Source organism: Bidens hawaiensis, unplaced genomic scaffold, assembly GCF_021521415.1.
Source record: "Bidens hawaiensis isolate Kalapana, Puna unplaced genomic scaffold, B.hawaiensis_p1.1 tig00062863_1, whole genome shotgun sequence".
Classification (NCBI taxonomy): domain Eukaryota; kingdom Viridiplantae; phylum Streptophyta; class Magnoliopsida; order Asterales; family Asteraceae; genus Bidens; species Bidens hawaiensis.
The window spans coordinates 1-58,844 of NW_027501285.1; the positions used below are offsets into that span (position 1 = coordinate 1).

Sequence of the window (58,844 nt, forward strand, 5' to 3'; positions counted from 1 at the left end):
CAGTATATATCCTTCACCATTTGGAGGTTTACTGGTATTTATAGCCGGAGGAGAGAGAGTGTGACCTTTTGACAGGTTTTCCACCAATAATATTCTCCATTCGTGCGGTCGTGGTGGTTGATATAAGTTGGTGGGCATCATGGCCTTTTGACAAGGACGTGGTTGTACTGTTTGTACCGTCCTTTATGTGTTGTATAATCCCCATTGGTTTGGTGTTTATCTCTATGTGGGTTATCATATTTTTGTCCCATGCTGGTGGGACCTTTGCATTACCATTCCCGAGGTGTCAGGAAAAGTAATATTGGACTACACTCTTCGCGTCATGCACTACGCCCGGCGTTAGTGATATTCTGGCGCCTAGTGTTCCGCCCAGCGTATGCGGTTAGTGATATTTTGCCAACTGGTGGGTTTCATACCCTACCTCTACAAGTCCCCCTAGTCCATAGTCGCCCTTCTTTCAAGAAGTGGGGGCTGTGGACTTATCATGAACTTTTGGTTATGCGTGATGTCTGTTTTTCACTGATTTTTGTCGTTGGTTTGGTTTTCCTTTGTGGATAATCCCACATATTTGGTGGATGACTTCATTGATTGTAACCGCAGTTTGGCGACTATTTTACGTTAAGTTATCCCGTGGCGTGGCTTATTTTGGCGGGTGATTTATCCTAAATCATCCCATGGCGATGCCTGTTTTGGCGAGTGATTTAGCTTAAATCATCCCATGGTGGAGCCTGGTTTGGCGGGTGATTTAGCTTAAATCATCCCATTACAGAGCCTTCTTTGGCGGGTGATTTAACTTAAATCATCCCATTGCGGGGCCTTGTTTGGCGGGTGATTTAGCTTAAATCATCCCATGACGGAGCCTGGTTTGGCGGGTGATTTAGCTTAAATCATCCCATGGCGGAGCCTTGTTTGGCGGGTGATTTAGCTTAAATCATCCCATGGCGGAGCCTTGTTTGGCGGGTGATTTAGCTTAAATCATCCTATGGCAGAGCCTGGTTTGGCGGGTGATTTAGCTTAAATCATCCCATGGCGGAGCCTTGTTTGGCGGGTGATTTAGCTTAAATCATCCCATGGCGGAGCCTAATTTGGCGGGTGATTTAACATAAATCATCCCATGGCGGGGCCTGGTTTGGCCAACACTTATCATCTTTGTTTCCTTTTATATGGATAACGTGTAATTTGACGTTGATGGGTGAATTAAATGCAAGTCAATGAAACGACTGTTGGACGTGACAGTTTGACGACGGTTGCTCTGCCCTGCAGGCTTTCTGCCTGTGTCAGGCGAGTGGGCGAGAATCCCGGTGACGCGCCCAGCTGTAACCCATATCCTCTGTCACCCTATTATCGTGGAGTTCCCTGATTGGGCCACGTGTTAACTATCCTTTTTGTATCCCTCCTCCCTCATTAACTGCAATTAGTATAAATAGGGGTAGGTTACACCATTTAAGCATCATTTCTCACCGTTTTCCTTCCTCCAAGCCTTCTTTATTTTATGATGAATCTTTCCAAACCTCCAAGACTAAGAAGAATAATACCATGGAGTTCGTCGGTTGTCGTATGTCTGCCGACGACTTCAATAATGTGGTGAGGGTCTATAACATCAACCCTGAGTATGAGCCTGAGTTACCTGCCTCCGGCAAGACAGCTCGTGAGGCTCCCACCGGCAAGATTGCCGTGTACCGGGAGTACTTCTTTTTGGGCAACTTCCGGTTGCCCCTTACCCGGTTTCTAGTGGACGTTCTGGGTGTGTTTGGGCTGCATCTCAGCCAGATTCATCCATTCGGGATGGCTCGTCTTCGCCATTTCGAATATACCTGTCATTGCCTCGGTATTACTCAGACGCCTGACAGGTTATCTGCTTTCTACCGGTGGCGTTTTACCCATGGGTGGTACAACTTGCATACTCGCCCTGGTGCCAAGGCTATCGCCTTAGATGCACCACCGAGTTTGCATGAGTGGAAGAGTGTGTTCTTCTACGTTTCCGCGCGCGTGGTTCCACATCCTATGTTCTTTACGGATGTGAAAGAGCTTCCTGAGCCGAAAGTGGCTCCTTATACCGGTTCCGACTGGTTCAACACTTTGCGGGCCTGCCTTTCTCCACTCTGTCACTATTCGTAGCGCGCGTTGGTGCTGTTCAGCATGAGCCGCATTTGGGATGATGCGGCGTTTGTGCCCACTATTCTTAACGGTGGTCAAGGTTAGCGTCACTTTTACTTTCGCTTCGAAGTGTGATTTATTTTTGCGATGTTTTAACTTGTTTTTCCTTCAGAGGTGGACGACCGCACGCTCCTCTTGCAGCCTGCGCCTGAGGGCGTCAAAATGCTGGGGCGGAGGGAGTTAGGTCCCCACGAGGAGTCAATCCTTGCTCAGACCGCTCGAAACTTTGTGTTTCCTCTTCTTGTGGGGCGATCACATGTATCGCGACCGTTGCCACCTCCTAGCTCTGTTGCCCTTCAGAGTGGCAGGATCAATTGTTTTTATCATTTTGCTTTCTATTCGGTTATCTTGCTAACCTCTCATTTTCTTTCGGGTAGAAGATCTAACGTTGTGCACATTCCAAAGTGCAGTAGTAGCGGCGTACAACGCGGTGTTGGGGAGACGGTTGCGTCTCCGATAGACGCCGTCGTAAGAGACGCCGTGGATGATGATGACGATGTCTTCATGATCTCCAATGTTCCTTTTGAGGAAACGGCGCCTTCGTCGGCATCATTGCTTGAAGCACTCGGTTTGAGTGCCAGCATGGCGTCTTCCCCAACCATCTCCACACAGGTTTCTGTTGGCTTCTCCTCGCCAACAGCTTCACAGCCTGTGGTTGCTGTGTCTGCGCAGTCTAAAGCGGTTGCCACTCCAATTTTGGTGGCTACTGATGTATTTTCTGCAGCCGCAGCTTCTGGAACCGTTGTGGACACGAATTTCGTATCTACCGGTCCATCTTCCTCTTCCTCCTCTTCATTGGGTGGGGCGTTCACTGTTCCACACCATTTGGGTCCCACCCCTGTGATTAATGAAGATGATGAAGAGATGCCCCGCACCTTCAAGAAACCTCGTCTTGGCGGGTTTGTCAAGCGTAATCTTGTTAAATCGTCAGGTATGATTTTTACAACTCTTTCTTTTGATCGAACTTAAGTCGCTTCTAAAATCGTTTTTGTTTACTTCAGGAGTGCTGGCGATTTCTTCATCTACTGTTTCTCCCGCCACCTCTGGCGTTGCTTCATCTTTGGCGGCCCTGTTTGCTAGTTTGCCGATGACGACGGGTGTGGTTGGCCCGTCTGAGGCCGAAACCATTGTGACGACTGTTCGTGCGTCAACTGGGCCAATTCCAGTTGTCTCACCACCAGCTTTGTCTGCTCAACCGATGAAGGCGATTGTGGACGAATCACCTAAGGTTAGTTTTGAATCAATAAGCCTTTCTGTTGCTGATTTTTTGAAATCAAGACAGTCTTCACCAGACAAAGGTTTTATTCTTGATGGTGATGAGGTTGTGCTGTTGCCCCCTTTTCAACTTGGCGCGATGGTACAAGGTAAATTTTTTGAACTCCAAGGCAGTAGCAGCGACGGCTTTAGCGGATGTTTGAGTGGGGGCGTTCTAGACGTGGATATGGACCCCCGCGACTCCATGGAGGCGAGCCAAGTTTTCCGCCCTTGCTAGAACGTTAACTGTGGCGCTAATTTGAGGATCCTGCCACTTGCTCCGAATTTTTGGAGTATGCTGTTCCTCCAGGTGAGCATATTGCTCGCAAGATCCAGCCCCGGGGTACTTTGTACGCCGACTCCGCTTTTCACCAAGTCCAGGCTTACTCTTGTTTTGCTGAGTTGTTGTGCGAGAACCGTGCCCTTCACGAGGACAAGATTGATACCGGTGCTCGCATGAGAGAGATGGAACAAATGGTGAATGATGCTGAGTCCGGCGTCTGGAAAACCGGTAAGGAGTCGTCTGATCATCGCCAGGCGTTAAGCGTCGTGGAGGCGAAACTTGCGAAGCCCGAGGCTGACCTTGCGGAGTCTGCCCGCGAGCGCGCTGCCCGTTATAAGGAGTTTAAGACTGCGTGTAAGAAGTCCAATGCTGATCTTGCAGACGCACGCAGTCGCGCTCTTGCTGCGAAGAAGGCTTCCACCCGACTCGAGAGTGAAAACGTTGCATTCCGCAAGCGTATTGAAGAGTTGGAGGCGGAAGCTGCATTGAGGAAGGCGGATGCTGGCAAGCTGGCTGACACGTTGGCTTCCAATGAAGAAGCCATTAAAGTTTTGACTTCTGAGCTTGTTGCCGCCGCCGCTGACCGCGATTGGTTGTTAAAGCATGCTATTCGCAAGGTATCCCCTAATGCTCTTTTCTTCTTTTTTTTATTTATCCTACTAACACTTATCTTTTACGTAGGTTGCCCAATGTATCATTAGCGATGATGATTTGACGCGTTGCGTTGGAGTCCTTGTCAATGCTTCCCAACAGCTTGGCCACAAGGCTGGTTTTCAGGAAGCCCTAACGCATTTGCTTGAGAACCTTCCGCTTGAGGCCTACACTCTTCACGCCGTTGATGTGGATAAGGAGTATACTGCCGCCGAGACGGAATATGATTCTCTTACGTTTCCTATTCTTTCGCAAGTTACTGAGTATGCTAAGGAAGAAAATGGCGTGCAGCTGTTGAGGAATTTGCTTGAACCTTCGCAAGCTGGGCCTTCCGCCGCTCCTGCTAGTAGTCAAGAAGATAGCGCTGTCGTTGACTCTGGGAAGAGTATCAACGATGTAGATTAGGCTATATCATCTTGGCTTGTATTTTTGATATATATTTTTTTTCTTTTTTTTGTGTGTGCGGGCATAAGTGCTCGCTTGTAATTTCTTGTATATAAATGAAATGGATGCTTATTTTGTGAAATGCGGAGTATCGTTTCCATTCAAATTCGACCCTTGGCTTGTTTTTACAATTGGAATCAATTTACATATAACACCTTCGCAATTGTGCTGCGTTCCATGTTCTACGAATCGCTGAGCCATCGAGATGCATTAGCGTGTAGGCGCCTTTTTCCAACACTTTGTTAATTTGATATGGGCCTTCCCAAGACGGAGCCAATTTGCCTTGTGCATGCGCTCTTGATGCCTCGTTGTTGCGAAGAACGTAATCTCCGGCGTTGAACTCACTTATCTTTACTTTGGTGTTATAATACTTTTGCAGCTGGCACTTGTAATTTTGTTCTCGTATTGCGGCCAACTCTCGACGTTCTTCGAGAAGCATTATGTCTAACCGCCTTTCCACATCGTTGTCACTTTGTAATGTGACTCTTGGAGAAGGAACGCCGACTTCGGCGGGGATCATTGCTTCAGTACCATACGTTAGGCTGAACGACGTTTCTGCATTACTTGTGTTTCTGTGCGTTCTTATGGCCCATAGTACGTGAGGAAACTGATCGACCCATCCTGATTTGTGGTTTGCTAACCTTTTCTTAATTCCGCCCACGATTGTTCTGTTGGCGCGTTCCACTTCGCCATTCCCTTGCGGATGAGAAACAGAGGTGAATGTCTGTGTGACATTGAGCTCTTTTAACCATTTTTGGATATGTTGGTCAGCAAACTGTGTTCCATTGTCACTGACCAAATTCATGGGTAATCCAAAACGACAAATTATGAATTCCCAAATAAACTTTTTGATGCTGGTTGCGTTGATGTGCGACCGGCTTTGCTTCGATCCACTTTGTGAAGTAATCGATCGCCACAATCAAAAATTTCACCCGGCCTGGCGCCTCTGGAAATGGTCCAGTTATATCAATCGCCCATTTCTGGAATGGCCAAGAGGCTGTTACCGGTATCATGGCATTTTTCGGGCACAGGGTGTTTGGCGCGTGGCGTTGACAAGCGTTGCATTTTCTCAATTATTTCTCGGCGTCAACATGCATGCCCGGCCAATAATATCCTGTATTCATGATTTTTGCCACCACCATCCTTGGTCCTGCGTGTACGCCACATATTCCCTCATGAATTTCTCTTGGCAGATAATTTGCGGCTTGCGGGTCCACACATTTGAGGAGTGGCCCTAAGTATGATCGCCTATAGAGAATGTCTTCTTGGATTGTGTAATTCAACGCCTTGCGGCGAATCTTCCGCGCTTCTGCTTTCTTTTCTGGCAGAATACCTCTTGCGAGGTAGTTGATGATTGGTGTTATCCAACTGTTTTCTGCTTCTGAACAAACGAGAATTTCTTTGTTCATTATTGAAGGTGTTGCTAGGACTTCGATGCGGACGTCTTTTGCTAGATGTTCAAAACCAACGGCTGCAAGTTTGCTTAAGGCGTAAGCCTGTTTGTTCTCACTTCTCTTGATGTGTTTCACCTTGCATGTGGCAAAAGTTGCCATTAGCGTTTTAGCTTGCGCAAGGTATGATGCCATCTTATCGTCTTTTGCATCGTACGATCCTCCAATTTGATTTGCCACTAACATGGAATCCACATGTGCTTCCAAGTGGCGTGCCCCTAGCTTTTTAGCTATTCTCAACCCTGCCAACAAAGCTTCGTACTCCGCCTCATTGTTTGTGCTTTTGAATTCTAGGCGTAATGCGTATGTGAAGTGTTGCCCTTCTGGGTTGGTTATCTTTTGGCCCGCTCCAGCGCCTTCATCGTTGGAAGCTCCGTCTGTGAACATCTTCCAGACTTCATCTTTCGCTTGATCTACGGGGTTTCGATCTCTCTTTTGCATTCTTCCTCCTTTTCTTGAGGGATTTGTGTAATGAAGTCAGCCAAAATCTGGCCCTTAATTGCTGGTCTTGGTTTGTATTCGATGGCATGTTCTCCCAATTATATTGCCCATTTTGCGAGCCTTCCAGACAATTTTGGCTTGCTTAGCACATTTTGTAAGCGAAAGTTGGTGAGAACATGAATCGGATGGCCTTGGAAGTATCTTCTCAATCGTCGCGCTGTCTGGACCAAGGATAAGACTAACTTTTCCAAGGTGGAGTATCTTGTTTCTTCGTCTGCCAGAGTGCGGCTTATGTAATAAATAGGCGTTTGAACGCCATTTCTCTCCACCATCAAGACTGCGCTGACTGTTCTTTCTGATGCTGCTAAGTACACTATTAACGGTTCCCCAGTTTTAGGGGCTGTAAGTGTTGGTAATTCTTCTAAGCGTGACTTAATTTCTTGGAACGTCGTTTCTGCTTCTTCCGTCCATTTGAATTGAGATTTCTTGAGGCAGTTTCTCAGGGTTGAGACGAACGGGAATGATTTTCCGCATGACTAGATAAAAATCTATTCAATGCGACTAATCGGCCGTTAAGCGTTTGCACCTGTTTGACCGATTTTGGCGACGGCATTTTCCGCACGGCTTCCAATTTTTCTGGGTTGGCTTTGAATCCACCATTCGTCACGATTACTCCCAGGAATTTTCCTTCCTCCATGCCGAATGAGCATTTTCCTGGGTTAAGCTTCATGCTAATTGACCTTAGAGTTCCGAAGGTCTCCTCGATATCCTTAACATGGCTCCTTCCATCTTGCTTTTGATGACCAAGTCACCATGTAGACTTCCAAATTTCTTCCAATCTGAGGTTTGAACTCTCTGTCCATCAGCCTTTGGTAAGTAGATCCCGGCGTTCTTGAGACCAAATGGCATTATTTTGTAACAATATGTTCCTTTGTTCGTTCTGAACGCCGTTTTGTCTTGGTCTTTTGCCGCCATGTGGATCTGGTGATACCCTTTGTACGCGTCTAAAAAGCATTTGAACTGAAAGGGTACCAGCGCGTCAACTTTAAGGTCGATCTCTGGCAGTGGATAACAATCTTTTGGACAGGCTTTGTTAAGATCTTTGAAGTCTATACACATGCGCCATTGGCCATTTGCTTTGGGTACCATTACTGGGTTGGCTACCCATGTTTGGCACTGGATTTCTCTGATTATACCCGCATCAATCAATTGCTGAACTTGTTCATCACATGCTTTTGCCTGTTCTGGTCCCATTTTCCTTCACTTCTGTACTACAGGAACGAAGGTTTGGTTAACCTTTAACTCGTGTTCCGCTTTGCTTCTCGCGACCCCCGTCATATCTGCCGGAGTCCAGGCGAAGACTTCAATGTTCTTGACCAACAGGCTTTTGAGTGCCGCCCGTGCTTCTTCGGAGATGGTTGGTCCAATGGTTATGCTTTGCTCTGGGAATTTTTTGTTGAGTATCCATTTTTCTACCTCTCTGGTTTTACCGAGTTTAAGCGTCTTTTGTGGCGGTATTTTTCTCTCCGCCATGTTACACTCTTTGTTGGCGTGGATCATTGCTATCCCGGTCGGGGTTGGTACCCCTACTATCCCATGTGCTGTTGACGGGGTAGCATTGAAATCACCAATGACCTCTCTTCCCAAGATTATATCATATTGCGGGTGGGGGGTCTCCATTACTAGGAAGTCGACGTCTTCCGTTCGCGAATGTAGCCCATCGCTTAGCTCGACTGGGAATGTTAGCTGCCCCAACGGGGATGCAATACTTTGGTTGAACCCTGTGATTGGAGCGTTAACTGCTGTCAACCGACGTTTGTCTTCTTCATCAACCAAGTCGAAACACTGGCGGTACATGATGTTGGACGTTGCCCCTATTTCAACAAAGAAACGCGGCGTCCTGTAGTTACCGAAGACGGCTGTGATCACTAAGGGTGCTTTCTTGTTCGCCCCTCCTCTTACTATTGGGGAAATGACTTGTTCTTCTTTCCATGGCGGCCAATCTGTTTTTCTTTTCTTGTTTTGAACATTGTTTAAGATCATATTGGCATATGGATATTTGATCTTCTTTTCCGGTTTTCCACCATCTCTTGGGGGTGGGCGTCTGTACTTTCCTCGTATGTTTCTGACAAGGTGATCCAATTTGCCATTTTTGACGCATTCTTCGATCACGTCTTTTAAGTTGATACACTGGTTTTTCGAATGGCCATGTTGCTCAAGAAAGTCGCAATAACTTTTCATATCTGTGACCGGCCCCTGTTTAACTGGTGCCGGTTTTTTCAGTTGGATCCCTTCGTTGTACATTATATGGGCTGGACTTTTTGTCAGTGGAGTCCACCTAGATGTGTTCGTTTGGAGCGTACTCGACTGACCCTTCTGTCTTGTTTTGGATGGGTCGTAGGTAGACTCTCTGTCGCTGTTCAACCTTGACCACACGGAGGACATTCTTTTGCCCTGGCGGGCCCTGTTGATGTCGTTTCTGGCATCATTTTTTGCCAGTTCTTTTCCCAAGCTTTTTTCCATCCGCGTGTATCTTTTGGCCGCGGTCATAACATCGTCCCATCGCTGCGGCATGCCATCTCTGCCCGTAAGGTTACGTATAAGATCGTCACACTTTACGTTTTGGCGAAAGGCTGCCGGCAAAAGTTCTTCACTTACGCCGCCGATGTTCAGGCCTTCTTGGTTAAATCTTGTGATGAAATCTTCCAGCGTTTCGTTATCTTTTCTAACGACATTCAAAATGTCCGCTGGGTCACTGATGTGTCGCGTTGCTGGCTAAACTGTAGAGTGAACTTTTTTGTCAGGTCTTCCCAGCTTGTAATTTGGCCACCTGGCAACCTTTCAAACCATGCTCTAGCGGCTCCCACTAGGGTTAGTGTGAAGATGTGGCACCATAACGGCATGGTCCACCCTGATACTAATCCCGCAGTCGTGAAGGTTTGCAAGTGATCGTCTGGATCTGAGGTACCATCATACTGGCCCACCGTTGGCGGAATTTTGGGATTTTCTGGTAGCTCTGCTTCGGCTATTCTTGCTACAAACTTTGATTTCCCGCCGATGTTGTTGGCCGGTATGGTTTGGAAAAATCAACGGCCGCTTCTGGATGATATTTTACCAATTTTTTGGCGTCTGGCCCTTTCCAGCTCTCTTCATAGTCCGGGTCATCTACGCGTGAGTCTGCCTTTAGATTTGACCGCTGTGACTTGTCTCATGCCTTGCTGTTTTGCTTAGCAGGAGATGTTTTGGCGAAAGGCGTTTTCGCACGAGCCGGTGTTGAGTTTTCTTCAGATTCCTCTTCTTCGCTGCTACTAGAAGCTGTATCAAACAGTGATCTAGGTTTCACAACGGACGTCATTTTTTCTTGTACTTTCTCTCTTAGCTTTTGTTGTTCTGCTTCGAGCCACGCCATGATGTCTGGCGGCACGGTTGCTTTGGAGCGTGTCTTCGCTTTTTGTTTATCCGTGACGGTAGGGTGAACGGTGGAGGTGTTTAGAAGACCTCCGCCTGTATCCTCTACGTCCAGATTTTCAATGTTTCCTTCTAGGTTGGCTTTTTGGCGAACCTCCTCTGGTGTAGTCTTGCCACTCATCTGAGTCAAGAACAGAGTGAGTTACTATTCTAGCTATATGCCCAAATTGTGCCAATGAAGAAACACGAATCCACCCCTCAAGGTCTAACACGTTAGTCCGAGGGTAATGGTTAAGTATTCTACACGAGGGGTTATAAAACCTTCTTGGCGCAGACAAGTGTAACCTGCAAAACAGAAACACCGTGAGCTCGTTACGAGAGTACGAGGAATGGGGGGGATTCTCTCGTAACCACCCTCCGGCGTGAGAATCAGTACTTGATAGTACGAAGTAGTATAATTTTATAGTGATAGTAGGAGAAAGTATATATCCTTCACCATTTGGAGGTTTACTGGTATTTATAGCCAGAGGAGAGAGAGTGTGACCAACCACCTTGTCAGGTTTTCCACCGATAATATTCTCCATTCATGCGGTCGTGGTGGTTGATAGAAGTTGGTGGGCATCATGACCTTTTGCCAACTGGTGGGTTTCATACCCTACCTCTACACTAGTTTTGGTACAAGTGTCGTGCTCTTGCACTCACTATTACTAAAGATTCAATGAATTATATCTTTTACATGAGCACGTATTCCTCTTTGTAGTCCATCAACATTCTGGTGTGACAACATTGATGCTACATATTTTGTGATTAATTCGGTGCTTTGTCAGCGTAAGAAATACGTTGAGATTCACATGTGTTTCATACGAGATACAGTTCTACCACAGAATATGAGAGTTCAGTATTTTTCGACTGCTTATCAGATTGTTGAGCTCTTAACCAAAGAGTTATTTTCCACGCGTTTTGATATTTTTCACTCCAAGCTACATGTTACAAACATCTAAACTTTAAGACTATAAGGTCATATATTAGATTTTCTTAGCATATCATTTTATATATATATTTTTTGGTTATGATTTAGTTACTATAGTTTGATCACTTAAAACACCTTTATGATTTTATGTATAATAAATCACAAACATAATACATGAAGAGTGTTCTCTATTTTTATTTCTTTGAAGAAACTCTTCACGGGGTTCTGAGTCTGACCAGCCACGGTTCTATGTTCATTCGGTCCAAACCAAAAACATACGGTGGCAAAATGAAAGAGAGACATTACATGGTTACATGATTCTTAACTTAAATCACTTCCATATTTAACAATATATAGGTGTATGGGTGTGTGTGCCTAGACTTTTATTTTTTTACTAATGTTGAATAATGTAGGTACAGGAAATCCCCTATAGCATAGTTTGAAGTGGGCATGGCAATGTTAAATTAGTGTTGTCTTGTCTTGTTTTTATGTTTAGTTGAAGTAATTGCAGGATGTTGTGTTGTCTTTTGGTTTTTTTAATGAGCTGTTCTTAGTATTGGTTTTGATGTTTTGGTCCTAAAGGCCTTGATTGGTGTTTGAAAAGTATTTCCTTTTGGATTTCTCTATTGATGATGTGATCGAGTTCTATTATTTGAGTTAGCATTGTAATCCTACAAATTTTGGCATTTCATTTGTTTTGGTTCTAGCCTTTTGTCACTTTCTAATGAATATATAGGTTACACCTAATCACACTTATCTAGTTTGTTTGATTTGATTCAATTTAATAATATATAAAAATGTGTGAACAATAAAATAACCTCAATCTGTGGGAGGGTACCCCATTAGGTGCAAATTGTTATTTTGAAGCAAAGGCATGCCTTTAGACAGAGAGCTAACAAGTTATATATTATTTTGTTTTTGCTGGCAAGATTTTATTTTTCCATCAAGAGATAACCCTAACATCTTTACGGTTGACAAGATTTTATTTTTCCATCAAGAGATACCCTAACATCTTTACGTATTGACATAATGCTCTTGACATAATGCTCTTTATAAGTACGTTGTTATTATAGCCCATAACGATCACATGCATGATAACATTTTGCAAATCTACAATCTTTGTGTGTATGTTTAATCCCTTGATGCATCTTTGGATTTCCGCATGTAACAATTCTGCATATTGTAATTTTTTGTGTATCATCTGGATTTATGTATGCACATATATCTCACATATTTTAAAATATATAAATAGAAAATTTATAGTATGTATGTCATGTTTTTGCTATATATAATAGGACATACATAATTCTCATTCAAAATTATTCATATATTGAACGACTACTTTTTCAGGATAGCTAGCAAGCGCTTATTATTTAGTCTTACATGTGGATACACATAGAAGATTTCTATCAATGGCGAAGCTTGGACTATGACACCGGGGGCAGACTCAAAATGTATTTTAAAAAATTATAAGCGCGGGGGCCGGGCTCAAATTTTCGGCCGAAAACGGCTTAATTTACACTAAGTATAACAAATTTCGGGTGAAAACGGGTAAATTTAAACTACCGCGCAAAAAAAGGGGGTCCAGGCTTAGATTTTCGGTCGAAAACGACTTAATTTACACTACGTATAACAAATTTCAGATGAAAAACGGGTAAATTTACACTAATGCGCAAAAAAAGGGGGTCCGGCATAAATTTTCGGTCGAAAACGGCTTAATTTACACTACGTATAACAAATTTCGGATGAAAAACGGGTAAATGTACACTACCGCGCAAAAAAAAAGGGGTCCGGGCCTAAATTTTCGGTCGAAAACAGCTTAATTTACACTACGTATAACAAATTTCGGATGAAAAACGAGTAAATTTACACTATTACACGAAAACACAGGGGGGCCCGGGCCCCTCCGGGCCCTCACTATACTTCGCCAGTGATTTCTATAGTTGATATGATATACTAGCAATTCTAAGAAAAGGTATCGTTTCCGGTAGGCTTGCAAGACATCCATGTTAGATACTTGTTTCGACAATGTCTAAGTTAACTTCAAGCCAAGGATAAAGCCTTTTTCTCGACTCCTTCTTACCAGTTTGAAAGTCGCTAGCTTATGACCACAAATTCTTAGTGTGTCAGTAACTTAGTACGACATCCTGAGTCTGATGTTGGGTCGTAATCACTCAGTCATGAGCTCAAACGTTATCCTTTCAAAATTATTTTGTGTTGTAAAATATTAACAACGAAGTAATACAACAGATACACCAAAATAGATGAATTGTGAAATATATGTCACGCATACCTCAGATATGTCTAGTAGGTGTGTGTAAAATCAGTCTAAACTGTAAAATCGATTTTAACATTTTATCAAACCTATAACTTAATATTGGGTATGGTTTTCGACACCAACCGTTGAAGAAATGTAATTCTAAAAAAATAAGTTTAGTTAAATGACATTATTTTGATCCAAATGTAGTACATCACTAGCTAAACACATGGTATGAGCATAATGAACGAACACTTTAAACCTAATACGAGTATCTAATGGCACTATATAGTGTATCATAGAACCAACCAAAAAATCAATATTAAATCAGTATCATGAATCTATATGTTTATGAGAAAGTGAACTTATTTTTCCTTCTTATATTTGATGTTTTGGTTGATATATTATTATTATTCAGTTGTATAATATATGGGTGATAATAGATTCATTGTGAATGGTTAAAACAGTACGTATGTTTCATATTGTAAAATCATATTTATACTTGTTTGATATTGAGTTAGTTCATTCGAGTTAGCTTTTTATAACACTCTAGTGTTTATATATTCTATTGAAGAAATTAATTATATAAATAACTATGGTCTCTAATTCGATTATGAGGGCATCTAAATTTTACCATTACCGGCCTTTGTGCGGGTGAGTTTTCTCTGTAACCGAAGATAACTTACAGGCGCTTAAGGGTTCTGTACAGCTAGGTTTGACCAGCTGACGATAAGTTTTTGTCATTGGATTACCTCATGCGGAATACTTAGTCAATTCTCTATTTATTAACCGTTAAATAAAATCATCATTTCTCGTTTATAGTTTATACATGATATTTGTTTGACACAATATATAAATAAAAAAAATGAAAAAAAAGTGAAATAAAAGTGGAGGTGTTGGGTAAAGGGTAACCAAAGGTGTTTGTGTACGGAGTTGGCTTGTTTGAAACGCTGGAAGTGGGGTCAACAAGTCAAACACGTACAGTAACACCAGGTCCCACCCAGAGGGTCATGGCTCCACGTGGCCACCCCTTTTTCTTTCTTTATCATATTCATGGGTGGTTGCATTTGCAGATGTCAAACCTTAGCTTATTCGCTGCCACTTTTTCCAAGAGCCGACTGATAATATTATTTTACCTTTTTCTCTGTATCTGTGTTTTCCCAATATTATATTCAAAGTATAATGTTTTTCTCTTTACTACTCCTATATAATAATTATAAAACATAACCCTTTAAGATCCTTTAATAAATAAATCAGTCATGCTCTTGCACATTAATGTGAAATAATTAGCGCTTCTTTTTTGTAATGAACAAAAGATGATGCGTAGATTTAAAAGATTTATTTATTAGAAAAGGTCCTGATTGTTTAGTAGTCTCTTAACAGTTATTAAAAGACTATCTTTTAATGGTTCATAGTATCTTAATAGTTAGAAGGTATTGTTAAGTCCGAATGGATAAGACGTAGGATACCTCTTAATCATTAAGAGACTATAAATCATTAAGAGATGACCTTTTAATGACTGTTAAAAGACTACTAAACATAATCTTTTAGCCAAATTAAAATTGAAATTGTCCTATTGTATTGGCAAAAAATCAAGATAACATAGGTGTGACAAAATGAAGGACATTTTCACCAATCGTCGTTTAGTCGTTCCCGCAATTTAGTTTATCCAAAATGATATGATGTGAACTTGAAGATCATCAAGTTCACTTAAGTCATGATAAAGCGATCATTGAGACAATGATGAATTTTTTTTATCGTATTTCACATTCCCGTCAGTCTATAAACGAGCCACAAATTTGAATTATCGATCCACTATCATAAATGTACAAAGCTTTGCACACTAATTAACCCATATTTGGTAGTTGTTTTAGTATACCTGCACTCATAGATCAGCTAGAAATTTCTAAAGCTCTTATTCACTAACCACTTAAACATAAGTTTTTTTTTTCTTACTTTTAAGTATTCTATTTTAATTTATCAACAAATCCATCTTCACTAAAACTAAGTTCTACCCAATCTTTTAAAAAGAATAACTAAAGTTGTCTAATGAGTACCAAAATGAACACAACCACCTAGAACAATTTAGTCTTAATCAAATAGGCCAAAAAGTTGGCGAATATACATACATTGCACACACATATATATTGATTAGGCTAAAAGTGAAAGTGAATATTGGTAACAAGAAACGATTGACAACCGTAAATGGTGGTGGATGGTGGGGATCAAAGAGGTCACATTATTCAAGAATTTATTCGTTTAATTGAAAAGGCTTGACATTTTGGTTATCATGGGCCCTTTGTCTTTATACTCCTTGTGCATAATACATGACATGATATGATATATATTATTATTATTATTATTATTATTATTATTATTATTATTATTATTATTATTATTATTATTATTATTATTATAAGATATGTTGATCAATGATCATGGTGCATGATGTGTGGTTGTTGGATGGTAGTGGTGCCATTATAGTCCATCACCCATCAGATTGGTGTCATAGTGTCAAACTACGAACTAACAATAGAACGTTTCATTGGGTTTACACGTGACCCACGCATGATCTATGGCTTTTCCATCGGATCAAATCGTAAGAAACAAAACAGCTTTGAAACTGGGTCCATTCATCATTTTATCTCACTTTGTTTTCTTTATATATTATATCTTGTAGATTATCCTTAATTTTCTTTAGTAATATCAGAGTCCGGACAATTTTTTTCTTTTTTTTTTGAGAGACAATTTATTTTGCTTTCTAGAATTTGAACTCGGAATTTTTGTGTTACTTTGTCTCTGTCACCTGCCATCAAGACACCAACCCAGGGTCGTGACTACAATTTACATCTATGAAAAGAAAATGACAAAGTACTCAATTTCAAAATAGATCAAAAAATACATATTGCATGAAACACATTTAAACATAAACAACGATATCATTTCATGTAAGAGAGAGACTCGGATATTGGAAACAAGTTCGTGGTGCTTTTTTACCATATAACACCTTGTTTAGACTACATATAGGCTGACGAAGTTTAGGATCTATATACCTTAGTGGCTGCTTAATATAAGTTGTTTCATGTAACTGACCATGCATAAATACGTTTTTAATGTCTAGCTTCTGAAGTCTCCATTTAATGATAATAACTAAAGGCACAACACGTACTTTTGATGCTTTGACAATTAGACAAAAAGTATGCGAGTAAACTAGACCATGAATTTGGGTAAAGCCGTGTGCAACTAGTCAAGATTCGTGTCAATACACATGAAGAAACACTAAGTGACCCCGGGCAGATTATAGGTAATCTGGGGGCTAAGTAATGTTTCCCACGAAGGTTAGGTCCAGCAGAGTAAGTTGTACTTCAGGGAACCTGCAAAACAGACACCGTAAGCTCGTCACTGAGAAGGGGGGGGTTCCTCCTTGTGACCACCCTCCGGCGTGAGAATCAGTCTATATTGCTCTTTGAATATAAAAGTATATGAATACTATTAGAGCAGTTATCAAGTAAGTTATACGAGATAGTAGATGATGAAATGATAATACCATTTGCTGTCTTTTATAGCCGAAGGTGGGTTTCCAAGGGGTTTAGCCGGCCCAACACGCTACCAACTGTAACCTATGCACGTGCCCTACCTGTGAGTGGTGGATAGGTAGCGGCTGACACAGAGCAGGCGTGCCGTGCACTCTTCGTCTTCTACCAACTGCAGGCTAGGCACGTGGTCTGGCAGGAGTTGGGCAGGCGGCGGCTATTGGTCACAGTGCTGTGGCGTGCTGTCTGCCACGCTGCTGTCAATGAGCTGTCGCATTCTTGGTCAGATCTTTTGTCTTTACCTCGTCAGGTATCACGCAAAAGATCCTCCATCATACGGACTGGCCCGTTTTGGCGGGAGTTTTCCCCCTCCCGCCTTTGCTCATTCTTTCAGGTGACACTGAATATTTGTAAGTGTTAAGCCTTATGCGTGTAGCTATGCTGTGCGGGTAGCCTTCCCTGATGGCTTGTATCCGCAACTGCGGGAACAGGCGGGTTACTTTACCATTGGGAGGCTTTTCCCTGCGTATGCAGCCTGCGTACTGCGCGTAGGCTTCTCTGAGCATGGTGGGTCCTGCGGGAGTAGATGGTCTTTGCGCAGACATCCCTGTTCAAGGTGAGTCATGCGGGACCAACTGAGCCCTGCTGGGACCTACCTCTTCAAGTCCCCCCAGTCCAATGTTCTTCTCACGAATGTCTAATAAAGTGAGGTGAATTTTTGGACTTAAGCAAAGGGTTTTGAAAAGGGGTTTTTGTAAGGTTTTCCATGGGGGTTCTTCCCGCGGAAGTCCTTGTCACTTGCAGAAATTCCCGAGTTTCCTGCTTGGTCTTTGGGTATGATGCGGGTAGGTCTGTAACCTCCTCGCAAGTCAGGAGCATTGAGTCTTAGTTGTGCGGATTCTCCCTGTGGTTCTGGTAGTTTTTGAACATAGTGATCAATTATGTTTAAACCACCAATTCCATCTTGGAGCCTCGAACAACGTAGTACTCGATGTTCCCGCAATGCGGGGATATTACTTCCGTTTTCACAAGCATTGCCCAGAAGATCCTTCCTGGTTTCAATTCTCAGCGGGTGCTAGGTATGTGAAGGGTTTTGCCTTTACACTGTACCTGCGTCCGTCTTACGGTTACTTTACTTCCAAGGTATTCCTGGCGTCCATTCCCTGCGGGTGCTAGGTATGTGAAGGGTTTTGCCTTTACACTGTACCCGCACCCGTCTTATGGTTACTTGGTTGCCAAATATTTTGGCTTCAATTCCCTGCGGGTGTTAGGTATGTGAAGGGTTTTGCCTTTACACTGTACCCACACCCGGCTTATGGTTACTTGTTTGCCAAGGTAAGGGATATTTTCCCGCTTACTTTTTTGAACCTTGGTCTTCAAATTTTTTAAATTTTGAAATTTGAAGAGTTGGATGGATAACAACCCAATACCTCAAACGTCGTGCGACGGTTTCTTCTGACTGTGTCAGGACGTGCCAGAAGTTATGGCGACATGACATTATGTGGTCATTCCAGTTGCTTTTTCAGGCGCGTGGGCACGGGATTTCGGGCGCGTAGCCGCGAAATCTCTGACACGTCCTTTTTGACAGCTGTTGCCAGTTCGCTTTTGCCACGCGTCATAGTTTCATTGCACCTTTGATTTCTCTCTCTTCCGTATTAAATTCATCGCATTAATTGCGATTGCTATATAAAGGGGGAGAAGGTTATTTGCAATTCACACTTTCCACTTTCATCTCTTCTTCTCCAGTAATTTCCGGCGAATTTCTCTTTTTCAGTAAAGCATTGCTCTGAAATCTCTTCTTTCTTCCACCATGTCTTCTCACGATGCTGATGATCAGAAGACTGCTGGCGAATGCCAGTGTTATCTTCCTGTCGAGCTGTACCAGTATATCGTCAGGAAGTTCATGCTCGAGTCTCTCGAGCCTGAGTTTCCTGAGCCCCACCATACTGTGTACGATGCCCCTAGTGGCAAAATCGGGGTTTATGCTGCATTCTTTGTCTACGGGAACCTTAGGTTTCCGTTGACAAAGTTTGTGTACCGTGTCCTAGAGAGGCACGGTGTGCACCTGACAGAGGTGCACCCCATGGCCATTGCCAAGGTCCGGCACTTTGAGTGGGTGTGCCGGATACTGGGCCTTGAGCCTCTTGTTGACCGCCTGATGACCTTCTATACTTGGAGGTGCATCCAAGGGTGGTACACTCTTACAACCCGTATCAAGGGTTTAAAGATTTGTACCACCGAGCGGAGTCTTCGCTCATGGAGAAGAGAGTTCTTCTTTATATCCGCTCGAGCCATCCCCATTGCCATGAAGTTCAAGAATGGCCAGCCGCTTCCGAACCTTCCCGCCATCAACTACGAGGAGGCGGAATGGTTCGCGAAGATATCCCGGGTCCAGTCCCCGGTTTTCCGTTTTCCGGAGTCGGCGATGGTGATGCTGGGGATGAGCCGGGTGTGGAAGGCGGCGAATGCGGATAAGGTTCCGATCGTCCTTGAATATGGTTCGAACTCTACCCCTTATGGTATGTCTTGTTTCTTTTTTGCTGACTACGATTTTTTCTAACTTTCTTGTTGATTTCAGAGGGTAACGATCTTCAGTCGCTCCTGAATCCGCGGGAGGAAGATGGTCCTGCGCGGATGGGTACTCGTGCTCTGGACGAGAACGAGTTGCCCATCTTAGAGCAGACTGCGGGTCGGTTCGTGGAGGTTTACCCGCCAGGCCAAGAGATCCTGAGCCACCGACGGCCAGGTAAGCCTATCTTCTACCCTGAACCTCTCAATGCTGTGCCTGCTGCTGGAGTTCATGACATTTCTTCTTCTGAGGAATCCGCAGAAGGTCCTCCACTGGTGCGGAAGAAAAAGGCTGCCGTCGGGAGAGGCAAGGAGAAGGTGGCCTCTACGGCCGACTCGGTAGTCCTATCTGACTCGGAGTCAGATAATGCAGAGGTGGCGGGGAAGCCCGGTGGTGAGGAGACCACCGCTCCGGAGGCTGCAGGTGTTACCTCCGGGGAGGCAGCGACGACGACGGTTACCGGTGTTAAGAGGCCGGCTCCATCGGGTTCGCCCCCGCTCGTCCGTGCGTTCAAGCTCAAGAAACCCCGTAAGTACCCCCATAATTCTTGTCTAGATTTGTTGTTTCAAATAAATTTTTCTAACACTTTTGCTTGTGCAGGTGTGGATGTTGACACATTCCAGGGTGGAGTTGGAGTAAGTATTCCCCCGCCAATGACGGTAGGCTCGGTCAGCCTTCCCGAGGCGTCGACCCAGGCGTCTACGCTTGCTTCCGCTGGTTCCAGCCTTCCTGAGGCTGTTCCAGCTGAGAAGGTGTCTCCGCCGGCCGTGAGTGCAATTTTTACAGCATCTTTCACGGAGCCGGCGGTTACTGTTGCTGAGGAGACGGCGCCAACAATGGCTACCACGGCGGCTGCCACTATACCTGCGCCACCGGCACCGGCGGCCGGACCATCAGGTACGCGCCGGGCTTCCCGCCGATCTACGCCACCTTCCCGTCTGCCTGACCTGTTGGATGGATTTCCTTTAGGTTCAGGTGATGGGTTTGGCGGCTATCGGCCTGTTATTGACCCTACAGGTACGTAGGGTTCTTTTTTCTTTGTATATTTTTGTCATCTTTTCCTAACTGCCTTTGTTTCTTTTGCAGTGTCGGATTCCAATGAAGTGTATGTTCCAAGATGGAACATACGCCGAGGAACAACCCTTCGCACCCCTGTGGAGTGCGTGGATTGGGCTCGCCACGCTGCTCCTCATGGTGCGTTGGGGGAAGCCATGGCTAGCTACCAAGAGGGTAGGCTAACCAATGAGCTTCGGGTTCTCCAGGCCCGAACGCAGCCCCGCGTCGAGCTGCTTTGTCGTGAAAACGACAAGTTAAAAGCAGCTCGCGCCAAAGATGTATCTGAAGCGCGGGCTCTTCGGGAGGAGAACCGGCAGTTGGCCGCTGCCGCAGCCGAGAAGGAGAAGGCATTCAAGGCCCTCGAGGTTGAAGTCCAGGCGCGACTCGAGGCCCGCTCCAAGGCTGCCCAAGCTGTGAATGAACAGCTTCGGCTGGCCAAGGAGACTGCGCGAAACTCAACTGAGAGGGCTGCCAAGGCTGAAGCTGTTGCTGAGCCACTTCGCGAAGAGAATGAGCAGCTTAAATGCAAATTAAAGGCTCTTCAGCATGCTCATGACGCCTTGGCAATGGAAGATGCCAAGAAGCTGCAGGAGATCCTTGACCAGAGGGGGATGCTTGACCGTACTGAAAGGAAACTCAAAAGCGTCGAAGAAGCTGCCGCCAAGGAAGTTCAACTTGCCAACCTTGATAAAAGCGGAGCCGAACGTGCTTACAAAGAAAGTCAAGCTACCCTCCAATGGCTGCTTCGAGAAGCGTTGCCTGAGGTATCTTCATCTTTTTCTTCACGCTTTCCGCTCGTAATTAGAAAATGTTCTAACTTGTAATTCTTTTGTAGGTTGTGCGTCGGATCCTTTCAGAGACCTCTTACGACGATGCAATGAGCGCAGCCCTCAACGCTTCTCACGAGGATGGGCAGAAGACTGGCTTCCTGCTTGGTCTAGGGTTTGCTGATAGAGGCTTTCCGCCCTCCAACTTCCCTTTATTCAATGTTAATACTGAAGCTGCTTATGACCAAGCTGTGAATCAGTACGCTGCCTTCCCGCATCCAGTGGTGGAGAAGGTGAATGAAGCTGCTGCTGCTGATGATGGGCTAAGCATCCTTAAGGCTTTCCTTGGGCAGCCGCGCTCTGACGGTGCTGGTCCAAGCGGAGGTGGCCCTGAAGCCTGATCTTGAAGATCCCTTCCCCCTGCTAGGATAGCCTTGTATAGATTTCTTTTAGGCGGGTAGTTACCCAGCCATTCTTGTAATTGATTGTGAAATATTAATCTCTTTGCGTATAAGATTGTTATTTCCTTGGGTTCTTTGCTTTATAAACTTATGACTTGTATACTTAGTTTAAATTAGCAATTTCCCAAGTGTTTAGAATAAGAACCTTTGAACGTGGTTGATGATGGGTTAAAGTTTCGCCTCCTCCCTCGTGATTGTGCGGGTAAAACCGTCACTTGCACTTGGTAGGATGGCTAATCTTTACCCTCTATCTGACCTGCGTGTAGGTTTTCCTTTTCGAAATTTCTAAGGCATTAAGTTAAACCTTTGAACGTGGTTGATAATGGACTAAAGTTTTCGCTTCCTCTTTCGTGATTGTGCGGGTGTAACCGTCACTTGCACTTAGTAGGATGGCTTTAACTTTAGACCTATATCTGACCTGCGTGTAGGTTTTTCTTATCCTTTTAATTGTTCATAAGTTAACCTTTTAACGTGGTAGACGGTAAGTTAAGTTTGGCTTCCTTGTTCGTGATTGTGCGGGTAAGACCGTCACTTGCACTTACAAGGATGGCTAAACTTTACCTACATCTGACCTGCGTATAGGTTTTCCTTAGAACTTTTTAACATTTTTGGCGTTGTGTTTATGCGGGTATTGCCGCCTTCCACACGCAACTACTTCTTCCCGTAAGGGAAGTTCATAGGTTACAAGCTATTAATACATCATGAAAGGAGAATCATTTCCATTAGAAGTGGCTCTAGGCCTTTTCTTTACAAGTTGGAATTGATCTACATATAACATTTGCGTAATTGAGCTCCATTCCATGTTCTAGGGATGGGAGTGCCATCGAGCCTTTCGAGCCGGTACGCGCCCTTTCCCAGAACTTCTTTGATAATGTATGGCCCTTCCCAAATCGGGGCCAACTTTCCTGGGCGTTGTTGGTTCGAAGCCTCGTTGTTACGCAGTATGTAGTCTCCTTCCTTGAAGTTGCAGAGTTTTACCCGCGTGTTGTAGTATTTTTGCATTTGTCGTTTGTAGTTTTCTTCACGCACGGCGGCTAAGTCTCTGCGCTCTTCGGTTAGCATAAGGTCTAACCGTCTTTCCGCATCATTGTCTTCTGGTTGGATTAAGACCCTTGGTGAGGGTAAACCGATTTCGACTGGGATCATGGCTTCAGTGCCATAAGTGAGACTGAACGGGGTTTCTCCCGTACTGGTCTTCTTCAGCGTTCTGTTTGCCCAAAGGACGTGTGGAAGCTCGTCCACCCAACCGGATCTATGTTCCAAGAGTCTTCTCTTTATGCCTTCGACGATGCTCTTATTTGCTCTTTCCACCTCACCGTTACCTTGCGGGTGTGCCACTGAGGTAAAGGTGTGGGTGATTTGAAGTTCTTTCAGCCACTGCTGTAGCTTCTTGTCAGCAAAGTTGGTGCCATTGTCGCTTACCAAATTCTGTGGAAGTCCAAAACGACAAATAATAAATTCCCAAATAAATTTTTTGATATGCTTTGCGGTTGTTTGGGCTAAAGGTTTCGCTTCTATCCATTTGGTGAAGTAGTCAATGGCTACCACTAGGAACTGAACATTCCCAGCTGCTGTTGGAAATGGGCCTGTCACGTCAATGGCCCACTTCTGAAATGGCCACGAGGAAGTGACAGGAACAAGTTCATTTTTCGGGCGATGCGTGTTGGGTGCGTAAAGCTGGCAAGATCTGCATTTTCTGATGTATGCCAACGCGTCCATATGCATCCCCGGCCAGAAGTATCCCGCGTTGTTTAGCTTGGCTACCACAGCGCGGGGGCCTGCGTGTACTCCACAGATGCCTTCGTGAACCTCCCTTAGGAGGTAGTCAGCATCTTGGTTGTCCACGCATCTTAACAATGGGCCAAGAAAGTTACGTCTGTAAAGGGTGTCATTGACCAGCTGATAATTCAGTGCTTTACAGCGTAGTTTTCTTGCCTGTGACTTCGACTCTGGTAACGTTCCTGCTTCAAGGTATTTTATTATTGGGGTCATCCATGTTTCTGTACCGGTTTGGATGACACAAATTTCCTTGTGCGGGACTGATGGTGTTTCGAGGAGCTCCACGCGGATGTCCTTTCCCAAGTGGGTGAAGGCCAGTGATGCAAGCTTGCTTAACGCATCCGCAGATTTGTTTTCGCTGCGCTTGACGTGTATCACTTTACAATCATTAAAATCGCGCATGATGGCTTTGGCTTGGGCAAGGTACAGGGCCATTGTGTCGTTCACAGCCGTGTACGTCCCGTTTATTTGGTTTGCCACTAGCATGGAATCTACGTGGGCTTCCAAATTTTTTACACCCATCTTTCGCGCAATCCTCAATCCGGCCAGGAATGCTTCATATTCAGCTTCGTTATTCGTACTTGGAAAATCCAGCCGAATAGCATAAGTATATTCCTGGCCTGCTGGATTTGTTAATTTTAACCCTGCGCCTGAACCCTCGTTACTAGCTGCTCCATCAGTGTAGAGTCGCCAGACTTCATCGATTTCGTGTGCTGGGGAGGGTTGAACCTCCTCCTGGCACTCTTTCTCCCGTGAAGCGGGGACTTCTGCAATAAAATCAGCCAGGACCTGACCTTTAATGGCTGGTCTCGGCTTGTATTGAATCGCATATTCTCCCAATTCAATTGCCCATTTAGCTAGACGTCCCGATAACTCGGGTTTGCCTAGAACATTTGAGAGTTTGAAGTTGGTGAGAATAGTGATTGGGTGACCCTGGAAATATCGTCTCAACCTGCGTGAAGCGTGTATAAGTGCCAAGACCAGTTTTTCCAGGGTAGAGTACCGGGTTTCCGCGTCTGCCAGCACGCGGCTAACATAATAGATTGGCATCTGGATGCCTTTTCGTTCTACAAGCAGGACTGCCCCGGTTGCTCTATCTGTTGCGGAGAGGTATAGGATTAACTCCTCCCCCGCTTGTGGTGCCGTGAGTGTTGGGAGTTCGATCAGGCGTGATCGAATCTCCTGAAAAGCTGCTTCCGCTTCTGGTGTCCAGCGGAAGTGCGTTTTCTTTAAACAATTTCTTAGCGTTGACACAAAAGGGAACGACCTATCCGCATGGTTTGCCAAAAAGCGGTTAAGCGCGACTAGTCGTCCATTAAGTGTTTGAGCCTGTTTTATGGTGGTAGGTGATTCCATTTTGACAATGGCTTCGACCTTTTCAGGGTTCGCTCTGAAGCCATCTTTAGTAATAATGACTCCTAAGAACTTCCCTTCTTCCACCCCAAATGAACACTTGCTCGGGTTGAGCTTCATGTTTATCTTTCTGAGCGTGTTGAAAGTTTCCTCAATGTCTTTCAACATCGCCTCTGGCTCGGGGCTTTTGATGACCAAATCATCCATATAGACTTCCAAGTTTCTCCCAATTTGGGCGTGAAACTCTTTGTCCATTAGTCGTTGGTACGTGGACCCCGCGTTCTTAAGTCCGAACGGCATCATTTTATAACAAAATGTGCCATCGGGCGTCCGAAAGGCGGTTTTGTCCTGGTCATCTACAGCCATGTGGATTTGATGGTACCCCTTATACGCATCCAAGAAGCATTTAAGGCGAAATGGTGCCACCGAATCCACCTTGAGATCAATTTCTGGCAACGGATAACAATCTTTGGGGCATGCTTTATTCAAATCTTTGAAATCTATGCACATGCGCCATTGTTTGTTATTCTTCGGTACCATTACGGGATTTGCAACCCATGTTTGATATTTGCTGACGCGCACGATGCCCGCATCAAGGAGTTCCTTGACTTGGGTTCTGCACGCGTTGGTTTGCTCGGGCCCCATTACTCTGCGCTTTTGTACGATCGGCGTAACGGCCGGATCGCATTTGAGCTTATGCTCTGCCTTTCCCCGGGGTACACCAGTCATGTCGGCTGGTGTCCACGCGAAGATGTCTGCGTTTCGCTGCAGTAAGCGCTTGAGTAAGGTGCGTGTTGGATCAACAATTGTCGGGCCAATGGTAACGGCCTGATCGGGATATTTCCCATTGAATGCCCACTGTTCAGGTTCAGTGATGGTTTGTTTGGCCATCTTCGGTTTGGGTTTAGAGGAGACAGATGCGATGCATACCTGGGGAATGCCCGTGATCATCGCTACGCCTTCAGTTGTTGGCCATCCCATCATGCCGTGGACTGAGGATACCACGGCGTTGAATCTTGCCATCCCGTCTCTCCCGAATAGGATGTCATACGTATGATGTGGTTTTTTCATCACAACAAAATCCACATCCTCCGTGCGTGAATAATTCCCATCGGTGAGAGTGACGGGGAAAGATAGGATGCCCAAGGGGGTGTTCATGCTGCCGTCAAACCCTTCCATTGAAGCGTAGACCGTCTCCAGGCGTTCCTTGTCTTCATCATCGAGCTTGTCGAAGAACTGCCTGTACATCACTGTCGACGATGCGCCATTGTCAACGAGGGTGCGGGAGGTGATGTAGTGCCCCAGCTGGCTTTTAATGATAATGGGGCCTTCTTTGTTTGGGCCTCCCGGCACTCGCGGGAAGCGCACTTCTGCTTCCTTCCATGCGCATGGTTCGGTCATCGGTCTCTTCCTTCCTCTGACCTTACCATGGACCATGTTGATGCTGATGTCGACGGGCTTTCGTCCGTTACCCCTGTACCTGTTGTCGTTCCTTCCTCCCTTCTTGATAGATGCCACGAGGTGTGCGAGCCTCCCATCCTTGACGAATGTCTCGACGATGTCCCTCAAGGATGTGCACTCCTCAGTGCTATGGCCCTTTGTCCCATGGAAGTCACAAGACTTGCTCTGATCCGCATTGGGTTTCTGTCGGATCGCTGGGGCTTTTGGCCATGGCAGTTTTTCCGTGGCAAATATCTCCGTGACGCTCTTGGTGAGTGGCGTCCAACGGTTTTTTCCGGTTCGAAGGGTGCGTGTTGTCCCTTCCGCCAACCAGAGGGCGAGAGCTTGAGGGGGTGTCAAAGTTTATCCTTGACTGCCAAATACCTTGCCGCCTTTTTTTGTTTAGCCGGGCGGTTCTCACATTGTTCTCCCTTGTCCTCTGTGTGTAGAGGTTTGTATTCTGGGGGAGATCTCTTCCCAGCTGTTTCTCCGTTTCGGCGAAGCGCTTGGCTGCCGTCATTATGGCGTCCCATGTGGATGGCATGCCGTCTTTACCCGTCAGAGTGCGGATAAGTTCTGGGTACTCAGCGCCCTGAATGAAAGCGGCGCGAACGAGGTCTTCGCTGATGTTACCCAGACTCAGCTTCTTGGAGTTGAAGCGGGTGATGAAGTCCAGTAAGGATTCATCCTCTTCTCTCACACAGTTGAGGATCGTCCACTGCTCCTCAGTGTGCTTCCTCTGTTGACTAAACTGTTGACTGAACTTGTTCTGGAAGTCTGCCCAGTCATAGATGTGGTGGACCGGTAAACGGTCGAACCATGCTCTGGCTGCTCCTACCAGAGTCATCTGGAACATGTAGCACCACGTGGGTTCCGTCCAGTTACTGACGGTTGCCCCCGCAATGAACCTGTTCAGATGGTCATCTGGGTCGGATATACCATCGTATGTGCCAATATTGGACATTTGTTTGGCACTCCTCGGGGCGATTGCTTCTGCAATGTCCCTTGCAAATTTTGACCTTCCTGCGTTTGTGGCAGTAGGTCTAAAGGCCTTGGAGAAGTCACGCGAGCTTTTTTCCGTGACTGGTTGGAATGCTTCCCCAAAATTCCTTTTTGGCTGGGGATCCGTTTCCTTACGCTTCCCTTTCGCCCTATGGCGAGGGTTCGCGTCGGTGTCGGATTCTTCCCTCTCGGCGTCTGAGTACTCGTACTCACTACTCATGTTGAGGTGCTGGCGAGTACTACCGAATTCCTCAGCTTGTTGGACTGAACGCAAGCGTTCGTCCAATTCAGCCTGAAATTCTCTTTGACGTGCCTCGGCCCATGCCTTCACTTGATCAAGTGTTTGGCGAGGGGCTCTAGTTCGTTTTTCCAGCTGGGCATCAGTGAATCCCAGTGGAATATTTACTCCACTTGCCCCTACATGAGTGACTGGGGTAGTGTTCGTAAAATGTACTTCACTTGCCCCAGCTTGGGTGGCTGGGGTAGTGTTTGTAAACATTGTGTTGCCGGTGTTTACCCCAGTGGCTGGGGTTGTGGTTACCGGAATTTCTCTAGTCATCTTGGAAGTTTTGAGAAACTGGAGAAAGATGTAGTTCTAGCTTTATGCACGGATGGCGCCAATGAAGAAACACTAAGTGACCCCGGGCAGATTATAGGTAATCTGGGGGCTAAGTAATGTTTCCCACGAAGGTTAGGTCCAGCAGAGTAAGTTGTACTTCAGGGAACCTGCAAAACAGACACCGTAAGCTCGTCACTGAGAAGGGGGGGGTTCCTCCTTGTGACCACCCTCCGGCGTGAGAATCAGTCTATATTGCTCTTTGAATATAAAAGTATATGAATACTATTAGAGCAGTTATCAAGTAAGTTATACGAGATAGTAGATGATGAAATGATAATACCATTTGCTGTCTTTTATAGCCGAAGGTGGGTTTCCAAGGGGTTTAGCCGGCCCAACACGCTACCAACTGTAACCTATGCACGTGCCCTACCTGTGAGTGGTGGATAGGTAGCGGCTGACACAGAGCAGGCGTGCCGTGCACTCTTCGTCTTCTACCAACTGCAGGCTAGGCACGTGGTCTGGCAGGAGTTGGGCAGGCGGCGGCTATTGGTCACAGTGCTGTGGCGTGCTGTCTGCCACGCTGCTGTCAGTGAGCTGTCGCATTCTTGGTCAGATCTTTTGTCTTTACCTCGTCAGGTATCACGCAAAAGATCCTCCATCATACGGACTGGCCCGTTTTGGCGGGAGTTTTCCCCCTCCCGCCTTTGCTCATTCTTTCAGGTGACACTGAATATTTGTAAGTGTTAAGCCTTATGCGTGTAGCTATGCTGTGCGGGTAGCCTTCCCTGATGGCTTGTATCCGCAACTGCGGGAACAGGCGGGTTACTTTACCATTGGGAGGCTTTTCCCTGCGTATGCAGCCTGCGTACTGCGCGTAGGCTTCTCTGAGCATGGTGGGTCCTGCGGGAGTAGATGGTCTTTGCGCAGACATCCCTGTTCAAGGTGAGTCATGCGGGACCAACTGAGCCCTGCTGGGACCTACCTCTTCAACACAGTTCCATCATACATGACCTTTGTGCGAAAACCCATTTTGAGCAAACAACGTTAACACTGTGTGGTCAGGACACAAAAATCTGGGTTTATTATGCTTGTTGACATCTCTTCAAGCATAGCAGATAGTCATTTAAATTTTTAAAAGCTTATGTGAATCCTTCAGGCTCGTGTTTTGCAAATAAGGTGGAATATAAAGAATGAGTATGAATTTGTGCTAAACTTCTTGATAATTTATATAATGCTAAATATATTTATGTTTCCCGTGTATATTTTAATTAATATTTTAATAGTTTTTGTTCGTTTTTAGTTGAGATTTGCATACTACTAACGTTTTTGTGTTTCGTAGGTTCCGGGAGTTGATTGTGATAAAAAAGGGCGAAAAACGAGCTAAAACGAGCTGAAACGGAGATCCGGAACGCGTCAGGAAGAGTCAGAACAGAGAACCGGTCTAACCGGGCCGGTCTGACCGGTCCCCATGAAAAAGTACGCCGCGCCGCGCGAAGGGGGAAGGCCAAACCCGGTCGCGCGGCGCCTAGGCAACACTGGGCTAGAGTTATTTCGTTTTTGCTTCTTGTCGGGCCTTGTTTTGGGTATTTAAACACCTTTAACTTAAACCTGACATAACTAGAAAGCCACCAGCCGATTTTTGGAGAGTTTTTGGAGCATCTTTCGCATTTCTTGGTGATTTTAAAGGCAAGATGACATCCGGTGAAGAGCTACACGTTCACGTTCGAGTTTACGGGTTTTATCATCTTCGATTCCCCGTTTCTTATATTTTCACCATGTTTTCGTTATTATTCGTTTTGTTTGATTTAGACTTTATGATGCTAGGCTAAATTCCATAGACTGCATAGGTCGTGATGAACCTTAGTTCGGTTTGATTTTATTTGGATTTCGTTTCGTTATGGATTTTATGTTCTAAGTAAACGGTTGAGTTTGATTTAATTGATGCGTTTGATTGCTTGGTTTTATTTACTTGAATTTATTGTTTCACATTGCTCTTGTTGATTGTTTCATATGATAGGGTTTTGTTAGGTCATTTACTGTGTGGTCTTGACTAGTTTGTGATTAATATGCATTAAAATCATAGAAACAATAAAATCAAGTAAATAGATAAAAGTGAACTGCCAGCCTAGAAAGCTGTAAGGTGATAGGTTGTTGATAGATCTTTGCTTGTCGGGATTACTAGATTTAGTTCTTCGTAAGTAATTCGTCTAGATTTGATTGTCAGCTTAGTCTATTAAATTAATTGAGTTTGCTTTGCTATCTTTTGAATTCCGCGCTGTAAGGTAGGTTTTCGTCATAAAAGATACTTAGACATAAGCGATTAAATAACCGTAAGAAAGTTTAATATAAAACTGGTGAGTCTTAAAACTTGTTAGAAATTTATAGGCGTCTTCTTGAAGCTCAAGGGTCCTGTTCGGGTTTTCTGTTAAGGGTCTATTTTATGATCCTAGTTCCATAACGTGAGTTTTCTATTTAATTAATAACCGTAACTTTTGGAATTCTGGCCTGGGTAGTTATCTTTGTCACCTGAATTAATCCAAGTTTTCTTTAATTAAATTAATTAGGGTTAAGTTTAATTAATTAATTAATTAAGTTTAAGGTAATGATTATATTTTATTATTATTATATAAATTAGGTTTAGGTTTTATTATTTTATTAATTAGTTTATTATTAGTTTAATTAAAGTAATCATTAGTTAATTATTAGAGTTTTAATTAATTAGTATTAAATTCCCCCTCAAATATTATTAATAAATAGTCGTGTCTTGTAATTGAGTCTAATTTACTAGTTTCGTAATTTAAAGAGTCATGTGGGTTCGATATCCGGACTTATTTAGTTGTAATAGAGTCGACCGGTTCACTTGCCGGTTAGTAGTTTTAGTTAAGTTAAGAGTCTAGATTTATTACTTAGTGTCTAGATTAGCTTATTTTTAGTTAATAAATATTAGACTACTTTTAGCACATTAATAATGTAGCTAGAAAACGCCGGATTCAACTCTAGTAATCATGGGATGAGTGTTAGAATAATTTATCGATAATGGCGGAGGTTGTGCGACTGTAACTAAGCTGGAAATGGTTGTGGTTGTGGTTGAGGTTGATGTGCAGACAAGACAAAATTGACAAACGACCAATCTTACTGATGACATCAGCGAGCTGTGGAGAAACTCAGTAATAGTGGTAGCTAGTGAATATGTTTAGTGATTATGACCATAAATGCTGCAACGTTCATGCATAGTAGTATTAGTAGTAGTACGTGGCACATTTAAACTATGAGCGATTGGAGTACGTTTGTGAGAACCAATTTGAGACCCATTAATTATTGATGAATAAAAGGGTCTTTTAAAAAAGCACATCAACTCAACACAACACAACACAAGCAAATGGAAGATAAATTTCGCAAAAAGGTAAAGCATGTCTTAATAAACCAAGCATGACATGTAACATAAACTCACGATTTGTTCGAATGAATACAACGATAAACTTTGTATTAATGTGAACTCTACCCAAGAAAAACCAATGAAATAATGCTGGAGAAAGATTATGTGGAGCATAGTCTCTTAAATAAGGAAAGAAACAAATCCAAATCTACAAAAGTTATTATAAATGGATATGGTTAAAAAGTAACTTAATCGGAGACTTATGGTACAAAACGTAGGAATATGGTTGATAGTGTTGAAAATAACACTAAAACATTCGCCCATTAGAAAGGCATTAAACAACATAGGCAACCCTATTTCAACAATGTCTTTGCTTCTTTTTGCATGACTTATTTGTTGAGACGTATACGGACAAGATAACAGGGGAAGTATGCCATTAGCCTCGAGAAGTTCTTGAACATTATGATTGAAAAATATGGTGCCACCATAACACCTGAAATTTTAATCTTCCTAGAAAACTGTGTGTGGACAAGGTTGACGAAAACAATGAAGACGGGGAAAAATCCAAGTTTAGTCATCAGCGGATAAAACAAAGTGAAGCGAGAGCGGTCATCCACGAAGGTAACATAGTAGCGATAGCCATCAACAACTAGTGTAGGACTCCATAAATCACAATAGACTAAGTCTGGTGGCAGTGAAAATCGATTCTCATTTGTCTCAAATAGTAAACGATGCACGAGAGAAGAAATAGTGGGTTTTGGCAACATTATATGAAATAACAGCAAGGTAACCCGATTTATTTAACATAAATATAATAAGTAGAGCCATATGTCCCAATCGATTTGCCATACTTTGACAGAGGCACAATTAATATAATTTGAAATTGTTGATAAAACTTATAGTAATGTACAACCCTTTTCCACATCTACTCGTGGCAAGACCTTTTAGTTATCTTGAATATAGAAGAAGGGTTATGAAAATAAGATGTTAAAAGACTAATCCATTGTAAGTTTGCAAAGTGACAAAAGATTCTTTGTCATATTCGAAATAACTAAGACATCACATAAACTAACATTACTAGAAACCGTTGAATTTTTGAAATCTGATACGGGAAGACTAAGGCCATTATCCAAGGTGACCCGTACCAAAGTATGTGCAGTGTCACCTATTTTGGCCAACTATGTAGGTGTTGCAAACATGGCTTGAGAATAAATCGATCTTGAAACATAGGATGATACTTTGGGACAATTAGTTGTAGACTAGTGACCCAGTTTCAGCATAATTGATAGCGTGATTGAGCCATGGCTTGTAAAAGAGGTGTATTTAAAGAAGAAGTTAGGATTCTTGATTTTAATTGTTAACTTGACAAAGAAGCATAATAGGTTCCAAGGATCAAACTAAGGTCGCATAAGAGTTGTAAAAGCCAAATAGACAGAATCGAACTAGGGAAAGCCTAATAACAAACAAACAATCTCACCAGGGAATGACAAATTTAATTATCAAAGAGTCGATTTAGAACTCGCTAAGCAACAAACGAGTTCGATGTAGACTAGAAACCATATGGAGCAAATTAAAACAATTAAGAAATGCAAGCTTTAATTTAACTAAAGAAATCAACTAATAGGAAGAGACCAATTGTACAGAAGAGTATCATCAGGATGAGGTATCGAATAAAAGACCTTAATTTTGACTGATACCATATTAGAATGAAAAAAACTTAAAACAATTATTACAAAAGCTTGCATTAATATATGTAAAATTACAAATGAAACACAAGAGATATTAACAATTACATTTGATACACCAAAGTTTATTTTGTTCTCATAATAATAACTCAAAAATGTCTCTATAGACAACGAAAAATGACCAATGTATTCTCACATATTTAATTATATCATACTTCATGAAAGTTTAACGTCCCATTCTTTACCTTCATCACGGTTTTAGTATGTAGAATATAAAGGAATGATAACCGCTAGTGGAGCATATAAAACATGCTTTAGCAGCCTCTTCCTTTCTTATATTCGTATCTTACCTCATCTTTTAAAATCAAAGAATTCCAATATAAGGAATATTTTGCCTTTAGGCTACCAAAAGATTAGTGGCTTGGGTCAACTAAAGATAAAAGAACCCCAAAGAAACTTAGTTATCAATCTTTCTTTTTGTGTTATCATAACAAGTCAATTATACACAAAATCCAATTTATATTCGTGTGTATTATTAAACAGAGTTTCACTTAGTAGGTTATATAGACAGCAAAATATAAGTTAATAATATTGTTTTGGACTTTTTTTTATCTAGTATATTATCCAAAATGATTGATGATTTAATGACAAAGACAAAGTGTTTTAAATAGCCAAAAATCCTGAAAAATTGCCTTGAAAAAAAAGTGGATACAAAAAACAAATTTTGGTCAAAGAGTAAATACTTTAGGTACACAGAAATGAGTTAGTTCTATATGACACATCATTGTTTTCTTAAGTTTCGTTTAGAACAACGTTTTTTTGAATGACGGTATCATATACAACGAAGTATTTTAGTGTGTTAAAAGTTAAAGTTTTTAATATCCGTATGCGCTTCTACTTTGACTTATTAGACATGTTAGAACTAAAAACATAGCCCAAGCTTTATTCTATATCTTTAAACCACAACCTTTTAAAATTATGGTTTAATCAAATTGTTAGGTGTCCATCAATTATCAATAATTAACAAGAAGATATTGTGACATGGGATGAATCACATGAAAACAAAACACACATATATTTATATATAGGTTGCTTTTTTGAAGCAATGATTCCTACTTTCACATGGAGTGGAATGGATGGATTTTGAGATAGGTGTTGGCTTGCATCTAGGAATAAAAAGGATAACTCTATTGGCCCCTTTTCTACATTTTTTGCTTTTTTATCAACAAAAGAAAAGGTAAAGAGAGTGCTTTTGGCCAAGAAGGGTAATGTTCCTTCCAACTAGAGGTGGACAACAAAACCGGTTCCTGGAACCGGTTCGGTGGAACCGAACCGGAACCGAACCGGTTCCTACCCGTTTTTCGTAGGAACCGGTTCGGTTCCGTTTCAACCCGACGATCTGGGACCGGTTTGACATTTTTGGAGGTGGACCGGGTAGGAACCGGAACCGAACCGGAACCGGTTCTGGAACCGGTTCGACCGGAACCGGTTCTAGCCGTTGGAGTAGTTCTAGCCGTTGGGAAACGGTTTTATGGCCGTTTTTTGACCGTTGGGGTCAAAAATGGCCGTTTTTTGGCTCCCCAAACACCCCACTACTAGTATAAATAGGTATTTGGTGTAATGGGTTCATCACAACACTTAAAACGCAAACTCGAACGCAAAAAAATACAAAAAAACGCTATTACAACGTTCTGAGTTCTCTAATCTCTTGTTTTCTCTTATTCTATATTCATATTTGTTGTTATGGCTGCCTCACAATCATCGGTTGGTCAAGGTTCCACCGCCGGACCAAGTTTCGTTCGTATTGTACCTCATAATCGTAATCAAGAGATTTGGTGCAATTGGGATTTGGTTGAATTGAGTGACCATTTATTGAAGGCTCGGTGCAAGTTTTGTGGGATTTATTTAAACCCACTTTCGAATTCAAATTTGAAGAAACACATCGAAAGACCGTATTGCAGGGCGTTGAAACAGAACGTCGAGTCGCAACAAACGCAAATGGATAGTGAAGGCGGAATATTTACATACCAAATTGATCGAGTTCAAGATCGTATGGCGAAGTTTGTGATTCAAGAAGCTTTGCCGTTTAGCCACTTCGACAACCCTCGCTTAACCGCCATGATTCGAGATACGCTTCAACCACAATACACTCACGTAAGTCGTCATACTCTTAAACGTTATTGTTTAAAATTGTGGAAGAAGGCCAAAGAGGTACTAATTGCATATTTTGAAAATATAAATACGGGAATAAACTTAACTAGTGATGTTTGGTCGGCTCCACATGGTCTACCCGAATCTTATCTTTGTGTCACCGCTCATTGGGTAGACCCGTCATCGTGGGAAATGATGAAACGCACCATTGCTTTCGAAATTTTTTCAGCCTTAGATATGCATGAAGTTGACCCAAACTTTTCAACAGAGGCACAAAATGATTTTAACTTGAATTTTAAATTTATGTATGACTTTTATATAAATAAATATGGGTCAAACATACACATGCCTACGCCGGGGGGGTCTTCATCAAGTTCAAGTGCTACTAGAGTACGAGACCCCATGATTAGCCTTATGAACACCGTTCGCAACGTAACGGCTAAAAAACAAAGGGGTAACACCCCTTCAAGCGAACTAGGAATGTATAGTGCATATGATTTCTCTACCGATTTTTCCGAAGAGGAATATGGCACTTTTGATGTTTTGGCTTGGTGGAAGGTAAAGGAAACCGAGTTTCCGATTCTTGCCACCATGGCCCGTGATTTACTAACCGCCCAAGCTTCTACGGTAGCTTCGGAATCTGCTTTTTCTCTTAGTGGCAGGGTAATATCGGTGAGAAGAACAAGACTGAATTCGGAGTCGGTGGAGATGTGCATTTGCTTGAAGGATCACTTGGACTCAATCGATCGTGTTCAACACGTAACCACTCTGGAAGACGAAACACCACTTGATGTTCGAGTGCACGACGAACAAGAAGGCGTTTCTACAAGTAATTCTGATGAATAAGTCGCCACTCAATAATTACGACGAACAAGAAGGCTTTTCTAGAAATAATATGTCACAACTTTATATTTATAAGTTTAATGTTTTGTTAGTTTGTTTTTGAATATTTTAAAACATGTAACCTTTTTTTTTGAACTTCTTAAAGTAAATAAAATGAATTTTATGTTAATTGTTTTTTTTATTTAACATGTTATACAAATACGAATCGTATAACACCGCTCTTGATTATAATTCAGCATTTGACTTGCGTAAGCCAAAAGACTATAATACATAGCAAACTCAACAAATGTAACACGATACAGATTTAAGTTCACCATTACACGATACACGATACAGACTAATTAATTCAAACACGCTGACACTCATAGAATTAAGTTCAATATGTTGTTTACCATTGCTCTGTGGGTGAACAACAAAAGTAGCATGAGCCTCTTCAAAAATCAGAAGAACACAAATCATCACCTACACAAGCAGCGGAAACGAAAAACGAAAAAAAAATAATATTTTACACTGTAACCGGTTGGAACCGGTTACAGTGTAAGAACCGGTTTAGGAACCGGTCAGAATCGGTTCCACCGGTTCCGGGTCCGAGGGTTGGGGAACCGGTTCGGTTCCCTAACCGGTTCGACCATGGAACCGGTTTAAACAGTGATGTTGACTAATGGAACCGGTTCTGAACCGGTTCCGATTCCTTTGACCAACCCGATTTGATCACCTATACTTCCAACCATTTTCACAAAAGACTTGAGACCATGACAAATCAATAGTGGGGTGTAGCCATCACCTTTTGCCTAACCATTATAATTTCCCCAAATGCCATCATTTAAACAATAATAAAAAACGTGATCTCTTTCATAATCATGTTTTCTGGACCATATTCAACTACTAAATTGGTGTATATTCTATTGGCATAAAAGACATTAATGATGTATTTCAATTTTTTCCAAGGTACTATTTACATTTAAAAAAAATCAAGAGTGCCATAATATGTCCATTGAAATAAGGAGTAAATTATCTAATATAGAATATATTTTTTTTAAATGATATTTCTCAACTTTTTGAACACAGTTTGTAACTACGTCCAATAATTGAGTGAGCATTTCTAAAACGTGATGTTAAATCGTTCATACTAACTTTGACACTTCAAATCTAAGTCATCCAAGAACACCTACAAGGAGAAAACCCACCATTAAGGAAATACATTCTTGAGTCATGTTTTAAACTTGTAACTTAAAAGATTTTAAACCTTAACCATCAACCACATACCATTGGATCAAAAAGCCAAGCCTTAACCATCACCCCGGATAATTGGATCAGAAAGCCAATTCCATAGTTTTCAATTGAATCATTATTTTATAGTTTGGTTCTAACTTATTTTATGACATATATCGTCAGCATACCTAAAGGATAAATTGTTCTCAGTTGTATTGTTATAATTATAATGGATTATGTCAAAATCAAGTAACTTATCATATCGAAATAAGCATCTAAAATGAAGAGGCGAAACAAAAAATTATGGACTAAGTCATCTCCAAAGACTAAATGATGTGCACTTATTTTGCTTTACATTGTTACATACACGATACATTATAACCCACTCTACTCTACTATCTTCTATAATATTATGAAAAAGATCACCAATTCATCATTTCCCGTCCTCTTCAAATAAAATAATAATATTAATATGAGTAAAATTAATGTAATACAACTAAAATAAAAATATTAAATTTCGAGTACAAACTAAAAATTTAAAAAATATTAGATTTCGAGTACCCATCGTTGTCGGGTAGCCAAAAACGTAAATATATTTCGCCAAGCTTACTGGTCCAAAGCATGTGTCAAAGTCGTTTACTAGACCAAAAACATATTTTATTTCAAAACAATATGTTTTCGTTAAAATTTAAATACATACCAGAATGTTAATAAAAAAGTTATATAAACCTGTGTATTTAGTTGTATAAACCTGGGTTTTTCTCAATTCCTTCACCGTTCAACGGTGCTTTCTAAAGGGGGATGGTGTTTTTCCGCAACACCAATTGCCACATATCCAGGTAGCCGATGACACGACACCCACACCTAGTAGTCTAAACAAACAATTTGGTTAGGCTTTATTCATTCTTTTCATACCAAAGGGATGAAAAGCATACCTATAGTTTTTGCATGATTTAGAGTACCAGAGACGCATCTCTCACTACAAATATTACCTAAATGGTTAAATCGATCTTTCGACCAATGACTTGAGGCAATTGATCAAACCTATTCAAATGATTTCAATTGGTTAGTATAGTGTTCGGTATGCACAAACTACCCGAGTTTCACATGGCCTTTTAACAACCCTCATTCTCCATGGAGTAGTACAACCAGAAAAAATCAAACCAAATTAGGAAGCCAACCTAGTGGTGGCGCACCAAACTTTCCCGAGAAACCAAATGGAGAACTTGAAGGGTGCTCGAGTACTGTAAATGCATTTTCTTGGTTTTCAAACAAAATGCTGTTCTTGAAATGTTTTTACTTTCTTTACTTTAAACATTTTATAAAAATAAAAAAAAAAGAAAAAGAAAAATTTAAGGGGTACCAAATAGTAATGATTTGGATTGGGATGCAAACCCAACTCCCCCACTACCTCACACCATAATATAATAGTCCTGATTAGCTTTTTCCATGTTGCGCATTGGACTGACAAAGATATGAACATCATTTAAATGCCTTTTTTTATAAAAAGATCGAGTACAGTAAATAAATAATTATGTATTCAGATATAACTTTCATTTGTAACATTGAGGCCCAATCAAACAGCCTTTTTTAAGGGTACACACATCTAGAACGGATTTCCATTGCAAGAAAATTATTAATCATGGGAGACTCGGAGAGAAACTAATATCTGTTTTGAAAATTAAACGGCCATAAACGGTATGCTCTATCAGTTCTTTTGTTTACCTGTTTTGAAAGCAAATATCGTAATAACCATATACAAGTTCTAGAGTTCAATAATTACCTATTCAAAACAGAATACAATTCTAAAATTAATCATCTAAAAGTTAATAAGTTTAAAACATTATATACTTATACTTACTAGCTATCAATTAACACAATGAATGGGTGAGTATGTTTGATGCAAAGAACTTTTAACCCTTTGTCAATAATCAAGTTACAAACATTAACATCATTAGCTTGGTGGCAAGAGTGACTCTCTCAAAAGGTAATAACGTTCTTACTCTTTTAATGTCATACACTTCTTAAATTCGAACCTTAGACCCTCAAGAGGAAAGCCATATAGCAAAATCCGCTGACCATCTGACTGAACCTGTGATGGCTAGTGGATCTCATGCTGATATGCACGTTTTGGGACCAGAAGACTCATACGGCTACATATAAATTACTTCAATTAATACCGTCCTTAACTAACATATATGATGTTGGGATTTATTTGTTAACAAGTTAGTTCATATAGCTCGCTTTTAAGTCCCATCAGCTTATTCTTGATTCATTTGGTGTCACCATTTCAAGGATTTTCCATCAATTGCTACCAGCCTACCAACCTCACTCTACATGTTGTACTCACTTACGTTACATCAGCTCCACATCAAATTCTGAAGTTTTCTTATAAAAATCTTATTTTATTTGACAACATAACTCCACAAACACCATTAAAATTGTGTATATATTTGTATGTGTATGTGTGTGTGAGAGAGAGTGAGGGAGTGGGGCTACTATGTCGTCCGCATACTCGTTTACAAAAACAAACTTCACTTTGGCAAACGTGCTACACAACGGTGGGGTCTAGATTGGGGTTTGTCTGGTTGATTACAAATCACTCGGACCTCAAATATTGAGGCCCGATGAGTGCTCTTAGCTAGTTGGGTTTTGTCATCAAAGTTCATTTGTAATGATTAGGATAAGTGCTTCCAAAGTGGTGAAGTGTGGTTAATCAGTTAATCACACATAGTTATATTTAGGATATGTGGTACAGTTTACTTTTCCTTACTTATAGCATTCCCAGTTCATTTCATATATTTTTCCCTATAATTTAGCTAAAAAACAACATTTCGTAAATTTATCTTTCATTTTTCAAAAATCTTCCACATTCTATTCCCTATTCTTTTCAATAAATTCATTTTTTTTTATTTCTTTCTCTTTTGTCTTGTTATATAGTATATGGTGAATGAAAGATAGTTGATATATTATATGGTATGGATAAAATGTGAGACCATATATTTAGGTTTTTACTTTACTTGTCATATAACTCATCCATAGAATAGAGAGTGGATTGAAGAGGGTGATTTCGATGATTTTCTCAAAATTTACCATAAATTATATGAGTTTAACAACTTTATAGAATGGGTTGAGAATGCTCTTAGTGCCATTGTGATCGAGTGTAACACCACCCCTCAAAGAGTGGCTCCTAAGACCCCCCCCCCCCCCCCCCCTTCTAACCACCACATGTCTAATTTAAAATTATTATTTTATACCTCCTTTTCAATATATATTTTTTTATTTTATTAAAAGAATAAGAAAAAAAAACGAAGAGTTGAGTATTTTCATACTGAAACAGAAAGAAATGTGATATCCATATAGAGCGGAGAGAAGCACTAAGGCCACAGGATACCCTCATAGCCTTAGTATGAATGTTTTCTATCGTGTTCTAATGATGAACACCCATAAATATTTATTTTTGATAATGTTTTTACACAATGATTCGAATCTAAATCACTAAACTAATTTGGTAATTCTTAACCGAGTTTATTTAGGGATGTAATTGTGCAAATTACTTGTTATACAAGGTTTTATATATAATTATGTTGCTCACATAATCACATTCATATAAAACAAACTTTATTTATATATGGATATAATTATACAAGTATATGGATACAACTAAAAGTCTAAAATACGAAATAAATCATACTAAAAATATTGCAACTCAAGTGAAACAAATAATTAAATTAAATTAAGATATAACAACCATATAGTTTATTCTTTGGTGTAAAATAAAATAATAAAATACAATAACATATAATAATGGCTCCGTCCGTCCGGACTAGTGGCCGGCTCGGGCTACCTTTAGCCAATGAAGGCCGCGTACGAAATACCCGGCGTTACTTAGTTGGTCATTTAAAAAAAAAATAACATATAATAATAAATTTATTAAAAGAAGAGTCCAATTAAACCAACTATTTTTTAACAATTTCCTATTCCAAGACCATTATATTCTCTCTCTCTCTCTTTTTAAAAGCAAACCCCATCCCATCTCCAATAAAAGCCACCACAATAACTCATTCTCTCAACATTTGCATGCTTCTCTTCTCTTCTCTTCTCTTCTCTCTCTCTAAACACAATATATTCATTGCAAACTCTCTCAACAAACAAGAACAAGAAGCTATCAACACACACCTTCAATGGCAGTTTAGGCAAGTCACCACACTCTTTTCCACCCTCAAATGATGCTACCAAATACCATCAATAATATTAATATTAATATTGATACCAATCAAGCCACTGGTACCACCACCACAACACCTTTGGGTTACACAATGGGTAGCAACAATATTAATAATAATAATCCCATGATGTACAACTACTCTGGAGGATACACGGAGTCGATGAACAACAACGTGTTGAAGGCTGAGAGTGGCCTCACGTGCAGTATTCCGATTTCTAGGAAACGAGTACGAGATTGTTCGGATCTGAATACGTTGTTGTCGTTTGTTAATAATAATAATAATAATAATAATAATAATAATAATAATAATAATAATAATAATAATCAGAACATGAATATGAATATGAATCAGAGTCGGTGTGGAGGTTACACGTTTCTTGGAGAAGATATGTCGATGCAGATCCAGCAACAACAGCTGGAGATTGATCAGTTTATTGCTCATCAGGTAATAATTAGTTTTAAAAACTTGTTGTTATTATTATTATTATTATCATTATTATTATTATTGGAGTTTTTGATTTTATGAAATTGTGAATCTATTTTTGTAAAGCTAATTAATATTTTAGTTTTTTATTCTAATTTCATGAAATTGTTTCTGAAAAATCTATTTTTGTAAAGCTAATTATTACTCTGATTTCATTAAATAATTTATAAAATTCTAAAACTATGTTTGTAAATCAATTATTTTCGATTCTGGTTTCATAAAATTATATATGAAATTGTGAACCTAATTAATTATTATTTGTTTTTTTAGTGAAATTATAAACGTAATTTTGTAAATTAATTATTATTACTATTATAATTATTATTATTTATTAGGATTTCATGAAATTAGGTATGAAATTGTAAGCCTAATTTTTGTAAATTAATAATAATAATTATTATTATTATTATTATTATTATTATTATTTAATTTGTTTTTATATCAATTTCATGAAATTGTTGATGAAATATTGAAATGATTGTTTGTGATGAAATTGTAAAGCTAATTGTGATTTTAATACCGATTTACGCAGACGGATAAAGTGAGACTGGATATCGAAGAGAGACGAAAGCGAAATTCGCGTAGACTAATCGCTGCAGTCGAGGAAAACATATCGAAAAGACTCCGAGCAAAAGAAGAAGAAATAATAAAAATTGCAAAATTAAATTGGGCACTAGAGGAGAAAGTGAAATCCCTATGTGTAGAGAATCAAATCTGGCGCGAGTTAGCTCAAACAAACGAAGCAACCGCAAATGCATTACGGAGCAACTTAAAACAAGTGCTAGAACAAGTCTTCCACGACGAGTACCGCACGGCCGCGTGTGTCGATGAGGCGGATGATGCGCAGTCATGTTGCGAAAGCAACAATGAGGAAAATCGGATATCGTTTAATCGGGTTAACAATATTGATGATTGTGTGAATAATAATAACAGCAACAACAGATTGTGCAAGACATGTGGGAAGGAAGAATCATGTGTGTTGCTTTTGCCTTGTAGGCATTTATCCCTTTGCACAACATGTGCTTCTTCAGTTAACATTTGCCCAATTTGTAAATCCACTAAGAACATCAGTGTTCATGTCAACATGTCATGATGTTTTTTAATTTTCATTCAAATATTTACAATGACAAATAGATTTCAGAAACTAACAAATTGTAAGTTGTGACCATGAATTTAGTTTTTTACTAGTTTTTTCTTGATAATTTATTTTTTTTCTTGGTTGCTAATTAATGTTTGATTGATTGTGATTAAATCTCTAATTATGTTTTAATTAGGTTTTGGTTAGTGTCTAGGGTAGGGTGGGGTAGGGTGATGGGTAGATAGGTGGTGATGTCGACGTGAGTACATGAAAGTGCGAAGGTGCAGTAAATGCTTTTTTTATAAATATACTTTTTAATATTTTTTTATTAATATATTAACGTTCAACAAACGTTAAATTGTTTCATTAAAGCAAGTTGGCCGGTTTGAGATTCAAGCAGACTGTTTTATGATTCTCAATTAGAGATTTGACGATTTTAACAGTTTGATTTGGTTTAAAACTTGATATTGATTGTGTAAATCGAGTCGGTCCTTTATCCTTATTGACATTTTTTATCATGATATTTTCTCCGTATTTTAAAAAAAATTTTAAGTGTATTATAATCATTAACTACATTTATTAATTAATTTTTTTTAAAAAATAATTGGAATAAATTGTTAGCGCTAATTGTTAAACCGTCTACTAGTAAACTTGATAGTTTCGTCCCACCAAGCCTGAGAAATTTGTTTTTCGTTTTCCTAATCAAAACTAGTGATTTCACTCACAATTTTCATGCAACTCTATTTTAACATTAAACGATCTACTTTTAATATAAAATAACAATTATTTAAGCATTTTAAGTGACTAATAATTCGATTGTTAACACTTCAAACATCATAGACAAAAACAATATTATATTTACAAACTATTTGTATTAAAAAATAATTCATTAAGTATAGAAATAAAGAAGGGTAGGCAGAAACAATGACAATGTAGGCGTGATAGTAATAATAAAATAGAGGTGACAATGCATAGAAATAAAGAAGGGTAGGCAGAAACAATGACAATGTAGGCGTGATAGTAATAATAAAATAGAGGTGACAATGCATTTAGTTTTATAAAAGAACAAAAGTATTAAAAGAGAGAGAGAGAGAGAGAGAGAGAGAGAGAGAGAGAGAGAGGGGCGTGAAGCATCTATCTGTTTTGACATTGGAAAGTGAAAGGGGCAAAGTAAAATACAAGGCAAAGAGACACGTTCATCGTATCCATATTCAAACCACTTTCCAAGGCATTATCTGGTATCCATCGAAAAGGACACATACAATAATCCTTAACCTTATACGTATGCTAATTAGCTTAATCTACTTCTTAATCAATTAGGTATTGGTTTGCCGGTTGCATTCATGTTACACAAGAGGCATTTAGTCTAATAATAATACTTAATAGTAATTAAAATAATGCAACATCATGCACATCAATTGTTAAATCAAAATAACCAATGGGGTTATTGGTCCACAAAACCTTTAAAACACCTTAGGTTGAAAAAAAAAATTATTCTAAACGAAATACTTATTATAGATTAGATTGCTTTCGATGATCAAGATTGTTTCTTGCAAACTATAATACAGATGTGGCCGGACACCGGTAAAAAACATGATTTAATGAACATCTTCAAAAACTAACACCAATAAAAAAATCTTGTTTTCAGTGACCAACAGTGGTTCGCATGTCTTTCTAGTGCGGTTTAAAAATGAATGTTTATACTTATAATTCACATTCAACCGCTTTTAAAACCATTAAGTCATGTAAACTGGTGACAGACTCAAGTTGTAAACACAAAGATTGAAGTCGTGTACTTGTGTTACTCAGTATATCACATACTCATTTTTTAGGTTTCGTCAATTACTTATCTATCCAACAACTAACATAACTATTCGAAAATTTCTTTACATTATGTTAAAATTCTAAAATCCGTCCTTTTTATTGAACGGTCAACAAGCAGAGAAATTCGTTCGGGGTGACCCAATAATAAAAGATCGTCGTCAGCTGGCCAACTCAGCCGTACGAAGCCCTTAAATCCGTCCATTTGATTAGTTATATGATATAATTTAAATCCATAATTTTCTTAATATATTTTCAATTGCAATACTTATATAAACGAAAGTTGTGTATTAATTAATGTAGGAAGGTGATGTAGGAGTTATAATGTTTGAATAAAAAATTAAAGAGAATTAAAAAATATGAAAATTAGACACCTTTTTTAGCATATAAAATATCAACTTTGGCATGTAATACTACATAGGTGGGGCCCATGAGGACGGATTAGAAACGCCAAAGTAGACATTTAATGGGAAAGAGACATCAAAATAATGAAGAGGGAAGGGATCCTTAAAAGCAGGTTTTTTCTCTGCCACGTGGGGACCACAACTTCTGTCGCTTTATGGCCGGCATCCCACTCCTTTAACGTTCATATTTTTTTATTTTTAGTAGTGGTACCTATGTCTATCACTATTATCTATTACTTAATTATTTATTACATTTATAGCCCTTAGGTCAAATTCTTCTGCCATATGGTTCCCCTTGCAATGCAACCCCTTGTTGAATAGTGTAGTTTTTTTTCTTTTTTTTTAATAGCGTTAGTCTGTCCGAGCTTCTACAATAAGCGTTCTTACTAGAGTTTGAATCCTCATACACTGATGTTCTCCTTAATAAGTGACATACATTTATAAGAATCGAATATGGGACCTCTTTAGGAGTAAACCTTATGAAAACTCCCTAACCATCCCCAGCTAGTTTGTAAAGGTTGTTGAATAGTGTAGTTAAGTAAGAAAATCGAGGTTCACAAATTACATATATATGCCTGATAACTATTTTTTCTAGTTGCCGAAAAGATGCTCTTGTTAGTCTTTTCCTTTTAAGACCGGTTGTAATAGACGGAGGATTTAAAACATATTTATTATTATAGTCAATATATGTGATAAGTACGATTTATATAAAAGCAATATGTTTTTCTTTAGTGTCAAGGTACCGGTTACTTTTATTCTTGAAGAAGAAATATCGTTGTTGGTCTACCACCGGTTGTGATGCTCCCATTTAAACACTCCTTTTCCTTTAACATTGTATGAGAACACTAGTGTTGGATGAAGTGTCAAATGATTACACTAAAGAAAAAGCATGATACAAACACAAACTTTATTCAAAGGTGTTCGTGGTATTCTTTTGTTACTTTTGCCTGAAGAAAAGTTTAAGTAACCAAACAATAAAACTCTATTATTGTCACAAGTGGAGGAGCCGGACTTATTGATCGGGGTTATCATAAGATTTTATTCGCTACATGCTACATTAAGGGACCGAACACGTGTTTTCATATAAAATCTTTGATTGTATAGAGAAAATCTACCCTGGACCCGCTCATGGCAATAACAGGTTAGGTAAAATTTTAATGAATTAAAAGCATAAATTTACGCAAACATATGGCATTTTATTTGAAAAAACTAATAATTTTTTTTTATTAATATATAAAATCTTGAATAAGATTCAAAGTCAATAACATTTCAAATCAAGTTACACTAGAATATTTCAAAAGCCAATATTAAAAATACAACTTACTAAATAATAAACTATATGCACGTAACTTATTTAAAAACCATATGTTTAGAAAAGATCAATGATGATTAAATAAATTAAATATTATTATTAAAGTTGTTTTATTATTAGGTGTATATCGATGGATGAACGGTACAAGTTTTTTATATTCAACCGTCCTTTTCCAAGTGTGGTGAACAATTAAATATTGGAGTCTACTGGATGATAGATTCTATAATATCAACATACACATGGTACATGAATACACTAATAAATAATAATTATATTTTAATTAATATTAATTTTAAATTTGGAAGGTGCCATCCACATTGGAAACCCCATCTCCCATCTCGCATCATCCATCACATCTCAATTTTGTCAAAATCATCACGTCTTTGAACACCACAACAAATCTTTATTTAATTATTTATATGTGTATATAAATTAAATGATTTTTTTACATTTTTTTAAAAAACTACACTTAATACCCGACTTGAAAAACTTTAAAACAACATATCAATCAATCATACCGATTTTAACATTTCAGACCTGACTCAATTATAAACATTCATAAAAAAGAAACTTACCACTGTCAGAGAACCCTTTAAGTCTGGCTTATAACTTAAGAGTAGAGTTTAGAGATCCAAAACCTTAACTATCACCATCATACCATTAGATCAGAAAACCAACTGCGTATAAATCTTTTTGAACGTCGTTTGGATCACTGACCGATTACATCTGATCCTTTCAATTTCACCCTCAAAGGAAATCTATCACTAAAAGAAAAACCGCTAACACAACCTGAAACCCTCTATTTTATTTTATTTTTATTTTCTTATCATAGGTGTTTCCAAAACCTCCCCCAACTAACTAATTGACGATAAATAAATTAAATGTTTAGCTCGCTTAACCATTATCCAGATGTAGTTCGCTTTGTGTTATATAAAATATTAGAACCAAATTGATATATTTATGTAAAAAAAAAATGTGTATGATATGTGGGGAATAAAGTCAAATCCAATCAATCGAAAAGTTATAAAAATTAAATAATGATCACCCCACCTCATGTTCATATTTAAAAATAGAGATTTTGGTTACTAGTGGGGGCATATTTCATTGGATTATTTAAAATAATTAATTTGACATGAATCCATTTGGGGGCATCTTACAGACCACGCACTCCATGATGGTCGAAGAGGACACTGACACCCTGCCCAATGCCCACGCCATCACCATGCCCATCTTTACTTTTCCTTTACTTTTGTACCCTAATTTCAAGATAATCCAACTCTTGTTTTAGATCATTCTAACTTATACGCAAATATGTATCTATGTGTCATGATATGACATTTTCTTTTCTTTTTATACTTTTAGAATAGGGTTTTCTTTTTATAATATTTAATATAGTTTCAAAATTATACAATTTAATAAGATAGTGAATTAGTAATATTGTGAGAAAATTGGTTAGTTATCTCATCTTTTCAGTTAGGAAAATGGGTTCCAAGTATTTAGATATATATACATTACTAAAACATATATCCTAGTATTTAGATATACGTAATTGTTAAGACTTCAGATTTTTTAGGTCTTCGAAACTGACTTAAAAGAGTTTTCTACAACGGTGGGTTTCCTTTTTGAATATGTTTCTAGGGTCAGGCCTGAAACGTCAAAATCAAGGTTATTGAGGTTAGTTCGAAAATTTTTAAAAAAATTTAGATATACATTATTGTTTTGTCAGTTTGGGTTAACTCCATGTTCTCTTGTATCGAAACTTAAGTGTCCATCGGGCCGCTCTTATGTAATTGCTATTTTTCCGCTTTCATTTCTAATTGTTTTCAGCCACCCGTTGGAGGCGTGCACGCCCAATTTTAATATATTATATGATCGTGTTGTGTAAGACAAGTTATATTTCATGTCACCTGAGAATAATAGAGATATTGGGTTTATAAGAACGGTTGGTTTTAATAATCATAACATTTTTTGTAGTTGTTAGTGAAAGAAGAATTTCATAGTTAAGCTTTGTTAAATAACACAATTTAATACTTATTATATTATTTTTAAGAGAGAAATGATAATCTCTTAATACTATATAAAATACAATGTATAGAAAAATGTGAAGTGGATAGGAGAAAGAAGTTGACGGCTACATGACAAGAGGTAAATGGATATCTTTATGACCTGTGTATGAACCTGCTTACAAGTTTGAATAATTGTTTTCACCAGAAATGAAAGTGAAGTGTTGAAGGAGGAGAGAGTGGGAGGGCCTAATAAATAAAATAAAATAAAAACAAATCTAAAAAGAATATATCTTTTTTATTTTTATTTTTATTTTTTTGGCATAGTGAAAGAAAGGGTCAATAATCATGTTATGTGGGAATAAGTATTCCATCAACATCTGGAGTAGGTTTCATAACTTTGAGTTGTCCTTGTGGGTTTTGAAAAGGCAAAAGAGTACTACTGTAGTATGACTATTATTGGAATTGTATTGACACTAACATTTAATTCACCTTTTCAACAATACTCCACTAAAAAGACAAAACACACATCATTTTATGTCCAACCATCATTAATTTTTTCCCAATTTATTAGTACCGTTTACCATTTTCAATTCACGGTGGCTTTGCCTTTTGCAAGTATTAATTATTCATCTAGCATCATTGTTTTGAAAATTAGCATTATCGGTTAAAACGAGCTATTTAAATTGTAACCTAGGTCTGTTTTGAAAACCATGTTGAACGGTTTGATTAGTATTTGTAACTTACATGTTTATAGACGGTAAGAGAATCATGAAAATGAAATAACTATATAACCGATCGACTCATGTTCGACCTTTTATATAGAGCCTTACATATTTTTCAGACATGCTACATACTCTAATATGATTGAACCAATTAGATATACTAAACGGGTTAAACAAGTCAAATCTCAGTAACTCAATTGAAAGATACTTTAATATTGGATTTGGTTTTCTAAGCATTACCTAGTATACATAGGTGTGGATCATGCGCATTCTACACCCTTCCACCATACTTTGATTTGATATTTCACCTAAAAATGTTATCCTAAGGCTGAGGGGTGTGGGGGGCTCTAACGGGGGCGCGAGTGGGGGCTCCAGCCAATAATATTGTGACGTGTGGCAGAGAGAGAAACTGGATAAGATGGGTGTTGGAGCCCCCGCTGGAGCCCCTGGCCCTGGTGTGGAGGGGCGCGAGCAGGGGCTCCAGCGGATTTTTTTTTTATTTTTTTATAAATATATTCAAAAAACGTATTATTAAAAAAACTCATAAATTATTAAAAAAACACACATTTTTTTTAAAATTCAAATTACAAAAAAAAACATACTAAAAATTAAACAAACAATAATACTTAATAATAACACTAATCTAATACAAGATCATCGGGTCGCCTCTCCCACAAATGTTCAACCAACTCATGTCGAAGCTCCCCGTGTATCTCACGGCTCTTGATATTTGCTATGTTGTGAAGTTTTTGTTGATCACTGATTGTGGACGGTTGTGGCGGAATGTCACCTTGGTAGTTTTGGCAGATAGCTTTGCCCTCGTCTTCTAACGTCATGTTGTGTGGGATCAGACACGTGTAGACGACGTCCGTTATCCTCTCCCGAGTCCAATAACGTATCGGGTTCGCCAGAACATAATATTGTTTTTTTATAGCTCCAAAAGCTCTTTCAATATATTTTCTAACAGACTCTTGCTTCTTCGTAAAATACTTCCGTTTGTCGGCGATTGGATCTGTAAAAGCTTGAACTAACAAAGCCCATTCGTTGTAAATACCATCGACCAGATAGTACCCGTACTTGAAGAGTTCTCCATTTGCAACAAAAGATTGAGGTGGTTCAACCCCGTCGATAAGGTCGTTGATCAAATTTGACTGATCGATAACATTAAGATCGTTATTTGACCCAGTAACACCAAAAAAAGCATGCCAAAACCAAAGATCCTGTGACACCGCCGCCTCAAGTATAAGGGTCAGCCCTTCATGATCACCACGGTGGAACTGACCTCGCCAGGCCGTTGGACACATAGCCCATCCAACATGCGTACAATCGATGCTACCTAGCATCCCAGGAAAACCATGTTTTTCTGCGTGCACCTCATATATGCGTTGGATGTCATACATTGTAGGTTTACGCAGATATCTCCGAGCGTAAGTCGATATGACTCCTACGTACAATATACATTACAAAATGTAATAAATATTTAATAAAAAGTAAAATTAATGTTTTTTACCTTGGCAGAAAAAATGAAGGGATTCACGTGCAACCCTTTTCGACATCTGTAAATACTCATCCAAAGCGTCCGACGAGATGCCGTACGCTAATTGACGGATAGCAGCCGTGCATTTTTGAATAGGGGTAAAACCGGGGAGACCCCTAGCATCCTCCCTTTGTTGAAAAAAGGGATACCGTGCCTCTAAATCACTTGCTATACGCATGAACAATTGCCTGCTCATTCGGAAACGAGTTCGAAAATCCGACTCCGCATATACCGGTTGAGGGCTAAAATAATGCCTAATCAAAGTATCGTTAGCACTCGATCGATCACGATCACGAGGTGGTGCTCTAACCCTCGGGAGTCGAGGTTGATGGGCTTGATTTTGCAAGAGATTGACCACGGTTGCGGTCAAAACTCCCCCTACATGAAGAAGCAAATCATCCTCTTCGGAGGAGTCGGAATCAGACGAGTACGACGACATTATTTTAAAAAAAAAAATTGGGAAGATGGGTTGATTTTGGGTTTTTTTTTGAAGTTGTGGTAATTGATTTATATGAAATTGGTTATATATAGGAAGAAAAAACTTTTTTTTTTATTAAATTAAAGAGCCCAACGGCTCTTTTCTTCATCCCAACAGCTCCTTCACGCATTCCCAAGCCACCTTTACGCCATTTTCCTCCCGCTACCGGCCTTGCGCCCGCCTTGGTTCCCGTGCTCGCGCCACTCTCGCGCCCCTCTCGCGCCCCTCTCGCGCCTCGGTGGTGTGGTGCTCGCGCCCCGGATGGGCTCTCGCGCCCCCGCTGAAGCCCCACACCCCTCAGCCTAACAACTTTGGCGCTTACAACCTATGTTTTATCATTATCTTAAGCTAGATTAGGTGATAATGCAAGCACAAACTACAAAAGAATTATAACTTTGATAATCAAAGCTATTTAAATATTAAAAATGACGTTATATGTGCTTCAAGTCTTCTTTCAATTAATGCAATGTGAATTCTAGTCAAATACTTGTTAGATAATTATAAAATAATAATAACAATAATCTCAAACTCTTGATAACTCAAATACGAAATATCCAGGAACGTTGAAAGCAACCATGTGTATTCGACTATGTTGAAAGATGATAGGGTCATCACAGAGCAGATGATATTTATTTTATTACAAAGAATATCGAAAATGAATAGGTTATTGTACATTATTAAACTATTTATTAGAATACAATAAAATAGTTATAACAGAACCCTAATAAAAAACAAAGGCAAGTAATCAGGTGATCTCTTAATTATTTTAAAGATGCTTATAACAAATACTAACCAATGTCTATTAATATATATGTCTCTTAAGTCTTAAGCTAGACATCGGTATTGATTGCCAATATATAATTAATAAATTTTCAAAAAACCAGATATTAATTCTTGTTGTCATGCTTGTAAAGTATAGTATTTCCTCTTTGATCTCTATTTTTTAATTCCTGATACTGTCATTTTGAGTTACAGTTTTTAAAACTCGACATCGGTGTCTGATTTGAATTTGTTACGATTTTTAATTCAGAGCCTGATTAATTTGAATATCATATCTTATAAAAAAATGAGATATATGATATCTCATTTTTTTAAACGACCAACAAACATATAATGTCTAGGTACTCCGTACGAGATAACCCAATGATAACAGGCCACTGCCCGCTGGTTCAACCCAGTCGTACAAAACCCTTAAGTCCCTCGAAGTTATAAACGAAAATAATTGTTCAAATTGTTATATATATAAAAAAAAGCAATTGGATAATTAGAAAGTGAAATAATCAAAACAAAATTCGGATAATTCCAAAAAAAAGAAAAAGAAAATTTAATAAATCAATATTTAATTGGATAACTCATATTTAGTATTAGCACTATTTTCTAATAATGACAAAACATATCTAATTACAATAAACTTTAAATATTTAGTAGCACTATATTATAAATTTATAATGTTTGACCGGAGTTATTGTAAACAAAATCAAACTGATAAAATGTATGACTTAGAATGTTTTATTGACATTTGGTTACGCGTTTTATTGTTTTCATATTTAGGTTTCCTTAACGTATTGTTTAGATGTTTTAATGACTATTCAAAAATAAAGATATTATAAATAAACATATATGTAAAATAAACATTTAATTAATTGACTATAAGCAAACAATGAACCTGATAAACGACATAACTTAAGCAGGTAACCAAGTATGTTATTTGATAATTGACAATTGACACATGAACTTATGACACTAAAAATAATAAATAATAATATTTTGTTTTTATGTAAATAATGGAGAGAATTGCAGATAAGAAAACAAGCAAACAAGATTTGGCCAACAAATGCTAAAGATATTAAATTGATTAAAACCACTCAAGGGGTCATGATCAGGGACTACACACAGCACATTGAAGAGAGAATTGAACACTGTGCAACGTGCAAGCTATTATTATTATTATTATTATTATTATTATTATTATTATTATTATTATTATTATTATTATTATTATAACATCGAGACAATTTAGAGTTTAAAATGTTAATTTTCCAAAGTATAAGGACTAAATATGCCAAATTCCAAACCATAGGGTTTAAAACGAAAAATCTGTTTTTTGTCCAATACGCGACGGGACAAATGACAGGGTTAAACGTTTTAGAAGTTGTCAACGGCGATACGTGATCGCCGTTGAACCAACGTTATCGCGATACGCGATGACGTGGCCTGACACGTTGTGACACGTGGCACGCGGTGGCACAACGTGTGCCACGTGCCGCCACGTGGTGCCACGCGTCACAACGCCTGCCATGTGTCGACACGTGGCAGGCCTATTGTGTGCGTCATCAAGCCTACCGCGACGGGCTTGACAAGGAACCCATCGCGTACTGCGATGGGATCCAAAATTATGTTTATAAATAGCAGGTCTGGGATCTCATTCAAGGCACACCAAAATCAGCTTTCCTTTCTCTCTCTAACATCTCTCTAGCCATATTAACATACCTCGAAGTTCGTGCCTTGTTTCCTCGATAAACGTGTCCTGATCTCTCGCTTGTGTATCAACGTTTACTTGAAGTTTGTGCCACCCTCCACCCCCATACCAAGTAGGTGTTTGTCATGACGATGAATCTCGTAAAGCGTGTCGTCGAGTGTTAAAGATTGGTATTGTCGTTGGCATACCAAAAGTTAATCGAGAAGTGAAGCGGCGTTGAAGTGTTGCTCGAGTTCCTAGGGTTTCCAATACACCAATAAGGTTAGGCGTAACAACAAATCAATATAATACAATATTATATTCAAGGCTTAAGCCTTAAGTCGAGGTTATTCTCGATACCTCGATAAAAGAAAAGAAAAGAAAACATAACAAGAAATGAATGAAAGAATGAATGATGGATGTTATTAAATACGTATATATGTGTGTAAGTATATATGTATATTCTTTGTTATGAAATTATTATTTAAGTAATAATGAGTATTCTTAAATAATAAAAGAAAACGAATACGTTTCTTAGAGAAGAAGAAACGTCGGGTTTTTTAAATATAAACTAAAGGTTTATAAATTACTTTTAAACTAAAGGTTTTCAAGTAAAAGAAAATGAACTAAAAGTTCATCGAGTTTGAGATATAAAATAAGACTAAAGGTCTTAAGCCGGATCGTGTATCCGACTAACAAATGTTTATACTCGTACTATAGGTGCGAGATAAATAAGGGAAAGACCCTCAGACAGTGAGTGAAGCCGATCCCAAAGCGACAAGGTGAATACGCCCCCAAACTTTTATAAACTTGTTTTCAAACGAGTCAAACATGTTATGTGAAATTGTTTACAAGGAACTACGTGTTCCTAAAACCGTCATAAATAAGGGTATAAACCTAGCCCTCAGGCTGTGGTATACGTGTGTCTGGATCCTTACATAGGTGGTATTACGCGATGAATGGGCACATCGCACCACCCTTGGTCGTAGGACGCTCTCTTGCGGGGAGTACGACCTTATGTGTATATTTACGGGTACTTAACTAAGTCGAAGCTGCGGTGTTTGCTGAGGTGACCTAGAGTAGAGGCTCGAGTTTATAATGTGTTATTTGACTTTATTATTCCTAAGCCACGATGGGCCGAGGCAGGCGTAGTCTCGAGGGGTGACAAAGTAAAAGAAATTATTTTTGCGTTAGCGTGTTCACCAACATTCATTGCTGACGTATTTTATTTACATTTTTGCAGATGAACAAAGTTAGAGCTTGGAATGACGAAGTACTATGATATCCGATGGCTCGGATTTATTTGTATAAACTTAACTTATGAAAATGGTGGTTTGTAAATATAAACAAGTAATGTTTTGTTAACAACTCTAACGGGTGTTTTATAATCCCGTCTTTTGAATATATATATATAAATGTTACATTTTGATCCTTAAAGATTTATAAGACTTCCGCTTACAAACATAACTCTGATTTATTTACAATTGTGGTACCAACTGTTGGTCGCACTCCTAGGCCTAAGATGGGGTGTGACAATTATTATTATTATTATTTATTATTATTGCCACTCTTATTACTACTATTGTTTATTTATTTATTATTATTATAATACTGGTAAGAAAAGAAAAGAATAGAAGACAAAAGTAAGTGGTGAGAAATCTTGCGTATCTTAAGTAAACAAAGCACAAGAAAAGGAGTGTGTGTGTGTGTGTGTGTGATGGTAAACAAATAGTACTTGTATATATGTCAAATCTTTTCAAAAGATAACAATCTTCATACATAGCTTTCGGCCTTTACATAATCTTCCAACATCTACAGTGAAAGACATGAACCCAATTTATGTGTTCTGAATATAAAAGAAGGTATCAAAAGTGGGAAAAGTGTAAGAATTAAGCTTGTAACTTTTATCACACACCATAATAAAGTAATCGGGTTTTGATCGGTCTAATCCATTTAATAAACATGTGTTTAGATAAACTTGTCTAACCAGTAACCACTAAATAAACTAGTCGTGTGTGTGCATAACTCATTTAAATTTTATAAAGTTAACTCGTTTATAACTTGATTACAACTCATTTACAATCAAACACTCTATTTAATTCTTTTAGGTAAACAAGTTACACTACCCGTGCTCGAGTTAAACGATTATCATTGGCGAAGCTTAGTGAGGGCCCGGGGTGGCCCCCCTCTGTTTTTTTGTACAGTGGTAAATTTACCTGTTTTCGACCCCCCCCCCCCTCTCATTTATGATTTTTTAATAAATTTTGAATCCCCCACCCCGGACAAAACTCGTCCAAACTTCGCCACTGCTTGAGTTATGATTGATTGTATTCGATATGAATAGATATATTAGTCGTGTTAAGTTTTATCAATTTTGATCAACAATCAAAACATGTCAATCCAATAACCCGACACGGTTGTCAAGTCTAAACGTAACCTCATATAATTGGCACTCTCAATTTACAGACTTCATATATAAAACGATGGTAAATTCCAAATCTATGGAGGATGAACCCTAGAGACAAAATACATGCAAAAACTATTGGTTCAATCACTCACATCAATATTAACTTCATATTAAACGTGTTAACTATATACGTAGATAACAAACATTGGTTGACAATCACTAATATACATTATTGAACAAGACAACAATGTATGTATATATATCATCAAGCTAAACTTTCACAAGATCACAATTATTTATCTTTAATGAAATAATGATAACATGATATATCTCCATGCACGAAATTAACCCAAACAAGTTTTATTCTTTCATGTTATTTATCGAAAGGCCGCTATGAACCTTTTTGTTTCACATGTTCTGTAGTTAATATGGTTTAAGATGAAGCATACAAAGCTTGTTTGAAAACCTAATCAATAAGATTAACTTGCTAATGTAACCATGTTAAACCACGTAACACTTGTATTCTTTATTGTGTCATTATTTACTTTTGTTCCATATATAGTTGTGTCCTTGTGTGATTTGATGTAACACCCCCGAAATCGATTCAATGCTCTCACCCTATCTATGACATAAAAGTATGACGACTTGTTTCATATCACTATAATGTGCTCCACTAAAACTTTTATTTCCCTAGTCTACAAAGGCAAAAGGTTGCTTATCTATCCACTATGTGTGATTCGGAGATAACCTAATTATGCAAGACTAATGGCTTATGCTTAAGTTCTTGTTTTCCACTCACTTTGCACATATGGATTCAAACGTGTATTCTAGTTATGCACTTAAATGATTAACACCTAAAGATATCCGCAGATTTTCCATAATCCCTTTCACCTAAAAGAAATAATATATGAATTGCTTTTATTTTATTTTTGTAACAATCTTGAATAGGCTCATGAGCATAATCAAGCCTTATATTTATAGAATTTATATTTAATATAATAATTTTATATCTACACAATAACTATATAGTATATATATTTTTTTGAACGGCTAGAGCGTCTGGCAAAGCCAGACCACGAAATAACCCGAAGGCCCCGAGATCGAATCTGGCCAAGAGGAGGGGAACACCTTGCAACCCAAAGGGCCTAATTTTACCTCAGGGGAGACTCGAACCCGGGCAACACGCGAGCGGGAACCTCGCAAGCGAGTAAACCCTCCCACCTCTGACCAGCTGCGCTGACCATCATTGGCATAACTATATAGTATATATATGTATATATATACATATAATTATTATGTTAGAAATAATTGAATAATGTATATTATATACATTAAAAATTATTATAAATGCATGTGTACAAATAGTTTAATTAATAGATGAGCTTGAACGTTAGAAATAAAGTTTAAAATGAGTTAAGCATGGGTTGTAATAACTTAAAACAAGTCAGGCTTGAACTTAGAATAGCTCAGCCTCAGCTTGTTCACACCCGTGATTTCACTGACAGCGAGAGGGGAAAAGCGGGAGTTGCTTGGGTGAATTGGTCCAGTGATGCCTTTGAGCATCAGAATCAGACACGAGTGGTCCAACTTTTATCATCACATTGAGCACAAAATTGACTCAGAACCACCAGGAAGCAAGTATGCATAATGGCCAAACAAATGACAGTGGAGCACCTTTTTTTGTCACATGGGAATCATTCCCAATTACTTATAATCCCCACAAACTTTAACTGAATCCCATGTCAAAAAGGCACAAATATGAGATGGGTATGGCCAATCATCATTCCCATTCCCATTCCCATTCCATTCCCACCATCAAAAAGGATGCAAGATTCTTAAAGCTTGAAATTTGGAACATAAAATCATAACACTAGACTTAGTCAGAAGTTCCAACTTTCTTGATTTGAAGATTTCAAACCCATTTAGCACTCAAATAGTGGATCATGTTTGTTGGGTCATCATTTTATCCATCAAGTGTTAAAAGGGTCATGGACTCAAGGTGTTAGTCATCAAAGAAATCGTTAAAAGTGTGAACGTGTCAAATGTTTTGAAGATCCTCAATAGTATCGCTTTAATGCATAAAAACTTTTATATCGTTTTTATCTGAATTAAAGATGTCATTTTAAAAGGGTTGATAAAAAGTGTTTGCGAGTCAACCAAACCAACACGACACGACACGCCTCTTTTAGATAAGTTTATCCTAAAAGTTGAACCTTCAAATTCAAAAACGTATTTATCTTAAAACAAAGTAAAAGCACAAATAAAAAAGAGGGAAAACTTTTTGTTTATTTTTAGAAGAAAGCAAATCCAAATTTAAGAGGTATGACCAAAACTGGAAAATTAAAACTGACAGGATAACTATGAAATTAGATGACTAATAAATGCGTGAAATAATAACATCCATGCATGTTTCTCACATTTAAAAAATGGAAGCAAAATCAATCATGGTGGCTAAAACTTGGAAAAAAATAATTGACCCATTTTATTTCCGTCCATATTTTATGGGTCCTAACATCAAGTTCGGTTAAAAAAATACATGTCTTAAGTTAGGGTGTTTCAATGATAAAAATAAGCATATTATACATATTAAATTTTTTGAACGATATTTCAACGATGAATATAATAACATAAAAGATACAAATGTTTTAAGTAAAGCGTTTCAACGATGAAAATTAGCACATTGTACATAATAAATTTCTTGAATAACATTTCAACAATGAAGATAATAACATCGTTAACAAAATAAACAATATTAAAGGTATACCCGCGTGGTTGCAAATAGTTGACATACATACATACAATAAACC

At 39.3% G+C, this 58,844-nt stretch overlaps 1 protein-coding gene and 1 pseudogene across 2 annotated transcripts; one reads left to right on the plus strand and one right to left on the minus strand.

Moving 5' to 3' along the window:
* Positions 1–5,862: 5,862 nt before the first annotated feature.
* On the minus strand, positions 5,863–6,681 carry LOC143603820 (uncharacterized). Its single transcript, XM_077080509.1, has one exon. The coding sequence runs from the start codon at positions 6,679–6,681 to the stop codon at positions 5,863–5,865; it is 819 nt and encodes a 272-aa protein (XP_076936624.1).
* Positions 6,682–41,271: 34,590 nt separating this feature from the next.
* Positions 41,272–43,114, plus strand: LOC143603819 (BOI-related E3 ubiquitin-protein ligase 1-like; annotated as a pseudogene). The gene is made up of 2 exons (XR_013148144.1): positions 41,272–41,775; positions 42,347–43,114. The product of XR_013148144.1 is annotated as a BOI-related E3 ubiquitin-protein ligase 1-like (transcript).
* The last annotated feature ends 15,730 nt before the right edge of the window (positions 43,115–58,844 follow it).

What these genes read in the sequence shown, in the direction of transcription:
- LOC143603820 (XM_077080509.1), bottom strand. Translation starts at nt 6,681, where the DNA reads ATGCAAAAGAGAGATCGAAACCCCGTAGATCAAGCGAAAGATGAAGTC.